Below are 67,935 nucleotides of genomic sequence, written 5' to 3'. Positions count from 1 at the left end.
TCTGTGTTGGTAATGGCCAAACCCTTAATATTCAATCTGTTGGGTCTATTCACATTAACTCTCATAGTAGATCTTGTCATAATTTAGAACTCGTAGATGTGCTTCATGATCCTTCAATCACTAAAAACTTGTTGTCTGTCTCTAAACTGTCTAGTGATAACAATGTCATGTTTCAGTTTTTCCCTAACAAGTGCTATATTATCTCTCAAGCTTCTAAATAAGTGATTGTTGAAGGAGCCCTGGATGAGTGTGGTTTGTATTGCTTTCCTCAATTGTCTCTGGATCTTACAAGTGCTTCCAAAGCTGATCACAATCACAATCACACCTTGGGAATTCACAGTTATGTTGCTTCCAATATTTCTCTTCACAAGCCTGCTCTTATTAGTACTACTTGTAATAGTGCCACACTTTGGCATCACAGATTAGGTCACACAAATTAAAATTCTGTTGCTCATGTTTTGAAACTTTGTAATATTCCTAATGCTAATAAACAACATCCTGATTCTTGTACTTCTTGCAATCTGGGCAAAGCCCATAGACTTTATGCACCTTTAACTAGTATAGTTTATAAAAGTCCCTTTGATGTGATTTATACTGACCTATGGGGCCCTTCCCCTAATCCCTCTAGTTCTGACTATAGGTACTATATTGCTTTTGTAGATGGGCATTCCAAGTACACATGGTTGTACTTTCTTAAACAGAAATTTGAAGCTCTAGCAGCCTTTAAACTGTTTTTTACTTTTGTTCAAACTCAGTTTGGGACAGTTATCAAATCAGTTCAATCTGATTTTGGGGGTGAATTTCGAACCTTTACCACATATCTAGCAGAACTTGGTATTACACATAGGCTTACATGCCCTCACACATCTCATCAAAATGGAAGTGTTGAAAGAAAACATAGGCAGATTGTTGAAATGGGTCTCACCCTTCTAGCTCATGCATCTTTGCCTATAGAGTACTGGGATCATAGTTTTTCCACCTCTGTATATCTAATCAACAGGATCCCTACTACTGCTCTTCCCAAAGCTATATCTCCCTTCTATGCCTTGTATGCTAAGCAACCAGACTTTAAGTCTATAAGGGTATTTGGTTGTTATTGTTTTCCTATTTTAAGGCCCTTTAATAAACATAAACTCCAAATGAGAAGCCAAGAATGTATATATCTTGGAGTGTCTCCTCAACATAAGGGCTACAAGTGTCTAAGCAAGGAGGGTAGAATTTATATCTCTAAAGATGTGAAATTTAATGAGTTCCATTTTCCTTATCCTACTATGTTTCCAACTCATGAGGCTGTGACTACTTCACCAGATTTAGGTATCTTGCCTTTTCCTTCATCTGCCAGGACAAGCCTGTTCCCATCTATTGGTGTCACTTCATCTGGTCAGTCTAGTGAATTACCTTCAAACACAGAGGTACCAATTGAAACCAGCATGGCTTCCCCTGCTATTAATTCTGGTCCCACAAGTCAGTCAACTCCTCTCATAACTCCCTCTGCACAGTTACCTCTGAATAATAATGTGCATCTTGTACCTAATGCTCAGATTCCCATTAGCACCACCAGTCAAAACTCAACGGTGTCACATTATCCTGAGGATAATGCTCAGCATGTCACAATAGAGGATATCCCTCACCCTTCACCCAATTATCCTGAGGATAACAATATCTCTCACTCTGCTATCCCTTCACCTATAAATCAATGTAACTCCCAAGACACCAATATGAATTCTAACTCAACTGGGTCTATTACTTCCTCAATGTCTCCCTCTATTCATTCATCTCACTCACCCATCATTACTCCCATCAATAACCATCTCATGCTCACAAGAGCTAAAACAGGGAATTCCAAACCCAAAGCCTTCCTTGCTCACTCTAAAACTGAACCAACCAGTGTCAAGCAAGCATTATCCTCCTCAGCATGGACACAGGCCATGAAGGCTGAGTTTGATGCTCTCCTGGCCAACAAAACCTGGACTCTGACTAGTCTTCCTACAGACAGAAAAGCTGTGGGCTGTAGGTGGGTCTTCAAAGTGAAATATAATTCTGATGGCAGCCTTCTTAAGCACAAGGCCGGACTGGTAGCCAAAGGCTTCCACCAGGAGCAAGGTTTTGACTACACAGAAACATTTTCCCCAGTTGTCAAACCCATTACTATTAGGGTGATACTCACTTTAGCTATCTCTTACAAGTGGGACATACAACAAATTGACATCAATAATGCCTTTCTTAGTGGCACACTCAGTGATGAGGTTTACATGACACAACCTCCTGGATTTGAAAGTAAGGATAAGACTCTTGTGTGTAGACTGAACAAAGCTATCTATTGCCTCAAACAAGCCCCAAGGGCTTGGTATGAGAAACTAACTCAAGCTCTCATTCATTTTGGGTTTGCATCTTCTAAATGTGATCATTCTCTCTTTGTCTACTGCAAGCACGGACTGACCATGTATGCTTTAGTTTATGTTGATGACATACTAATCACTGGCTCTAAATCTTCTTTAGTTCATGATCTGATCAACAAGTTGCATCATAAGTTTGCTCTGAAAAAGCTTGGCAGGCCCAGCTATTTCTTAGGGATTGAAGTCATCTTTTGCACAGATGGATCCCTTCTTCTAACTCAGTCAAAGTATATCAAGGATCTCCTTGCTAGATCCAAGATGTCAAATGCCAATGGGGTTCCTACACCAATGCTCAGCACCTACAAGTTAAGTAAACATGGCTCTTCACCCTTTTCTGATGCTTCCTTATATAGATCCACTGTTGGTGCTTTATAGTATGTGACTTTAACTAGGCCAGATATAGCATTCAGTGTGAATAAATGTTGTCAATTCATGGCTTCACCCTTGGAATCCCACTGGTCTGCAGTTAGGAGACTCTTAAGATACCTTAGTGGTACTAACAGTCATGGTCTCACCTTGTCTCCATCTGCCTCTGCACCAAAGTTCTCCCTTCGTGCCTACAGTGATTTAGATTGGCCGAGTGATCCGGATGATAGAAGGTCTACTTTTGGAACCTGTCTTTATTTTGGTCCTAATCTTGTATCATGGAGCTCTAAGAAGCAGTCACTAGTTGCTCGCTCCAGCACTGAAGCTGAACAGGGCCCTTGCTCATTCTACTGCAGAAATTCTTTGGTTAGAATCCCTTCTATCTGAATTAAATGTCTCTTTTCATACTCCTACACTCCTTTGTGACAATTTAAGTGCTGCTCTGTTATCTCACAATCCGGTTCTACATGCTCGCACCAAGCATATTGAACTTGATATACATTTTGTTCGTGAAAGGGTTGTGTCCAAACGTCTTGCCATTCAGCACGTCCAAACGTCTTGTTCTTCAAACATGAAAGTATTCTTCTTCTTCTTCTTCTTCTTCCTTATTCTCTCATTTTCTTGTAGTTTGAAGTTATGTTTCACATGATTTTCATATGATTTTTCTTTTCTTCATTGTCATTAGCTTTGTTGTTGTTCATAAATGTAGATAAATGTTTTTTGACATGATTTTCATATTATTTACTTCGGTTTCACATGTTTTGTTGTTTCTTGTTGTTGCTGACAAACCATTTCTTCAGATACGTCTTCACCACCTTAACAAAGCGCATGCATGACTATCGTACATATGGTTTGCGTAGCTATGAAAAAAAATATAAGAAATATGAATTTATATTGTGGAAACTTCATCCACCTTATATTTCTTTTTCAAAGCTTCACAAATTAGATGAACTTCATAATTTGTTATAGTTCCACGATTATTTTCAATAAAATGTGCATTCTTGAAACAATTTATTATATGTCGTTAGTGTTTTGTTTCTAAAATATACTCCCCCGTCTAATAATAGGTGTCCTCTTTGAAATTTTCACACTTTTTAAGAAAATGATTAATTATGTTGATTTCAATGATAAAATGAGTCTCATTTACTAAAAAACCTTATTAATAATAGGTAGAAGAGTACTTAAATGAATTAAAATACAATAAATAAAGGTAAGTTAGTGAAAATAAATCATAAATATCACATTGGTATTCTAAATGGACAAATAATTTGAGACAAATAAAAATAAGAAAGAAGACACCTATTTTAAGACGGAAGAAATATATTTTATTTATTTATTTTGTTGCATGTATTTATTGTGTTAAATGGTTAACATTCTTAATCAATTAAGATAGTGTAATCCGTTCAATTGGCGTTGTAATGGATTTTCTGGTGCAGTTTATGATCTATAGGCTGGTGCTGTGAATTTATTTCTTCTATCTCATGCTAGAGTTTATTTATTTAATATATCACCTTTGCTTTTCAAAAAGAAAAATTGTCAATCATACACTTCAGCGTAGATTTTCACTAATCAGATATATTATTGCAATATTTAATTTAATTCTAAATGTGGAGTTTAGGTTGTTAATCAAATCAAATAAAACATAATGGAAGATACTAAAAAGAAAATCAATCAAAGAAAGATCGCATGAAGTTAAGATTTGTGTGTTAGAACGGGGCCAATTAATTTGGGCCCAGCCCCATAATGAAGGGGTCTAAAATAAATCAATGAATAGTAGGCACTCAAATACATAGACCCCAATATTTAAAAGAGGGTCATAAGGTCCCAAATAAAATAATTAAAAATTTAAAAATAATAACTTTTAAATTAAAAATTAAAAAAAAATATTCAAAATTATATTAAAAATTAAAAAAATAATAATAATAAAATTATATTAAAAAATTAAAAATATATTAAAAAAGTAAAAAAAAATATTAAAAAGTATTAAATAATTCAATTATGTGACTTGTTAGGGTATATATATATATATATATATATATATATATATATATATATATATATATATATATATATATATATATATATATATATATATATATATATATATATATATATATATATATATATACTTTTAGACTTTATATTCTTTCTTCAAACAAAAGCAATAATATTATACATCTCATACTTGAGTAAGACTTTATATTCTTTCTTCAAACTCAAGCAATAATATTATGCATCTCAATTTAGAAAAAATACTATGTGAACATATGTTTCCAAAAAGAAAAAATATCATATTCTTCACTTACAGCCAGACCATTACACTCCATAAACATATCACTGAAAGATATTTGTCAATATTCCTGACATTTGACATTCGAAATTGAAAAAAAAATACAAACATAAACCAAAAATTTCATAAACAAAGACACTAATCCAACCAAAAAGACATGAAAAGATCAATTCAACAAACACAATAAAGTATGGCACTAAAACTTGTTCTCCACATCAATCTTGCAATCCAAATGTATGTTGAGTCGTTGTCACCTCAATATTGCTTTCATCGTTAGTGTTGATATCTTCCTCATCTTAAAAACACAATAAACCATACTTAGGTACAGATGCAACAAAACAGTGACATGAGTATATCATAAATATGAACAAATAAAAATTAATAAAATACAAAGTATTATTACCATTGATATCTTCAAAAAATCCATGCAACCAGCTTCGAGTACAAATTAACATTTGGATGTGTTCTGGAAGAGTAGAACTTCTGTATTTGGTAAGAACACGTCCACCGATACTAAAAGAAGACTCGGATGCTACGGTCGTGATAAGTATGCTTAGCACATCACGTGCCATTATGGAGAGTATCGGAAACTTTTTCTCATTTAACTTCCAATAAAGAAGTACATCAAAATTTTCAGAGTGTTCTTCATCGAGCTCCATTAATTCATCGTCAAAGTATATATCTAGTTCACTTTTGCCAGGGACAAACCTACTCTCAATTGAGTTCCATGTTTTAAAATCCTGCGAGATATATATAACAATCAATATATGGAATAATTTAGAAATATCATGAGTGTGAAAATTTAGTAGTCAAATCTCCTAAAGAGGAAACAATCATGTCTAATTCACACATGTATTTTGGCATGCAGATGAAAAACACATTTATTTGTGCAGCAAAAATCCAACATCATGATAATCCAACAAGCAAATGTAACCAAACTAACAATTCTACATCCAAATGATACCTATTTAACTCTAAACTAGATTAACATGTATACTACTTTTATTATTATATCTAAGAATATGAGTAGAGAGCATTTCAGCAGTTTTACACTAAAAAGAGCATATTTTTTTCTCCTGAACATATTGCAGTTTTATACTAAAAAGTACAAAATGATATCAATCTGCTTATGAAGAGGAGCTTAACCAACACATACAAAAAAGCACATGAGGACAACAATATGTTGTAATTTTTTGTTGTCTTATCCTTTACCATGTTGCCAAAACAGGAAAAAGAGTAGTTGTCGACTCATAATAGTAGTTAGCTAATGAAATATGCAATCCAATTTGGTACTAATGAAATAAGCAATCAATTAGACACTTGTTTGCTTCTTCCTCACAGCAGTATAGTTTAGACAAATTGAAGCTTCTCCAACTTAAGATCAAATATCCAAAACTTATATTCTAGTAATTAAACAAATCTCTTATGGTTTGTTTTAGGTCCTTTTCAAAGGGATATCAAGTTTCATGTACATTTCCTATCTTCAGAGAACTTGTTTTATATGAGAAAACAATTCTTAACATCTTTCTTACACTACAGTCACTTCACAATTCCTCATGAATATTGAATAAAACAATTACTAACCAAACCATACAGACAATGAAGCACTAGAACTAGAAGGATTGCATAGAACTAGTGCATTTCTATGCAATCCAAATTAATACAAGCTCAGCATAGTTCTGAGCTAGCATTAAAAATTTAGAAGACTAGTACCATCAGCAAAAGACCAGCTGAACATGGTAATTTAACCGATAGATTCATGCTAACTTAGAACTCACACTCCGTCGCAAGAGATTGACATTTGAGATATTTAAGTTATTCAAATGTCATACATGATTTTTAATTCACACTATTAATATTTATGATGTTTAGGTTATTGTTGTGTGTAGTGTTTTTATTTGCTTAATTACCGGGTAATTTATTTTAAAATCATAAATCATTACTAACAATAGGTGTAATATTTGAAGCTATAATAATTTAGATTTTGTAAATTATTTATTACCACAATTTTTTTTTTTTGTGAATTGCTATCATAATTTATATCACAAAAAGGGAAATGGATTAGTTTAATATTTGTTCACATGCTAAACAAACTATAAATGAGACTGAATTATGTGTCACATTATACTATGAAATTTATATTTAATACTAACTCAAACCGATTTCTATCACAACTCAAAAAATATAAATTTGATTTACTTAACAAGATAACCAACGTTTAGATATATCCATAATGCTTATATATAGACAATATTGTATTGTTTGAAATACTTAAATTTAACTATTATAATGAACTACGCACCATCACAATAATTGACATTGCAACATTTATTAAATTTCCAATTAGCGAGGATATAACTCTGTGATTGAAGTTTCATTGACTGATTCTTGAGCTGAACTATGACCCCATGACTTAATATCTTGAAAGTTTCGATTATCCATATGAAATGCAGGTTCCAAAGGTATTGGGAGAGTGACAGAATCACTATTAAGCATTACAACAACAGAAGTCATTGTTGGCCGGCTTGCTATATTCTCTTGAACACAAAGTAATCCAATATGAATGCATCTCATGATTTCATTTCGTGAATCATTATTTAATGTGGGGTCGATGATATTCATTGTCATCCCCTCTTTCCAATTTCTCCATGCCTGCAAAAAAAATTCCCAAATAAAAATACCATACTAATTTAGATATAATTCCAATTTTAAACTAATATAAACTTGCATAAAATATTCTAATTCCAGCTTCAAAGATATGATGAGGTGAAAAATGAGACTTACAAAGCTAGAGAGATACTCTATATTCTCCCCATCACGAATGCCACTATTTTTTATACCACTTACAATTTCAAGAACCAATATACCAAAACTAAACACATCTGACTTCACTGAGAATTGTCCATGCATTACATATTCAGGAGCCATATATCCACTATGAAAAAATATGGATATGTAAAGACAACTAAGATCATTTTTTTGTATTCAAAATATGATACTTCTTTTAAAAAACTTACTAGGTTCCCACAATTTTGTTTGTGTTTTGCTGAGTTTGATCTTCACCGAATAATCTTGCCATTCCAAAATCGGCTATCTTTGGATTCATCTCTTCATCTAAGAGAATATTACTTGCTTTAAGATCACGATGAATAATGCGTAGTCGAGAATCTTCATGGAGATAAAGAATGCCTCGAGCAATACCTAAAATGATTTTGTAGCGTATTTTCCAATATAATTGTGCTCTCTTAGCTTGATCTGCAAATAACATACCTAATCATTTTAAATCTAGTTACACTGTAATTAGTAATCTTTGTATTCAAACACAACTAAAGTAAGAGATTTTATACATTTCAATAAATATTAAAACCTACCAAAAATGAAAGAATCGAGACTTTTGTTATGAACAAACTCATATACAAGTACTCTTTCTCTTCCTTCTAGACAGAAGCCGAGTAGCCTAACTAAATTACGGTGTTGAAGCTTAGCCACTAAAAGCACCTCATTTTTAAATTCGGAATCGCCTTGTCCAGAATCCCTTGACAACCTTTTGGCAGCAATTTCTTGTCCATTGGAAAGCCTACCCTGAAAGTTTATGTTATTTAGAAATGATATTTTCAAATCAAGTATTAAATTAAATTATATTATATTTTAATTAATGAGTTGGTTTTTAATAGTATTATTTTACTTTGTAAACAACCCCGAATCCTCCTTCTCCAAGTTTATTAGAAATAAAGAAGTCATTTGTAGCATTTGATATGGTGTTGAAGTTGAATTGCAACGGCTCAGATATTTCAATTGTGTCGTCTTGATATTCTTCTTCTTTTACTTCTGCAACAAAATGGGTAAAGATAAATTATCATATATGTGAGTGGAAACTAATTCCTTTTTTAAAATGGGAAAGTAATATATCAAACATCAAGTGAAATACAAGAGATAATTTTATCCATTACAATAGGAAGTATGTGAAATAAAGGAAATCCAAACATAACGATTTTTTAATAAGACTCCAAGAACCTAAAGACTAATGTGAAAGATAGGACATCCTTGTTGATCAGAGACTGAAAATCCCTTAAAATCACAAGCATAAAGTTTAATTACCTACCTATGATAAACTTTGGTCACCATTTTATCTATTTATGATCTTCAATCTGACCATCATCGATTACCATTATGGACACCAATTGACCATCATCAACCACCACTGTGAACAATCTTAATCACCACTCCATCATTCTAACCACCATAAGTCGCCAATTTTACCATCGTCGACCATCACTTTTACTACCTGACTATCAATTTAACGACCAGTCCAATCACCGTAAACCACCACTAAAAAGCACCACTTTGGTCACCATCACTCTAATTAGGATTGACCCAACAAATCTCGAGGTCTGAGGCGAAATTTAAAATTTAAAATTTAGCCTATCATAAAAATATTTTTCTAAAATTATTATATTTTATATTTTTTAGGATTTAAAATTATTAAATTATTACAATCAAATTCATTTAACATTTTATTTCAAATTGATGATAAAATTAAGTAAACTAAATAGTTTATTAATTATTTAAAAAACTCATAATTAAAAAACAATGTCAAAATTTATATATATTATTAATTCAATGTAAAAAAACTCAAATATTTTTATCTATACATGTAATTTTTAAATAAAAAGAATAAAAAAATACACATTATAAATGATTGTTATTATTATATATTTTTAATATGTGCTATTATTTAATTGACATATAAAATAATTTAAAATATTATTTTTTATAAATAACATCAATTAATTAAAATTATGTAGAAAAAAAGTTGAAGCCGTAGACGGTAATTTTGCTGTCCTACCCCTAGGGCTAAGCTCTGATTGTAATCACCACCGATTATTACTCTAATCAATATAAAGTACCACTCTAGCCACCACGAACCTCTGAATTGAGAACTAATGATAACCACTCTAAAAATTTGTAAAAATGACTATTTTAAAGTAGAGCTGTTAAAATGGGCTACCTGATCCTAAACAGGTCGATTCTGACGGACCTCGGGCTTTTTAGGGTCGGGAAAAAATTCCCTGTTTTAATATGGACCAAAAAATTACTACCCGAGTTCGGCCCTAGATGGACTCTGGGCTATCCGACTCTAAATGAGTTTTTTTAATAAAATAATTAAAATAAAAAACCTATAATATTAATTATAAATAAAATAAAAAATTATATTATTTTAAACATAATATATTTTCAAGTACTATATCATCTTTAATAAATAGTAAAATGTATTTTTAAATACAATACATGTCTAAGTTGTATAAAATAATACTCGAATATTTAATATAAGATAAATTAATATAATACGATAAAATAGTGTTGATTATATTAATGTATAATAAAATAAAAATATTGAATAGAATCTACTTAATATAAATCTAAGGTTGTCATGATGACAACCCTAGACACAATTCTAACCCTAATGCTGATGTGGCATTATAATAGAATTTTCATTCTTTACAAAAATAATAATTTAAATGTGTAATTTATAAAATATAAATAATAATATCACATAAATACTTAAATTACATCTTTTTCTATTCGGTAAGACTGTAACTCCAATTACTATAAATAATAATATCACATAAATATTTAAATTATATTTTTATTATGCAACTCCCATTATTATAATTCTCAATTGTTTTAATATAAAATCTTTAATTTTTCTATTAATAGCTCTTATTTTAATTTTTAAAACAAAATGTCTATATAAAATTTTAGCCCAAAAAAAGTCCCTATTAAATAATCCTTCTACAATATTATTTAAATTCTCACCTTTTTAAATCCTATTATTTTTATTCTCAATTATTTTCATATAAAATCTGTATTTCTCTTATTAATAGCTCTAATTTTTAATATTTTAAAAAACTTTTTATTTTTATTAATTTTATGGATTTTTAGTAACACTCATGACCTCTCACATGCTCATTATTATATTTAAAATGAAAATTTGTATATGTAATTGATTAAAACCATTATAATTAATAATTAATATTAAAACAAAATTATTATTATGAATTAAATTTGATAATTACAATAATAAATTATTTAGTTCTTTATTTAAAATTGCAACTAATAAAATATGTTGATAATAATATATTATACATGAAAAAATAAATGCATTTTTAATTACTACTCAATAAAAATTTAAAATAAAAAATAAAAAAGACATGTTATGCTATTCACAAATAATTCTTTTGTTAATTTTCATCTTTTGTTTCTATAATAAAAAAAATTAAAAACAAGTGTTCAAATTAGAAATATTGAACAATAAACATATTTTAATTATAATGATTACAAAATTAAAGCTATTCTTAAATATTATTTGTAACTCTTCTAATAAATTATATTGATAATAAAACGGTAATTCATTAAATGTTCTTGATGATAAAATGGTAACCCATCAATTTGTTTTCAATTTCTTTAATTATTAAAAAAATATTCAATATAAATAGGTCTTATTTACCTTCATAGTCCATATGGAAATGAGATCTTCTTCTTTTTCTATTGTTTTGATATTTTTATTATTTTTTTCTTAGTTCTCACTTATATTTTAACTGTCTTTTGATTGTAGAAGGATTGCAAAGTTGAAGCCGAATCGTTGAAGCTGTGTGAAACTTTGAAATTCACAGGTGAGTTTTGTTTTTGTGATTCGGTTTGTAGGTGATGAAAGTGTGTGGATGTGAAATCCGATTTGAAACTGATGCGTGTTGTTCTTTCTGAAATTTGCAAGTGAATTTAGTTTGGTGAAGATGATGAACATGTGTGATAGGTTATTTTGAAGGAATTGTCAAGTTATGTAGAATTTGAAGGTAAGGTTGAGGAAGTTTTTGTGTATGGTTTTGTGTTGATTTGAAGGTGCGGGTTCAATGAGTTTAAGGTTATTGAAGCTGAATTTTCAGGTTCTATGGATGGTACTCTAATAGAAGGTCAAATTATGGAGGAATATTTGTGCAGAATTTTATGGTGAAGGATCAAATGAAATTTGGAGGAAGAAGTTTGAACAAATGAATTTTTAACTGTCATTGACTCAATTTAATCTATGTATCAATTATTTAAATATTTTATCAATAGTGTTATGTAATAATTTATTTTAAGAATCAATATAATATTTTGTTATTTACTTTTATAATTTCTTCTTCTTTTTTATTGTTTATTTGAATATAACTATTATTGTTAACTATTGGTTTTATTTAATAATAATAATAACCTTATAATATTTTGCTAACACTATTAAATAATAATAACAATAATAATAATAATAATAATAATAATAATAATAATAATAATAATATATTTGACTTTAATTAAGACATTTTAAATTTAAAAATCCATAAATTTAATTTAATTTTTTTAGCAAATTAATAAAATAAAAACTCATAAAAATAAAAACTCATAAAAATAAAAATCATTTGCAATTTATATTTTAAAAAATATGAATATTATGTAATTTTTTTGTTTTTAATAAATAGTCAAGAAAAATTCTTTTCATATTATATAATAATACTCAAATTTTAAATACAAATTAACATTAATATAACAATTTTTTATATTTATACAGTAAGACCTATGGAATTCTATAAAGTATATTAACTTATATACAGTTTAGATTAAAATACCTATCACACGAAATTAATTTATTGTATTGGATAAACAAATTATTTGAAAAAAAAAGTTGATAAAATTTTACAACAACTACTTGAAATCTATAAATATTATTTTCTATGCACTTTTATTTTATTTTTAAATTTAACTTAACAAATTTGTGATTGCTTTTATAAATGAGACATTATTATTCATTCATTTTAAAAAAATAAACATTTTTATTCTTAATTAAGATGGATTACTTATTTATTAGTAATAATAATTATAATTGATAATAAGATAAACAAATCATATTACTTATTATTAAAAAAATTTAATTATTCTAATAGACAAAAATAAATATCATTAGTAAAAAATAAAGGACAATTTCTCTACCCATCACAAAAAGTTGGGTAATGTACATTCAACCAATCATATGATGCCATTTAATTTTAACACAATTAATTATTTATAAAATATTACAATTGATTGTTGTTTTCAATGCATTTTACATAGGAGGTAACCTTACCCAACTTTTTGAGTTGGGTAGATAAGAATCCACCAAAAAATAAATAATATATTTATATTTTTATTCACTTTTGTATGTGGAAATACAAATTTTTATTGAATCATTCTCCAATTAAATTCTTAAAAAATAATATTTGAAGTAATAATTATATGCATACCCGTGCAACGCACGGACCATATATCTAGTAGAGATAAATTTTAGTGAAATGAAAAAAATTAATGTGTTATTTTGTAGTAACACAATATAATAATTAATATAATTTTCTTAAAATTTTATAGTTATGTGGGCCTAATGAGCTACCCATAACTCATAAGAACTCATAAGGGCTATCTCTAATGGATATTGGTTTTTATCATTGGGCTACAAAAATTCATAAAAATATAGACTCTAATTTAAAAACTCAAGCCCTCTGATTTTTTAGGACGGGTGGACATGTGTTTGAACTATTACATTTTTCCGCTATACTTTTAAAGACTATAATTAAAATTACTAGTTTTAAATAATCCTATATATTTTAAATATTTTAATTATTGAGTCTGATATGAATTATTTAAATATTTAAAAGGTTAAATATGTCTTTGATTCCTAAAAATATTTTAATTTCGACTTTTAGTTCCTATAAATATCTCAATTTTGACTTTTAGTCCCTATAAAAAATATATTGATTTTCAGTCTCTATGAAATTACTTTTGCACTCACTTTTGGTTCCTCTACAGCGACTAAAACTAAGTGCGAAAGTAATTTTATAGAGACTAAAAATCAATATTTTTTTATAGGGACTAAAAACCATTTTGGGTAATTCTATAGGGACTAAAAATATATTTAACCCATATTTAAATTAAAATATATTTATAATGAATATTTAATTTTATAATTTTAAAAATTTCAACACTCAAAATCCAAATTTCCTTCAAATTTTAAAAAAATTAAAATCCAACAAAAAGAGATTTTAGTTTTAAAACATAACCACTCTCCACAAATTCATCCCAAAACAACACTTAAACTAACCACTCTCCACAAAAGAATATGCCCCAAAAGAAGAAAACTAAAGATAATGGTAGAAGAACCCGCATACTTCCTTTCTTTTCCTCGTTTTGGGATTAATAATAATAAAAGTGGAGTTATTTACATTATCTAATGTGCAATTGGAAAAATTCAAAGTCAAGCATTCATACACAAACTCATCTATAACAATATTTAATAGAATTAATTTAAAGGTATATATCAGTGTTTCAACATACCTTCAAACTTTTTCTTTGACTTCCTTAGTTTAAAATAGATGCATATCAAAATGAAGACCAAGCCAACAATAGCAACTGGGACCGCCACAGCAATGCCAATTGTAGTACTCGTATTGCTTTTTCCTGCACAAACCAAATCTCTTAGTTGTAACATGACATCATAAAATATTAATAAGTTCATAATACATGTAAAAAGGTTTAGTGTTATTACCGGTGGTGTTAGGCGGAGGAGACGGCGGCGGTGGCGGTGATGCTCGAGGTTCATAAAAAAGATAAGATGTTTCAAATCTCATGTTACAACTTGGCCTAACAACTCTTCCACCAATCTTACCTTTACAACAACCTGGAATTTGTTGAAGATTCTCAACCAAACATGAACTGCAATCATTTTCAGACAAATCAGGTGTACACTGAACCAAACCATATATAACCTCGTACTGAGGACCAGGTAAACTTCCAGCAGCATATTTCATCCTAGAATCACCTTTCACAGCTTTACTTGTTAAATTACCCAACAAAATTGTAACAGCTTCATTAGACAAATTAACATCAACTGAATCATTCAAGTTATTTGAATAAAACATAGGAACATCTTCCATGACACCTAGTATTAACCGGTCGGAGTAACGCAGCATACATCTTTCGTCTTCGGACCAAAAAATAGCTTCTCTTTGATTTGGACAGATACTTGTGAGATTTGACCTTGAGCCGCTGAGGCAACGGCGACAATCATTCGGCAAAAGATCACCTCGACAGAGTCCAATTGAATAGACTCTATCGTTGTTTTCGCCGAATGAAAAATTGTAGAAACCGTAGTTGATATCTGTGTTGGAAGTGAGAGTGGTTAAGAGTGTGTTGAGGTTTTTGTGATAGGTGCTATTGGTTGTGTAGTTAGCTTTGTTGTTGCTTTGATCACAAAAGTAGTGGTAATTGTTTATTTCGTCGTATACAGCTTTGGTTTGATATGTGAAAGTTATGATTAGGAGGATTTGGAGAGAGAAAAGTAAGGAAGGGAGAGACATATTGGAACAAAGGATAAGAATTTTGGTTGTTATTGTTGTTGTTGATATGGTGAAGAGAATCAAGATTAAAAACTTTGCAATATGAATAAAGGTTCAATGTGGTAGGTGTATAAATAAAGGGGTGATAAAGGCATAGTAAGGAAGTTATCTTCGTAGTTATTATATTTTGACAAACTATCACTGAACCGTCTTTAATTTTTCCATTCACAAAAACAAAATTTATTAATTATGATTTTCAAAGTTCAACGAACTTATCATTTCTTAACTAGGAAAAGTAGTCGTGCCTTGCACCAGTTTGGTTTTATTTTTAATTTATATTTATATTTATAATGATGTTTATAAAAATATATAATATTATTAGAAATAAAAAATAGAAGTCGATAAAGAATGGACATTTATCTTCTAGTGATAATTGTGATGGATTTCATATCAAATTTGATATATTAGTCTCAGCGAAGCATTCAGTGATGGAGGTGTATCTCCAAGTACTCTAAGGATCAAGTTATTGATAATGGTAAGAGTAAAAGTGAGATGTAAGTCTATAATAATGTGTACATACTTTATTGTCCTTTAGATTTTATAGCAAGTTCCTAGGTTTCGAGACTCTAGAAACTTTTTTTTTTTTTTTGAGGATATACATGTCTCAGAAGACATGTCAATGAATCAAATAACCTTGGTATCTAACGTCCCATGATGGTTATGAGGCCTTGATCGAATGTATCTCTAGAACGAGTGTATCTTTTAGACCACGTCTATCGACATGTTTTGGGTGCTCATCAAGATCATAATAATAACCTTTTAAGTCTTGTTTATAATTCTATTTAAATTGGGTCGGTCCTTTTTTGGGCAATTACAATAACTAAGGCCTATGAGAAGCTCTAATACTTGCCATGGATGTCACATGCTTATACTTGAAGTTTTTCCTCGAATATCTAGTTTGGATCTAATCAAACTTTAGATTCACTATTGTCATGGTTATTGTCAAGATGTGATAGCACTTATTAAGTCTTTTGGTCTTCCTTTTTTATTGTCACATGGGCCCTAACTCTAGAGCATGATAACATATGATGAAGCGTGATATGATTAACTACATGGGGATCATAACGATCATTATGATCCTAACTTGGAACGGGGTTTCTTTTTCGGTGATGTGGCACTCGAGAATTGGTCTATCGATGGCCTCATGGATCTTTGACCTTTTTATATTCATGGTTTTCCCATATGGCGATGTCTCATCCTTTTACTGGAGGCGCTTCGGTTAAATGGGTGAAACCAAGCCTTTTAGGTGGTGAGTCCTCAGTGCATTCTGACCCCGTTTGTTTGATCTTTTACTGAATATTCATGAACGTGGACATTGTTAGACATTGGTTCGTAGAAGCTCAATGCTCTTCTAACAAGATTTACATCGATTTTAGTACTTAAATTTTCTATTTGCAAGAGTTTTTTACTATAATGTGTTTCTGTTTTGTAGGTTTTAGTAAAGAATTCGAAGATTCATGGAAAAGACTAACAAGAAAAATTGAATAGTATTTTACTAGGAAATTTACGATGAAAAAGCAAGGAGAGGAATGAAACACAGAGAATTGAAAAAATTGGAGAAAAGTACATGAGGCATGCAAATCGCGTCAGACCCATGAGCATTGTAGAGAGGTTCAACATCATCAAGTCATAGAGACGCTCAAAAGACTCGGCGACATGATTCAAACTCTAAGCCTGAAGTACAAACACAAATAATAATCAAATTGTGGTGCACCTATAAGCCATAATGACACTTTAAAGAGCTAGAAGGCCAAAGCACCACACCCATGAGCACATTGGCGTGATCTCGATATTTTGCCAAGGTATGGAAGCATTTTAATTGATTAATCGCGTCATGGCTAGAGCAAGACGCGACGCGAGCTTGCGAAATTTGAATTTTACCTATAAATAGAAAAATGTGTTAAGTCATTAGAGGTCCGATATTAAGTAGTCTAAGGTGTTTTTCTAAGCTAATGAAATGTGAAAATGAAGGCTATCAATAGGAGCTTATTCTTCATCATTATAAGTCTTTATATTATCTTTTCAATTTTAAAAACCATGAATACCCTAAGAATGGGTGGCTAGTCTCGTTTGATTATATTTCATAAAGATGATTCTACCCTAATGTAACATGTGATTCTTTTAATTTTTAGAGGCTTTTCTCAAACAAAACTTTCTTTACAATTATAAAGTTTTATTTGTATTTAACATTTTATCCCCTCTATAAAACTGAGAGATTTGATTTTGATGGAAAGGGCACTTAGTGGTAAATTATTTATATGATTGGTAAAATTAAGAGATTCTAATGATAGTTTGTGTTGCATTAGGAATAATCTCAATCATTAGTCTAGTTTTATGCTCCATCATACCTTCTTTGTTGCGATTGATAAATCCTAAAGTACCACATTCGTTGGAGATAGAGCATTGAAAGAGTATATATAGAGGGACACTCCTCACCTTACCAACCGGGGTTGTAAGGATAAGTTAGGTCAAACTCTAATATTGTATCAGAGCCTATCAATCGGACCATGGACAACCCACCGGTAATATCCACGCGCCAAGCCCAAAAAGAGTGCTGGACGTGAGGGGGTGTATTAGGAAGACCCTAAAGTCCCACATTGATTGGAGATAGAACATTGAAAGAGTATATATATAGGGACACTCCGCACCTTATCAATTGGTTTTGTAAGAATAAGTTAGGTCAAACTCTAATAATAAATACCAGTAGCTAGGGGTTGCTTTGACGAAGAAGATTGCCTTGTGATTGAAGACTCCTAGTAGTTGGAGGATGCAAGGTCATAATTTCGTGTTTTGTAACATTCTCTTCTTATTTTCTGCATCATAACTTTTGTCATTGCAATTGAATACTCTAAATAATGAGGATGTTACTTTGACGAAGCTAGCTTTTTTGCGATTGAAGACTCATAGTAATTGCGGATTGTGAAGTCATAACACTAGTACAAAAATATTAATCTACACCCGTTTTTTATTAAATTTACACCCGTTATTTTTAATAAAAATCGGGTGTATATCCACAGGGTGAGAAATGTCTAACGAATTTACACCCGTTATTTTTAATAAAAATTGGGTGTAATTGGACGTAATTACGTTTTTAATTACACCCTGTTTTAATAAAAATCAGGTGTAATTGGACCTAATTACGTTTTTAATTACACCCTGTTTTAATAAAAATCGGGTGTAATTGGACGTAATTACGTTTTTAATTACACCCGTTATTTTTAATAAAAATCGGGTGTATATCCACAGGGTGAGAAATGTCTAACGAATTTACACCCGTTATTTTTAATAAAAATCGGGTGTAATTGGACGTAATTACGTTTTTAATTACACCCTGTTTTAATAAAAATCGGGTGTAATTGGACCTAATTACGTTTTTAATTACACTCTATTTTAATAAAAAATGGTGTAATTAGGCGTAATTACATTTTTAATTACACCCTGTTTTAATAAAAATCAGGTGTAATTGGGCGTAATTACGTTTTAATTACACCCTGTTTTAATAAAAATCGGGTGTAATTGGGCGTAATTACGTTTTTAATTACACACTATTTTAATAAAAATCGGGTGTAGATACGTTCTTAATTACACCCTATTTTAATTAAAATCGGGTGTAAATACGCCATTTATGAATGAACAATTATATTATATTTAAATCTATTTACACTCTATTTCATATACACCATTTAGTTATATTTCATTTTCAGTCATAATATTTCAAATACTATAAAATCATACACATAAAAATCATATTTTAACTAAGTCATAATATTTTTAATATTAACCAAAAAATATACAAAATCATGTACAGTCATAATATTTCAAGTACTATAAAATCATACATAAGTTTGCAACATTTCTATGTCTTTATCCTCTTCAACCATTTGCATTTGATCTTGTAGATTTTGCTCCTCAACCTTTTTATTTTTAACCAGTTGCAAAAATATTTTAGCCCAAAGTTGCCCAAAGATATCTGAAATGTTGAAACAAATATTAATTTATAAATGATACATAGAAAAAAATAATTAAAAATAGAATAAGATACTTTCACGAAGTCCTTTAATTTTGTTTCTAATTGTAAAAGTTCATTGGCATTACATATGGTACACACACTCAGTCAGTATCAAAAGATATTATCACTTAATGAATATGCATTACATATGGTACACACACTCAGTCAGTATCACTATAAAACTTGGTCACTCTTCAAATAAACAGAAAAACGTTAAAAACTTTTCTCTAGTTTTATGAGTTCTATCAAGAAATGCATCATGATAACAAAATCTATCGATTTAAGCTACATGGTACTCAATAGTGCTTTGCGCGAAGAGGTGTATTGGAAAAAATCCTAATCACACGTAGATTGAATATAGAACCCAAGAACAATTAACAACGGCAACAAGAGAAAGTTGAAGGTACAGAAAAGAAATTTACCTTTTGTGACATTAGGATGGTTAGTTTATACCAAGCAAAAACTTCTTGTGTAAGTTCATGCCTGAGAGCAGCAATTTCAACTTCTGTCTTGCACCCCGAGTCCATCATTTTAACTGATTCTAATTACCTTCAATCCGGACAGAAGTTTAAATTCAAACTCAAATTATAGTTTCGAAAAAAATCTATACTTGACACTTCCAACCATTGCTCCTGTGATGTTGTTAGGATTTCTGTTAGGGGTGTCGCGCCAGTTCCAACCACCAGTGCATGAGTAATTTTTGTGATTATTTGGAATTGATGCACCTCTGTGAAGAAAAAACCTGCTATAATCAGAAAAGGGTAATGTGAATATAAAAAATTCCAACTTCCTTTCAAGTAGAAAACATTAACTTGAGAAGTCATCAAGCCAGAATTAGAAACCTCAGTATCCTTATGTAGAGGTTGTCCAAATGCATCTGATAAAACAACATCTAAAGAAAAATTCCTGCGACATGATGTCTGTGCCAAATTATATAAAGGCAAGGATGAAAATAAAGTTTAAACTAGATGGGAAAGTTAACAGCATTAAAAACTTGGCACAACTTGTTGTTGAATGCAGTATAGGGCAAGCAACAAAAAAGATTTGGAAATATTGATCCGGGAATTATCGTCCTCAGAGATGGAGATATGCCATTCAATAGTTTCTACGGTTTCGAGCTCTGGATTAAATGAGCAAAAAGTAAACAAAGATATAGACAGTAAAAGAATAAACACATTCTTAGAAGAGAAATAACTTATCAGGAATGTAAATATATTCACTCTTCACAAACATACACTTACCAACCCGTTATACTCAACCTACGATACTCATCTATGTCATCACGTATCTCTCACATAAGCGTCCATCTCTGGAGCACAAACGAGATCATCTCACAACTAAGGTTATCTCTAACGCGAAGTCACGAGAACATCCGTGTTCTCGCATCGGCGATCTCTCGCGCGCCGCTCAAACACGAAAACATTAAGAACAGATACAAAAGTGAATGCTAGATCTAAATCTATCTCTAGAGTTCAGAACCAACAGATTATCATCCTAGATAAGGATTCAAGAAGTTTATCTCTAAAACAACCCAAATCCCCAGCATAGAGCAAAAATCCAGGACAATATCAACACAGATTTATAAAGCAAGTTAAACATAACATTATAATCGGTAAATATACATCAGATTCAAGTAAATATACAAACAAACCCAACACAAAAGCAATACACAAAGAATAGAGAAGATAAACCAAACATCTCGCGGGTTGTCAGCTCCGTTCGATGAGAAATCCACCTCCGATCTTCCAAGTGCATGACCCGGTGTTGTTTTCTAAGCTAATCCTAATCTAAGAATGAAAATGATGGAGTTGGAACTAAAACTTTCCCAAAACCATACCCTAGAAATGTTACAATTGAAGAAATATAAACATAATTTCTGCTACGGCCGCTTAGCGGCCAAACCTCGCTGAGCGGACTACACGTATTACAAAAATATCTAGAACAGTAAACAGGGCTCCGCTTAGCGGCCAGAGTTGCCGCTTAGCGGCCAGGAAAACTGGGTTCGCCCCTGGAAAGCGCGCTTACACGCCGCTGAGCGGCCCTTGCTGCACACAACTTCTTCCTTTGGCCTCCAAACTTGCTCCAAAATGCCTTTTAACCTCCTAATACTTCCCACAATGCATAAAACCTACAAAGAACATAAGAAAAGCTTATAAATACTATATAAAACAAATGAAAACTAAAGTATTTGAATATATACACAAAAGTGGGGATTTTATTACAAAATTAGAATGAATAGAATCGATAAGTGCCACAATTATATACTCAAAATAACAACATTTTGGCACTTATCAAACTCTCCCCAACTTAAAACTTTGTTTGTCCTCAAACAATGTCAAATAAATCAAAGAATCAAAATCAATAAACCAAAGAATCGTGAATCAACAAGTTTTGAAAACCAAAAACAAATGTATGGCTCAATACAAAAATGTATAAACAAAGTAAATACTTACCACTATCCTACAACGACAACATGTAAACGAAACGAATCCTAAGCACAAAAATCATACAAAACATTCTAAACCAATACATGCTCACATCATGAATCGCACCTAGCAAACATTCATCAATGGATGAAGAACACACAAAGGTGAAGGACTTTTAACACTCATCCAACAATCTTGCAAACAAAAGATTAAATTATGCATTCATCCAAAAATCACATTGAAGGTATAAAAGCAAGAATCACAAGGACTTTTCAAGGTTGTAATGTGGCTTGGTAAACAAACAAGGGATAAGTCCTAAGGCTAATCGAAACAAAAACTTGCCTAAACCTAAGGGAGTGATCAATCCACCAAAGATTCAAACAACAAAATCTCGATTAAACTTCTTCCTTATTCCAAGTTGTCACAACCAAAACACCATACTTATTAGCATAATTATTCACTTCTCTTTTCTTTTTGTTTTTCAAAACTTTTTCTCCTTTTTTTTTCTTTTCTTTTCTTTCTTTTTCACATTTTTTTTTCTTTTTCTTTCTTTTCAACCTCATAGCAACAACCACATAAGTAGCAATCATTTCTCCCCAACTTGAATTCAACCACACCATCATATGAATACTCCCTACTTTCTAAGGCAAGGTAAAAATTCATACCAAAAATCATGGTTGAGGGTTCAAGAAAACAAAGAATCAATCATCCATTCAAAAATGAGAACTAAACACTCAAAGATAAGCATTTAGCAAAAACAACATGGACATTGACAAAAAGGCTCAAAAGGGTTAACAAATGATCACACACTCACAAGGTGAATTGACTATTTGGTTATGGTGGTTGTGCTCAAAATGAAACAAAATGCCTTGATCCTTTTCATGCTTTCATAAAATCAACATAAACAATAGATTAAGCATAGTAAAATCCAGTTAAAACAAAGATTGTGGCCTCCAGCATATATGAACAATGGAAAGCTTCCTCACATTTATGGTTTGGGAACTAAAGTGATTCAATCAACAAGCAAGTAATGTAAAAGAATGAATGGCATGGTAATTGTACAAATGAAAAGTTTCCTAAACATGTTATGCTATAGAAAGCGATAAATGAATACCTTGAACGATACACTTCAAAAACAATATCCTACCATACATCCGCAGGTTGAAACACTCAAGCTTTGGAAAATCACCTCAAAAATCTTCGAATCACCGACAAAATTTGAGTACAAACAACCAACAAAAGAATTAGAAAAACAAAACTAATATATACTACTAATTAGCCTTGGTGAAAGTGGGAAAAAGGAGTGAACCAAGTGGATTAGGAATCCCACTGATACAGAGCAGGAAAACAAAATTTTACTGTCATCGCTTAGCGGAGCTAGGCTCGCTTAGCGGATGACAGAAAAACCAGAACTGCACCAGCTGTTCAAATCACTCACCACTTCACCTAAATACCTCATTAACAGAAATATAAACAACATTTACAACCGTTGGGGTGCCTCCCAACAAGCGCTTGTTTTACGTCGTTAGCTCGACGCCTTTATTGTTTCGGTGTTTGGAAAGTAGCTTTTTCCCTTCATGCCATGGTGACATCTCACCGCACAAGCCTAAAGAAAGTTTCCTAACCAAAACACTCAACAAACGTTACGGGTACAAATATATACAACAACGAAACGAACATAAAAGAAAACACAAATATACAATTATGTACACAAACCACCACATATGCACAAGTATGGAACACAAACAACTATTATCATACAAAAAGAGAAAAGTTGGTGAATGTTGGATTCACAAGTTGAAAAGTGAAGATTTTGAATAACGAACTGGTCCGATCTCAACGTGTTTCACCAACATTCACCAACAAAGTATACTTGTATGCAAACATATACAAGTAACTATATGGTGAACATAAACAAGTAAACATGTACAAGTAAGTATATATGCAAGTGAGATTATACAAGTAAACATATACAATATATACGATATATACAAAGCTCAAAACCACGAAAACTATTGCGATGCAATCACAACCATCCCCGGCAACGGCGCCATTTTGTTGACTGCAGTATAGGGCAAGCAACAAAAAAGATTTGGAAATATTGATCCGGGAATTATCGTCCTCAGAGATGGAGATATGCCATTCAATAGTTTCTACGGTTTTGAGCTCTGGATTAAATGAGCAAAAAGTAAACAAAGATATAGACAGTAAAAGAATAAACACATTCTTAGAAGAGAAATAACTTATCAGGAATGTAAATATATTCACTCTTCACAAACATACACTTACCAACCCGTTATACTCAACCTACGATACTCATCTATGTCATCACGTATCTCTCACATAAGCGTCCATCTCTGGAGCACAAACGAGATCATCTCACAACTAAGGTTATCTCTAACGCGAAGTCACGAGAACATCCGTGTTCTCGCATCGGCGATCTCTCGCGCGCCGCTCAAACACGAAAACATTAAGAACAGATACAAAAGTGAATGCTAGATCTAAATCTATCTCTAGAGTTCAGAACCAACAGATTATCATCCTAGATAAGGATTCAAGAAGTTTATCTCTAAAACAACCCAAATCCCCAGCATAGAGCAAAAATCCAGGACAATATCAACACAGATTTATAAAGCAAGTTAAACATAACATTATAATCGGTAAATATACATCAGATTCAAGTAAATATACAAACAAACCCAACACAAAAGCAATACACAAAGAATAGAGAAGATAAACCAAACATCTCGCGGGTTGTCAGCTCCGTTCGATGAGAAATCCACCTCCGATCTTCCAAGTGCATGACCCGGTGTTGTTTTCTAAGCTAATCCTAATCTAAGAATGAAAATGATGGAGTTGGAACTAAAACTTTCCCAAAACCATACCCTAGAAATGTTACAATTGAAGAAATATAAACATAATTTCTGCTACGGCCGCTTAGCGGCCAAACCTCGCTGAGCGGACTACACGTATTACAAAAATATCTAGAACAGTAAACAGGGCTCCGCTTAGCGGCCAGAGTTGCCGCTTAGCGGCCAGGAAAACTGGGTTCGCCCCTGGAAAGCGCGCTTACACGCCGCTGAGCGGCCCTTGCTGCACACAACTTCTTCCTTTGGCCTCCAAACTTGCTCCAAAATGCCTTTTAACCTCCTAATACTTCCCACAATGCATAAAACCTACAAAGAACATAAGAAAAGCTTATAAATACTATATAAAACAAATGAAAACTAAAGTATTTGAATATATACACAAAAGTGGGGATTTTATTACAAAATTAGAATGAATAGAATCGATAAGTGCCACAATTATATACTCAAAATAACAACATTTTGGCACTTATCACTTGTAAAGCTCTCAAAAGTATAATCATATGAAAGAAAATGGTGATTGTCAATAGTTGCATTTCTAGAAATGCAATCAGTATGTGAACACTAAGAAAATGGTGATTGTCAATAGTTGCATTTCTAGAAATGAAATCAGTATGTGATCAAAACCTTTGGCCACTAACTGTGATTGAACTGACATCCAATAATCCAAACAAGCACTAAATCCCAACTCAAAAAAAGTGCCACTGTAATATCTAGTTTATAACTAAAATTGTATATATGCTTAGATACAACAGTCTAATTAATAACTAACACTGCTAAGAAAGACATTATAACTATGTCTTATATTATAAATGATAATCATACTTACCTGCATGTCAATTGAAGTCCCCGTAGTTAGAAAAAAAGTCTGAGCAACAAGTCTCTAAATGGTCTTACGTCTGCTTCAATCTGGGTCCTGAAATTTGTCTCTGCTAGGATTGACCCAGCTAAAAATGCTCTAAGCTGCATTGCGACATTACATTCAATTGTCACACATGTATTCAATTTTAGGATTTTCCATAATTCCAAAGTCAACCCAAGAATGAAACACTGCATTGAAAAATATTGAATCGTATCACTGAAGCCCAGTTTCTGAGTGAGTAGTAAAGTCCCAGCAATAGTCAGCAAGCAAAGAGCAACAAAAGCCTTTGAACTTCTTGTATCTGCAACAACCTGAATTTCTTCAACACTTCATTTAATATAATATTCATTTATTGGAAACATATTATCAATTAATTTAGTTGAGTTAAAAGTATACCTATCTAAAGCAGCTATTTATATCATAACTTAAAAATAGTTAAAGAAATAAATTAGCTACTCCTAACTAGCACATACTCCTATTGTTGGACAATAGTTTCTTCTTATTTTTTTATAGCCTAACTAACAAATTTGGAATCGAAATTAAAAACCTGTAAGAGAATAGTGATGGTCTCAATTAAGCTCTCAAGCGCGCCGTAGTCGATCCTCCGAACTCCAAATTTCTGGTTTGACTTGGTTCACTGCTGCAGCAACTCTTGTTTGCTCAAATATTTTCCAATTCAACGCATTAATATTCAATCTTAGAGCCACCCAAATGCAGACAACCATTTCACATGTTTTTATGACATTGCATAACATGACAAGTTACTAGAGGAACCAAAAGTGCATTGTCAACATTAAACCTAGAACTTACTCATTGTCTTGCTGCTACAAATTGAAAATACAATCACTAATGATCTAAATAACAGGGGTGGAGGGAATAAACAGTCTAATAAAAAATACTAACCAATTCTTAGACGAGGAAATTCTCTATTATCTCTAAAGTGGTAAATAACACTCTTCAGCCTGGATAATTGAAAAAAGGAATAGAGTAAAATAATAATTATATACAAAATTACAAATTATATCATATCTCAACAATCATGTATCTCATCACATTATCTACAAATATAAGTACACAAACAATATAACCTGTTGAAGTTTGACCAGCCCAAGTTCTGCTAGGTCCTTAATTATGTTCCTCTGGAAATCAGTCAAAGTATTTATATTATATGCCTAATCATTGAAAAAAATCAAGTGTCAGAGGCGCATTAAATTGCAGTTACAAAAGAGACCAGAACAAAACTTGTAGAAGTAATGACAATATAGAACACAGTAATTTCATGTACAACAGATTCTCAGCAAGGCACAAGAACATATTACCTCCCCAATGGCATGAAAACTAAGCTCAAGCATGAATGATATCAAGTCACCTGCATCAACACCTCTCTCCGGCACCAAAAGTAGATGATGAAGAGCATGTAGGAATCAAATAGCAAAAAACATGTACATATAGCGATAGATAACTGTTAGAGCTACCTCAGAATTAGAGATATATTCTCTGATGATGTACCAAAGCTGTGCATTTGTATCTATAAGCTGTAGTACATAACAAACAAATTTTATATTTATAAGAAAGCATTACAATGAGTTCATGTGGCTTGTATATCATTTGATGCATACCAAAAACTGGAAACCACTTTCAGTTAATTTTGGAGCTTCTCTGTCTCGGCATAGGTATATAAAAAATGACATCAAATATGAGATCCATTTACAAGACCCACGCATATGTATATAGTGCAAACAATTGTTACAAATGAGAAGTAGCACTGCCAAATAAACAGAACCTCTGACTCAAGAGACCCCGCTGGAAAACTTTCATCAAAGAAGAGCTTATATTCAAGGTCTTGTCAGCATGACTTGGGCTTACAAGTTGCAACAAGAAACACTAGTTCACCATAAAACAAAGTCACTGGAGAGTTTAGACTTCATTTTAGTCAAAATTTAAACAACACGTTGCAGATTAATTAATTCAAATAATTTGCACTATATAAGAATCCTAAAATAGTGCAGTGCGGATATAACAATTTATGGCCCTTTGACAAGAAAAAATGTTAAACATCTAGGCATAACAAAACAGGATAATCCTTCTCTGTCACCTAGCCAACACTCTAGTCTCTAGGCATCTGAATCTCGAAATACAGAAGAGAGTTGCTTGACATTATTGAAGCTTCTCTACTATAGGTTTGCTGACTAGCCACTGAGTATTTAGAAATTTTGGGCAGGTTCAACACTATTGGGCTAGGGCTAGGCCCTAACAACACTACATTCCTCCAAAGGAACTTTGCCATAAAGGAACATAAATTGATTGAGGATCATAGTAACCAGTCTGATTTGTATGTTGAACCATTTGACCAATGTCTAATCCAAGTCCTCTCCATTCTAGGTAACTGACTTTGATCTAGCACCTGCTCTAGTAGATACTATTCAGTTTCAACCTACCGTTCCAGCTCTAATGGGAAAATACCCTACCTGTTCCCTTCTCTTTCCCATCTTTAAATAACAAATCATAATTCGCCAACCACAACCTGTTACAACAATGAATATCAACACAACAACAATTCCACAGTGGAAATCAAACAAAAAAAGAAAGAATTCAGTTCAGGCATTTCACCGAACACTTGGTTTTCATGTTAAGAAATGATGAATTTGTTAATAAACCATAATTGAACAACAATCACACAGCATCAATCGAAGAAGAGAGATGAAGAAGATTGAAACTTAAATTCACTGGAAAAAAAATGCACGTACCGAATTCCATCACGAATCCGCGTCGGCACCATATTCATGTATCATTCGTTTCTCTTAACTTCATTCTCATTTGCTTGTTCCATTAATCAACATGCTCTGCCACGAATTGGATTTGGTCAAGGAAGAGATTGAAATGGACGTTAGATAAGCACTTTTAGTCTATGTTTGGTTGGTCGGTTGAAAGCATCAAAATCAATTCTAGCCCAATAAAATCAATTCCGGAGTGGTTGCAATTTCAAAACAGGATGCTTGCTTTTTCTAGTTCAGAATTAATTTTTTATGAAGCTATAATTCTTAGTATTTTTGAAATCAATTCAATGAAATACATTAATATTAATATTTTGAGTTATAAAATTAAATAATTTTTTTTAGTCTAGTTAAATTTACACCCGTTTTAAATTTAAAGGGAGTAATTGAGATCTAATTATAATAATATTTTTAGTTTACACCCGTTTTTAAAAAATAAGGTGTAAATTGTCACGTGTTAATACTTAACATGACATTTTATTTACAAAATTGCCACCGCATTTCTTATTTACACTCGTTTTTAGTATATTGGGTGTAAATGTTAAAATTATATTGTACTTTTTGCACTAGTGTAATTTTGTATTTTATAAAATGTCATAATTAAAATAGATCATGATAGGATGAGAAGTCAGAATAAATTTACCAGTACAAGTACTTTGCTTGATACAAGATTAATATAATTGTCGTGAATAAGATAATTTTATTGGCCACTTTATAATGTTGTTGGTAAAATTACTGCGATTATAATTACGGGAAGAAGAAAACAAAAAAATCTTGCGCGGTTTTATTAGAAGAATTGTAATCTTTACTATATATTTATCCATATTTATTTTTTTATAAGTTAGTTTGACTTCTTCTTAACTTGTAGTTTCGTTTATGTCACAGCTCTACTTGACAAATTTAAGAGATTGAAGTTTGATATCCACATTGACTTTGTCTCTGCTTACTTAAAGTGCTTTTGTAACCACCCCATTAGTGATTTTGGAAATAATTTACATACTTGATCGATTTGGACCGTCTCCTCCTTATTCTCTTTTGTCAAATATATAATAACTACAATTAAAATCACATATTTATTCCTAACACTACTAGCGTTACACTTATTAAAAATTAGGTGCCACTAAGACTTTGTTTGGATTGATGGAATCGGATGGAGCGGAGCGGAATGAAATGGAATAAAATGATATTCCATTGTTTGGATAATTTAAAAACGGATGGAGCGGGGCGGAAATGAGTGGTATGGATTCCATTCCATTCCATCACTTACCACCATATTCCTTCCCCTCCGATTTGGGCGGAATGAATAATATGTCTTATTCCGTTCTAAAATTTCCAAATAATGGAATGGTATCTTCGTTCCGCTCCGTTCCATTCCGCTTCATCCCACTCCGTTCCGCTCTATTCCGCTCCGTTCATTTCGTGATATCCAAACATAACCTTAAATGTTTGATACATTATATTTTAATAGTGATAAATGGGGTACTAAACTCTAAAGAGAAGTCAAACAAAAAAATTATAACTTATGCGATTGTTAGTCTTAAATTCTTTTTAATTTTTTATTTTATTAAAGAAAATATTATATAGTTGGTTTAAGTAGAGGTGTTCGCGGTTTGGTTTATATCGATTTTGATGTAAAAATTCATCTGATCTAAAGGTAAATTTATTCGCGATTTGGTTCGATTTTGAATAATTAATTAAAAAAATCTGATCCAATCCATTTTCATGCGGTTTATTTTGGATCGATTTTTGGATATCCAAATTATAAATTTTATTATTGATTAAAATTATAAAAATGCTAATAAATAATAGATTTGATATAATATATAACATATATTATATTAAAAATTAATATTACAAAATGAGAATGATCGATTATGGTTGAAACAAATGAAATAATAAAAATAAATAGATTTAACTAAACTAAGAAATAGTATTAAGAAAATAAGTATTATCGACTAATAAATTAATATAACATATCATATTAATAAAAAATAAATAAGTATAAAATATATACTTATGTTTGGTTTGGATCGGTTTTGAAAAATCAATCAGAAATCTGATTCAAACTGTGCGGTTTTTACAAAATGACATCCAAACACATCCAATAATATTCAATTTTTTGTGATTTTTGATTTTTTTGGATCGATGCGATTTTTATTTAGATCAAATTGAATTTGAACACCCTTAAACCTAAGCAGATGTTAAAGAGATATTAAGTCAAATTAAAAATAAATAAAATTGTATGTTTATTTTTTTTATAAAATATAATTGTATGTTTAAGTTAATCGGAAACCTCACAAAATTTTGTTTCCCACTTTAATTTTTTTCATCAAATATTTTGTTTCCTTTTTTATTTTATTTTTTTACTAAGTTTTAAGCAAAATTAAATGAACGCAAGCTTATTCATTGTATTACTATCAATAATATATTTTATGATAAATTTTTTATCTCAATTAATTAAAAATTGAGGTCAAATATCTTTTAGAGTGGTCTTTTATTTATTTTTTTAAAAAAATTAAATCCAATTCCTAGATTTTTATGTAAAACTTACTCAAAATAAAAATGTAGTTTAATATTTTAACTTCGATTCCTAGCTCATACAATATCGTATTTTATTTAGAATCAAAATGACACCCTTGTTTTATTTTTGTTTTTTTTAATTACAACGTAAATCATATATTCCTTCAATTATTGATAAGACCGAAAAAAAATATAGCTCAGAGTTCTCACATATAGGGATGCAGCAGTGTTAAATCTCTTGAGGGAGAGCTTTACCGCCTATATGGTCCTACCCGGCTCGAGGGATTAGTCTCTGCAGTTGCGCGCAGAGGATACCCCGGTTTATACCAAAAAAAAAAAAAAATAAATTTAATTGTATGTTATTATGAAAGGGTGCCCTTTTATTTGGTTTAAAAGTTTGGGAACATATAGAGCAGTTGAAGAAAAACTAGATAGGGCCATGTCCAATAGTGCCGGATGGAGTTTGTTTTAGAATGCTAAAGTGAAATGTCTAACGTTCACTTTAATAACCCTTATAAAGAGTTACATTCATTAACTTAACAAAGGAGTTAAAGAGGATAGCGGTTACGTGATCAACAGCTAGCCGCTACTGAGGCTATAAGAGATATACAACCTTTTCCTCTAAGAGAAGATGATCCAAACCTGATAACATCTCCATCTGTACCATCTCGGCAAGATCATGTTCACATTAAAGTGGGCCAAGGAGTATTCCAGCCTCTTTTATTTTTCGGATTTGTGCAATATTTCCATCATAGAAAACATTCACTCATATTTCTACCACTTCCTATAGTACAGGGGAATGAGATGCTTCCTGTTTTCAACTATCATAGGCTAATCTCGGCACGTAAGGAGCCAATGATCTACTGAACAATGTTAAGATGGTGCGGCAACAGAATTTTGAGGCCTTAGCAGATAGAATATTCTGAATTGAGAAGAGCTTACAACACGCCAATACGAAGAATAGTACCATGCAAGAAGCAGCGTCACGAAGAAACCAAGGCATTATTCATAAGCCAATGTCGATCTAGACGGTGATGCATTGAGAAGCGATGAATAAGTCGCCAAGTCACCACCAAAGCCATAGACATATGACCCCTTCCCCCTGACCCCCTGATCTTGAGGGGGGAGAGAGAGAGGTAGTCATACTCCTCTAGAAGTGATCTGCCTCTAAAGGAGAGAAAGTTGTCAAGAAGGTTCTTCGGTCGCAGAGCGAAAGAAAAATCCGTATTTGCTCGCATTCTCAATAGTATGATTCTGAGATCAGTGGAGAAGCCACCAAAGTCGAGCACGTAAATGAACATAGACTACTACCACGACCATGGAGCTGTAAAGTTCAAACGTTTAGCATTAACTTTGACCAAATCAATGATGGTTTGTTTAAATCCCTTCCCGATGGAAGCATAGACTCTTGGAAAGACCTATACGAGGCCTTCACCACCCACTTCATAGTTCGAAAGAGGAAACTCATAACCATATTTTATATTTGTGTTGGTTTTGGTATAACTTGTCGAACATGTTGCCGGAACAGCGTGTACGATATCTGTCCCCTTAGAAACATAGATATCTGTCCCCTTAGAAACATAATTTCACCGGCCCATAGATATGGGGTTGAGATCCTCTCCATTTCTCAAAAGAAATGGAGAATACCATTACCAATGTTTTCAATAAATACAAGTCAAATTATATAAATTATATGTCACACATTTCAAGAATATATATATTCATACACCAATACTTTAGTAATTGCATTCTCCATTTCTTTTGAGAAATTGAGAGGATCTTAACTCATAGATATGGGATTGGAGGCCCATCTCACTTGATTGGACATTTTCTAATATTTGTATGTTTGCTCTGAAAATTATTTGCAAAAAATCTGCATTTTTATTATTAATTTTTATTATTAATTGATGTTAAAATATTTAATAATTGTAAACTCATGATTGAAGAATACATATGCACTGTTTTTTATTTATTTTAAACTTAAATGTATTTTATATTTTATTTTATCTAAAATAATTGTTAATTTCTCATTTTTAAGATAAGCTATTTGATTCTCAAATTATGGGTCTTTTTTTGCCCCGCCAGCTCTAATGGTGTGGTGTTTATTCGGAATAAGTGATTTGGAAAAATAACTTTTTGTTTTCATATTTTGTCTCTAACCCTCATTACACCCCTATTTCCTATGCATTGGGTTTTTTGGAGACAAGTGGATCCCTCATGTGGAAAACTAGTAACATAGCATTTACTCCTCTTCTATTCATGGAATTGTGATTAAATTCCAAGTCTTTGCTGATAGTATAGTCCAACACTTACAATTATTAAACCTGTTTGTCTCGGTCATGTTGACTTTTCATCTTACAATGTTAGTTCCGTTCAGATGAATAATACTTTTACATATAGTTTCCTAAACACTCACCAAGAAAGAAAGTACAAAAAGACTTCATTGTATTAATCTTCTCAACATTATTTATACACATGACAATGTTCTGTCTTAAGACATTCTTCAAACAAAGTACTGATCTAATAGATACACACAAACTACTTATTTACAAGAAAACCTACTCTCCTTTTGGATCAAGCAACATCTTCTAAACTAAACTACTCTAAAAACAACCACTTAGATATGTTCTTAATTCATGTATACCATATCTTGGCTGAGTATATTATGACTATACTCTATACACAATCAAAATCTAGCGAGGATATAGCTCTGTAATGGAAACCTGATTTATCGATTCCTGACCTGAGTTATGCTCCGATGATTGCATCATTATATCTTGAAAGTCTACAGCTCCACTACCTACATAAAATGCAGGTTCCGAAGGTCTTGGTAGACTGAGAGAATGGCTATTAAGCATTAGTACTACAGAAGCCATAGTTGGTCTGCTAGATGCATTTTCTTGAACACAAAGTAACCCAATGTGGATGCATCTCAATACTTCATTTACTGAATCATTGATTATTGTAGGATCTATAATATTTGTTGGCGACCCGTCTCGCCAGTTTCTCCATACCTACAAGAATTTTTTCAAATGAAAAATGTACTATAAGTTAGAATTCACTTCTAGAGTAATGTAATGTACTAGTAACACATAATCTTCTAGTTCCATGCTTAGCTTGACAAGGAAGATATCAAGGGAATAAATGAAAAGACTTCTTACAAAGCTTAGAAGATACTCATTAGTATCCCCACGACGAACACCACTATTTTTGTGACCACTTATAATCTCAAGAATCAATACGCCAAAACTGAATACGTCTGACTTCACAGAAAACTGTCCATGCATTGCATACTCAGGTGCCATATATCCACTACAAGCAATACGGATAATTATTCCCGATCAAATGAAATATTTCAAAGTCTTGCATCTTCGGGTAATGATATCAAATCATTCAATAGTTCTTTTAAATATAAAGACTTACTAGGTTCCCACAATTCTATTTGTATTCTCTTGAGTTTGGTCCACTGCAAACAGTCTAGCCATACCAAAATCTGCTATCTTTGGATTCATCTCTCCGTCTAAGAGAATATTGCTTGCTTTGAGATCACGATGGATAATGCGTAGACGAGAATCCTCGTGAAGGTAAAGAATTCCTCGAGCAATACCTGCAATGATTTTATACCTCCTTTCCCAATTTAAACACGCTCTCTTGGTTTCATCTGTATAGAAACATATAAAAGAGATATGAATCTCAGAAGTCAGAACCATGTCTTTAATAACAACTAAAGAAATAGAGACAAACCTACCAAAAATGAAGTAATCAAGACTCTTATTGTGAACATATTCATATACAAGCAGTCTTTCTCTTCCTTCTATACAGAAACCGAGTAGTCGGACTAAATTTCGGTGTTGAAGCTTAGCCACTAAAACAACTTCATTCTTAAATTCTAAATATCCTTGGCCAGAATCCTTTGACAACCTCTTGACACCAATCTCTTGTCCATTGGGGAGTGTACCCTGAAAATATATACTGGTTAGGAATAGTAACTTGTCAACAAATGTCTAAACATTATATTGTAATCTTACTTTGTAAACAGTTCCAAATCCACCTTGTCCTAGTTTATTTTGATCAGAAAAGTCATTTGTTGCATCTCTTATTGTATCTAACTTGAATTGCAATGACGCCGAAATTTCAATTTCATCAGCATCATCATCATCTTCTTCTTCTTCTTCTTGAACTAGACACACGAGAACAAGTTAAATTATAAAAGTTTTCATGTGATATGTGACCAACATTTACAATTAGATTCACTGAGTAATGATAAATGAATACTTCAACTTACTTCTAAGTCTTTTACTTCGCTTCCTTGCTCTTAAATAGATGAAGATTAAAATGAGCACCACAATAGCAACAACTGATACTACTATGGCAATGATTGTGGTAGTTTTGCTTTTTCCTGCACAAACCAAACATGAGACATTGCATCGCATCCAATAGAATGATTCAACTTTCAGATAATGTTATTTTTTCTGATTACTATTTGACAGTTTTTTCTTTGGTTTTGAAGTTTTCATATTATAATTTTCTGTTTTTGTTGTGTTACTTTATTAACAAGTGACGTTGAAAAAATAGAATAAGCATTATATTTTGAATGAAGACATCACCAACAAATGTATGTATGGTGTCTAAGTTTTGTCCTTATCGTATTATTTACTAGTAATAATGGTCAACAATGTTGCAACTTGGTTGAATAAATAAAGTGATGATACGTGGTTTACCATAACACAACTTTTGAATATTCCATCACAATTACTATGATGTCTCCAATTTTATATATCAATTATATAAATATGATAAATAATTGCTAACTTATATAAACAAAATCTATCAATTTAGTCAATAAATTTTATATCAACTAACAAAAATCAATATTACTAAGTTGGACATCATCACCAGAATTTTAACCCTAACTCTAACTTTCACAGTTGTGTTTGAGTTTTTAGCGATAACGACCACATCCTTCACTATGAAAATAAATTTAGAGCAATTCTTGAATGGACACGACCCTAAATCCACATTCTTAGGCACAACCAATAAGAAGGAGTCTTTTTTAAATTTATTTTAATTTTAATTTTGATTTTAATTGGATTCATGGGGTGGTTGAGATTATGAAGGAGAGAGAAAAATCAGTATTTATTTTTTTAATTAATTAAAATTATGTGATTGGTTGTGTGTAAAACAATTTCTTAGGTATGTGTCCACTTAAGAATTTTCCATAAATTTAATAAACATAATAACAAGTACCTGGTGGAGGAGGTGAGGAAGTATTATTGGTGGAGGAAGGAGGAGGTGGTGGCGGGGTTGCTGTAGGAACATAGAATCGAAAATTGGTTTCAAATCTCATGTTACAACTAGGCCTAACGACTCTTCCACCAATCTTATCTTTACAACAATCAATCGGTATTCGCGCTATAGACTGATCCAAACAAGAACTACAATCAGATTCAGACAAATCTGGCGTACACTGAACCAAACCATATATAGTTTGATCATTCGGACCGCGCGCACTATCAGCAGCATATTTCAAACTAGAATCACCAGATGAAGCTCTCTGAGTTAAATTATCTAGCAGGTTTCGGACAGTTTCATTGAACACGCTCAAATCAGTTGCGTTAGCCAGGTTGTGTGCATAATAAGCAGGTCCTGTTTCCAATAATCGAAATATGGATCGATCTGAATAACGCAGCATGCATTTTTCATCTTCGTACCAACCAATTGCTTCTTTCTGGTTTGGACAAAGCTGTGTGAGATTGTTGCTTGAAGCTTTTAGGCAACTGAGGCAGTCGTTTTGGTTTTTAACATCGCCTCTGCAGAGAGCAATTGCGTTTACTTTGTTAGTGTTTTGGCCGTTTGAGAAATTGTAGAAACCGTAGTTGATTTGTGTGTTGGAAGTGAGAGATGATAAAAGTGTTTTGAGGTTAGTTTGGTAAGTGCTGTTGTTTGTGAAGTTACCTCTATTGTTGAAATCACAGAAGTAGTGGAAATTTTGTGTGTTGTTTGCTGCGATTGCTAGTTTTGATGATGAGAAAATGGTTATTATTAGGAGAAAGAGAGAAAAATGAAAGGAAGTAGAAGCCATGTTGAAGTTTTTGGATAGAAATGTTTAGTTTCTATATTAATAAGAGTGTTCATCAAAGGAAAGGGAAGTTGATCTTGTAAACCATCTTTGTTATTGGTTGGTTTCAAATAAATTATATCTCATTGTTATTGGTTACTTTATAAATTTTGACATTTTATTAAACATATAGTAATAAGAGTGTTCATCAAAGGAAAAGAAAAGTTGATCTTGTAAACCATCTTTGTTGTTGGTTGGTTTCAAATAAATATTTTCTCATTGTTATTGGTTAGTTTCTAAATTTTGACATTTTATTAAATATATATATTTGAGAAAAGGGGTGATGCACTGACAATGTAAAATAGTTTTACACTATCAACCAATCACAACCATGTATCCAATTCCATCACATTTTTATATTTAAAAATTTTTAATGACATGGCAAATTGTTTGTTTTCTATTGGATGACAATGTAAAATTGTTTTACACTGTCAGTGCATATCCATTAAACCCTATATATTAATTTTAAAGTCAAATAAAATTAATAATCGTTACATATCATTGTTATCATATTTCAATATTATATTTATTTGGGTAAAGGAGTTGACGTTGTTAAAGAGAAAAGAGTTATTCATGTGTATGCAATTGGTAGATATAATTGATTACATCTTTTGTAAAACAGACGCTGTTTTTAAATCTTGATACGAATTATTTAGAGAAAGTTGGTGATGCAAACCGTCGAAGCAAATATGGGATTTCATGTAGAAGGCGTGTGCAGGGGCTGACATGTGGAACTATCCTAGAAAGTGTGGTGTAGTCCAACATGGGTGAAATATATGTTGATATCTGGTATTCCAGATGGTTGGTGATTATGATATCATTATTTTGTAATATATTGAGGAGGGTTTATTATCGGTTGATGAGAGTAGGATTTACCAACTCTTATGAATTTTATCCCTAGAACTCACTATTTTTATGGGACACTATCACTTCAATACATTTTTTATTTTAATCAATAAAAGATTAAAAATATTTATAATTAACATAAACTCACTATTTTCACGAGACACTATCACCACAATAAATTTTTTATTTGAATTAACAAAATATTTAAAATATTTATAATTAGCATAAATTTACTATTTTCACGGGACACTATCACCACAATATCATTTTTTTATTTTAATCAACAAAATATTAAAAATATTTATAATTAGCATAAACTCATTATTTTCACGGGACACTATCACCACGATACATTTTTTTATTTTAATCAACAAAAAATTATAAATATTTATAGTTATTGGTGATACTTATAAATATTTATAGTTATCATACATATTGAATTTATAATATTGGTGATTTGCTTCATGTTTATTTTTAAATATTTACAGTTATTAATGATTTTATAATAACAATTATATATCAACAACAACCAAACCTTATCGAATTATCTAAGAAATGAAAGAATATATTTTTCTTTTTCAAGCATGATTTTTCTATTAGATACCAAAAAGTGTCCCTTTTGCGGAGGCAAATTACAAAACTCATTCTTTCACGTGGTTGTTGACATTAATATTGCCCATGAATATAATATTTTGGCCATAACTTGCTATTATTTCATATTTTATTATTTACATATTCTATCATTACTATCTATTGACAAATCAGATGCTAATGACAATGAAACTTTCGAGCATTAATAAATTTTTTAAACTTTTTCTATTGCGTTACTACTTCATGTTCACCTTAAGAATGGACAATACCCGTGCGAACGCACGGGTCTTCTACTAGTCATTGTTATCATATTTCAATATTATATTTATTTGGGTAAAGGAGTTGACGTTGTTAAAGAGAAAAGAGTTATTCATGTGTATGCAATTGGTAGATATAATTGATTACATCTTTTGTAAAACAGACGCTGTTTTTAAATCTTGATACGAATTATTTAGAGAAAGTTGGTGATGCAAACCGTCGAAGCAAGTATGGGATTTCATGTATAAGGCGTGTGCAGGGGCTGACAATGCAAAAGTTGCGAGGTTACAAATTCAAAAACGTCAGTTTGAGTTGATTCAAATGGAGGAGAAGGAGACCATCAATGATTTTTCATGAAGAGAATTACTTGATTGGTGAACCGAGTAATAGTGCTAGGTTAAAACACCTAAGACCGATAAGAAAAAAGTAATAGGTTAAGACACCTCAGGCATCACAACCAAGATACCGCCAACCTTAAGTAGTATACTTGTTCCTCGCCATACGTCGGGATCCACCTGAACCATCCCGGGGCTAACCAGATTGTATGGGATACGCCAAGATCCCTCAAGATGGCCTGGAAATAGAGCTTGACCCACCAAGCATATGAATCATTGCGGTATGAGCCTTAGCAGATTAAGATGTGTTTAGGGTTGGACAGTCTGTTATAATTCCTTGTTAATCGAATCAATTATTCATCAAAGATATAAAATAAGGCTACGACAAAATTATAAGACTAATGTGATAAAAACAGCCTCATTGGGGCTCGAATATTGTACGCAAAGGGACATAAAATCATCCAAAATATTACAAAATGTATCCCCACAAATGAGTAACAACGAAAGCATAAAGATAAACAACATTACATCAATTTTCATTCTTCTCCTCTTCATGAATGTCGGGAGACCCTTCACCAGTGGTGTCGTCCTTGGAAACCCCGACATCAAGAGAAAATTCCCCTTCTTCGGTATCAACAAAACATCCAGCCACCACCGTCTTGATGAAATCCATTTCACTCAGACACGTTAAGTCTAAGATGAAGGCAAAGAACCTGAGCTTTGGCCCTGTCGAAGGCTTAATCTCCCACTGAAAGGTCCAATTGAGCCTTCTAGGACTTCTCCAACTTTTCATTAGACTCCCAGGCTGACTCCATATCCACTATCTTTTCGGCATGAGCATTCTAGGTCTTCTTAAGCTGATTTATTTAATTAATTATGCGGATCTCGTTTTGCTCATTTGCATCTCCGACTTTGAACAGACCCCATGTTATGACGGCATACCGCGTTAGATAAGACCCGATATTCTACCTCAATTTTTTAGCTCCTATGGTCTTCACCTTTTCAACATCTTATATGGCATTTAAATGGTCATAAAGATATTTCAAACCATCAAAACTGTTGGACCAGAACTTGAATTATGTCAAAAGGGTTAGGCTTCTCATTTCCGATGGCTTCCTGCATCAAACTGGTAACTTCCTAGTCGGCAATGCATACTGAGTTGCTCATTAAAGTCTTAACCTCCTTAAGGGAGCTCTATTTTGAGGCGTCGGGGAGGATTGAGGAGCCATGGGGCTTCGGGGTGCTCTCCCTGCATTAACTTTTCTCTTCTTTAGAGCCCGGGTTTGGACAACGGTTCAATCATCCTTAATATCGAATTAGTTCCCCTATTCTTACCCTCGCCTCAGCCTTAATTTGGATTGCTCTTTCAATGATAGGTTTTTCATGTTGGTTGAAAATATAATAAATAATCAAGATGTGTTAAGACATGTAAGTATTACCCAGAAAGTCAAAAACTTGTTTTGGATCTTTAGCCATACCTAGTAAATCGCGAACCTTTATCATCTGAAAGGCATCTAATATGGCCAAGTCCAGAACCTCCAAAGCATCTAGTTTATCATAATCAAACTCGGATCCAGATATCGGGTTATCTGTCCAATAAATAGGAAAGCAAGGCTTCCATCCAACGCGTACACCATCAGAGGACAATTGTTCCCACCTCTAACACAAAGAAACATATCTTTGAACCCTTTATAGTTAGTTGTTTAAACTTGGGGAAAACGTTTTTCTTTATGTCGTTAAGGGAGATCCATCCTCTCTTGCTGACCCTTTTTACCTCGAAGAATGAAAAGAACGAACCTATTGTGGGGACTATGTCCATAGCCTCACATACTATCTCAAAAGCTTTTATAAAACCCCAATTATTAGGGCGGAGATAAGAGGGTGTTATATTTAGAGTTTTCAGAATATCAAGCTCAAAATCGGTAAATGGGATACGGGTCTTGAAATCCTTAAGCACCCCAGAGTAAAAATAGAAGTACTCATCTGATACTCCTCGTGGTCGAGTCATGCAAACCCGTTCACCTTGAATACAAGGATCCAATATGACATATTTTTCATTACCAGTGGATGAAATCTTCCTCTCCAATTAGAGTATGGAAATGTCATTGTGTTGATTGAACCTGATCACAACTTAATACTTCTTGGTAAATGGAAGATCCAGTTATCTCCATCACTATTTCTACAAAACCTGATGATGAAGATTCTGAATCAATTTTGATACCATATGCAAAAATATCGCCATACACTTCCTTAATAATTTAATCAAATTCAACTGGTCCCAAGTGATCTTTGCATTCTCTCATGCATAAATCCCAAAGTTCTCTCCTCTCTTTGGAATTTCAAAGAAGTGGTATGTTTCCTTGATCATCACATTCACGTATTATAACCATTATAAAAAATGTAAGAAAAAAGAAAGTAAGGTAAAAACAAAAATACCTAAAGTTGTTAGTAGTCAGTTGTTGAAATCGTAAGACTTCAAGGACAAATTTGAAGAAAAGTTGAAAAAAAATCCAAGTTTCAGGAATAGAGGACAAGGAAAGGGACGTTTTGTATTTATCACATTAATGTTATGAAACGGCTAGGTAAGTGGTATCGGTTCAGAATCATGTTGAAATTAATTTTTCCATAAGAAGTCATCATTGCAGAGAGAGAGAGAAAATCATGTAAGATATTTTAAAATCATTACTAGCTGAACACACCATCATATGTCATCAACCGAGGCCTAGGTACGACCTCTAAACGGGTCAATGCCGAGTTAGGACATAATCTCAAAAATAAAATATGTCTTGAGATTCTTTTTCCAAACATTTCACCCTTTCAGGCTTTATGCTTTGGAGGGGGGGGGGCTTATGTAATCCTAAAATTTTTAGCTCAATCGGGATACCCCTATGAAGATTGGTCGAGATGGTAGACTTGAGGTGTAAGCATTTCCATAAATAGCAAAGAGCGAGTTGTTGTCCGTATGTCATGGTCGTGTATGTGCTCGGGGCAAAATATCTAGATCGGACATTGCTAGTGGCCAGATGACCAGGTTGATAGCCCGTCATAACGGTTGCAAAATACATTCGACTGGACGTTGCTAGTGTCCAGATGACCGGGTTAATAGCTGACAATAATGTTGCAGAAAACATAGATCGTACATTGCTAGTGTCTGGATGGTCGGGTTAATAGCCCATCATAATGGTTGCAGAATACATAGAACAGACATTGCTAATGGCCAGATGGACGAGTTTAGGGGTGGAAAAAAGGGTGGTGGCCTGCTGAACCGGCCCGCGCACCCGCCAAAAATGGCGGGTTGGGTTGGGATTTTGAGTTTGCCGCCCCGCAAAGTCCGTCCCGCCAAAACCCGCCGCCCGCCTAAGCTCGCCACGTCAAAGCCCGCCCGCTAAAGTCCGCCTCACCTATTTGTTAAGCTCGTCTCGCCTCAAGTCCTTCCTTTTTTAGTTAATTCTATTAATTCAAATTTTTTATGGTTTAATTTTATACATTTATTTGTAAATATATACAATATTTTTTAGGTAAAATTTATTTAAAAGATGTTTTATAAAAAGTTGTTCTAAAAAATAAGTGAAAAATTTAATTGAAAGGTAAAAAAAGACTATTAATCTATTAAAAAATGAAAGAAAAATAATAAATAAATAAATAAATAAATAAGGCGGGCAAGTCCGCCATCCACCAACCCCCTACCTTGGCGGGGCGGACATGATTTTTATGTCCATTTTACTTGACGGACTTGTCCGCCCCGCTCGCTTTTTTTCGGGCTTTAGTCGGGGTGGGCGGGGCAGACGGTCCGTTTTGCCACCCCTAGCCGAGTTGATAGTCCACCGTAACAGTTAAGAGGCAGCCCAAAAATCACATGGAGGTTACGAAATTGATGTTTGAACCATTATAACTCATGATTTGTGTTCATCATTGAGATAGAGGACATTACCTTAAGCCTTTAAAGCATGAGAAACTAGGGATGGCTCATGATTGTCATTGATGAAGGAAGCAGCGAGAGGAAAAGATAACTATATTTACGACGCCAAAGAAAATGGAAAGAGGGACCCGTTGAGCATAAGTCAAACAACCATCTATTTTCTTTACAGTTGCGACCTTCCCTAATTAGTATCAGGAGGTTACTTAATCAGTGTTTTTTGCAACAACAATATATATAAATTTTTAAGCTTATCTATTTTCTTTTGTTCATATTAATTTTTTACTTTTAAATATTTTAAATAACGATAAATTATTTGACATAATATAAATATGCATCGATAAATTTGAGTAAAACCATTTAAGTAAAACTGTATTTAATTAGATAGAAATTGTATTATATTGATTTATTATAAAATAAAAATTCTAAACCGATCTTCATCATGCAGACATAGTTATAATATTTGACTTAGATGACAAGGGAGTCAAAAAAAAAAAAAACATAGATGAAAATTTTGTCTCAAAAGTTATAGTTGTACAAGTTAAGCATTAACACCTCATAGATATTACCTGTCAAAATGATTTTGAACCAATTCAAGTTCCTTCCTCGATGGCTGTAAGACAATGACTTCTGAAGACCCAAGTCATTACGTTCCTCCTTAAACGCACTTTGTTTGTTCTCTTGTCTGGTGCGTGGAGCGAGTCAATATTGACTAGCTGATGTTTCTTTTGAAACAATTTATGATTTTCAATTAAATGGAATTTTTCAAACTTTTTTAAATAATTTCAAGAGTGGAATTTCATTTTAGTTCTTCATAAAAATTGTAGAGGTCAGATTAGTCTATGAGAAAAAAAAAACTCTATTAAATTCCTTATAGAATTTAACTGGGCCATGTTAGTCCATCAACTAACATTTTTTTAAAATTGACTTTTTTCTTACTTGTGAACTGTGACTGGACTGCTAATAAAGACTCACTTTAGTCCCTTACAAAAAAGAAATAGTCCAAATTAATTCCTAAGAAAAAAATTTATATTTAATCCCTTACAAAATTTAATAAAACCATGTTAGTCCCTCTTTTATTATTTTTTTTCAAATCGATTTTTTAAAAAATGTTGACTGGACTCCTATTTCACGTTTGTTGAATTGAAATTATTTATGAAGGGATTGTAGATAAATCATCCTGATACCACGACGTTCTTTTCTTTGTTTGGTTTATTATCATACTTATGGATGTGTGACTATGTTTTTTTTGTTATGTATTCTTGTGTATTGGGTGTCGTTATTGTTTTAGTTGCTAATGATCTTTTAAGAAGGTTTAGTTTTGTTACTAAGGTGATTTAGGATAATTTCTTGGTTTTGTAAATAACACTTGTGGCAAAAATAATACACATGGTATGTTGGAAGAAAATTGTTTTATACCATATCACTTAGGTTTTGATGATAACAAAGTATTTAACGAACAATTAGGTACACTAACATATGTTCAAGTGTGCGAGATCACTAGTCAAAGAATTTACCGGACTCTGACTCTGATTGGAACATGTGAAGAGAAACTTTAGACTCATATTATGAAAGATCAAAATATGATGACTCAAATACTGAATGATAAGATTTTAATGTCTCACATCTAGGGAACCCAGCTTCTACTGAAAACTTAGACTCTGAAGACTATGTGCAAAGGAACTCAACCTCTGACTCGTACTCAATTTCTGAAAGCAGGTCTATCCTGTCAAGTCCAGTGATAGTTTAAAAATACGAAAAAAATAGTTTGAAAAAAATATTAAAAGAGGGACTAACACGGTTCAGTTAAATTTTGTAAGGGATTAAATAGAGACCTTTTTTTTCCCAAGGATTAATTTGGACTCTCCCTTTTTTTGTGAGAGACTAAAATGGGTCTTTAGTGGTGGTCAAGTCATTGTTCAAAAGTAAAAAAAAACGGTTTGAAAAAAATATTAGTAAAGGGACTAACATGACTCGGTTAAATTTTCTAAGGAATTTAATAGAGACTTTAAATCTGACCTCTACAGTTGTTGTGAGGAACTAAAATGGAACTTCACTCTAATTCCAAATAAATTTTTCACGCCTTTTTTAAATAATTTCAAATAAATTTTGTTATGATGTAAACTGAACTGTTGAGTTGGATCTAGAAAATAAAATTGATGGCTTGCATAATATTTTGATAAATTTACTAAAAGGAGATATAAGTTGAAACTCATTCTAGATAGTCAAACATCGTTCTATAATAAAGTTGGTTTATGTTATGAACAGAAAAATAATGCTAAGTCGTTTAGTAATATTCGATATATTGATAGAAACTCTAAATATAATACGCTTAAATGTAAATATTACAGTAGTGACTCTCAAAGATGGTGAGTGAATAAGTTGGTGAGCATCTTGAATTAGTATCTGTGGGACGATATCTACAATCATTTTAGCGCTAAAATTATTAAGCGGACATGTAGTGATAGATGTAGAATCCTATTGGCGAGTACCTACGTAAACATTCTCCCGTGTATTAAAGTCTGGTCTAATTCATCCTTATAAAATCGGCTTATAAGGTAAGGAGTGTCTCTTTATATAAATTCTTTAGAGTCTCTATCTAACCAATGTGGGATTAAGAATAATACACCTTTTTACGCCTAACGCTTTTTTTAAGTTTGGTGTGCAAATATAAACGGTGGGTGGCTCATGGTCCAATCGATAGACTTTGATACCATATTAGAGTTTGGTATAACTTATTAGAGTTTGGCCTACATTTTGAACTTGGTGTGTAGATATAAACAATGAGCGATCCATGGCCCGATCGATAGACTTTGATGTCATATTAGAGTTTGACCTAACTTATTAGAGTTTCCCTAACTTATCCTTACAAAACCGACTTGCATGTGTGAGGGTGTCAATCTATATAAGCCCTATATAGGCTCTATGTCTAACTAATGTGGGACTTGAGATCTTCCCACTACACCCCCTCACACCTAACACTCTTTTTGATCTTGGAGCATGAATATTAACGTGTGGACGGTCCATGGTCTGATCGACAGAATCTGATACCATATTAGAGATTGGCCTAATCCATCCTTACAAAACCGACTTGTAAGATGAGAGGTGTCACTCTATATAAACACTTTCAATAATCGATCTCTAACAAATTTGGGACTTGAGATTTTCCCAATACGCCCCTCATGCCCATCACTCGTTTGGGCTTACTGATTAGATTTAAATGGTGGATGGCCCAAGGTCCGATCAAAATTCCTCTGATATTAGGTTTCTGTTATCAAGTCTCCCACCATTTATTTTCAAGCTCTAAATGTTCAGTCATGAGCGTGAGGGGGATGTGTCAAGAGTTCCACATCAAATAATATATGTCATAAACATGTGCTCATAAACATATGGCATAGGCAAGAACAACAACATCAACATCATTATCTGAGATAGATTGTAAGGGAAGAAAAAATATTTTGTTATAGATAGAAGAACATTGAAGATTTTATATGTCTTGCAATCCATCCCAATGAATGATGCATGCGAGTTTGGGGCGGTTTCATATAAGTGAGGATTAGGTTACAATTTGTTTGACGAGTGGTTTTATAGTGAAATCTGATTATTTGATTCCTCAGTTATATCGAAAAATCTAAGATTGTGATTTGAAGCGTGTTTTGATTTGTTATTTCCTCGGTTTTCTTAAAAACCGAGGGAATATGTTGTTTTTATTATTATAAAAAAATAACATGGCGCGCCTAGGCATAATATCTCGTTTTTTTCTAACTAAGGTGAAAGTTTCGTCATAAAATGCATTATTTGTAGTAGTGTTTCTGTCTCCTAAATTTATTGCTTATCTAGATGTTGAGAGGGTGTATCTTGGAAAAATACATTTATGCTTAAGTTAAATAATGTGCATGCAGTAGATGAAGAGTGAACTTATTGTGTCATCATGCTCAAGGTGGTTATTATCACTACTTGTGTGATCTTGGGAATTGTTAGTCGATGAATGAAGGATATTTAACGTACCTGGCTCCAATCTAGGTAGTAAAATTTATGGTGAATTTTTTATTTACCCAACTCAAAAAGTTGGGTAAGGTTACCCCTAGTGTAAAATGTTTTGGAAATAATAAATAATTCTATTATTTAATAAATAATTAAACATGTTAAAATTAAATGGTACCATGTGATTGGTTGAATGCACATTATCCAACTTTTTATGATGGGTAGAGAAGTTGTCACCAAGATTTATTGAGTTTGATTCACCCACATGGATGTACCACTATATATGTATTTATGGATGTACCGATGTGATATCTGTGGCCACTAGGCTTGCAACTTGTGATATCTTTTCGGTAGCCTAATGAATAAGAATTTTATAGTTAAGTGTGTTTGATTTAGAATATTATTTGGATGGGTGATCTTTTGAGAAGTTTCTTGAAAAGTGTAAGTGCAGACAAAGCATGCTAAAAAGAATCGTGTTGATTTGTGGGATCAGTCAATAATCTTGAATCGTGTTGGTTTGTGGGATGAGTCAATAATCTTGAATCGTGTTAGTTTGTGATGACTAACGGGTGAGAATGTTGGGTGCAAATGTGATGGTTAAGTCCTACTAAAAATGGGTGTAATATTGAATTTATTATAAAGATGACTCATATACCTAATGCTTTAAGGTTTTGGATGGAGATGTGTTATCTCACTCTCTTGTGGTTCGGGATTATTGGACATCCCTTGTTGCTCCCGATTTTTTCCAGACTTGCAATTATGTGTTTCAACACCCCTAATAGCACTTGTATAAAACGATAATGTTCTTTTCCAACTTAATTAGAGATCTTGAATTTCAATTAAGTCATGAACACACAACACTGATAAATCTATTAGTGCAAGATTTGTCGTCTAATGTAATTTTTTTGATTCGATATATTAATTTTTACAATTATACATAGAGAATATCCGATTTATACCAAAATAATTATGTATTTCAATGTAATAATTTTATTTAGTCAGGCATTATTTCACATTATTTCTAAGGATGCCTTTTTCAATAACAGAACAAAACTTTCTTCTATATATTTTCTTGGTGTTCTTCAATGCTCCTAAATAGCCACTTAGAAATTGATCAAAAAGATGATAAGAATGAGCTCAATATAAACAGCATCAACTGGATTATACCAACTGCATTTCTTGACGTCTTGCCTTTATCTGCAAAAAGTACCAATATATACAGTACTACATATATTGAAAAAAATTCTATAGATCAATTGAGAAGTATAATATGATATTTAAATACCTGAAGAGGGAGAAGAAGCAGTGTTTTGTGCAAACGGAGGAGTAGCTGTGAATGGCGGCACCGTTGATGGCGAAGGTGATGGTGATGGTGAGGCTGAATCTGGTGTAGTAGTTTGGTAGAAGGGTGAATTGATTTCATATCTCAAATTACAACTAGGTCTAACAATTCTAGCACCTATTCTATTGTTACAACAATTTGGAACTTCTTTGATAGATTGAACCAAACAATCATCACAAGATGTTTTAGACAAATCAGGTGTGCATTGAACAAGACCATATAATGTTTCATTATTATTCAGACCAAACTTATCACTTCCAACTGCATATTTAAGGTTACTGTCCCCTGATGAAGCTTTGTTTCTTAAATCATCCAACAATTTTTTCACCTTTTTATCAAACTCATCTTCATTTGTTGCGTTTTTCGAATTCCATGCAAAGTAAGCAGGTCCAGTTTCTTCGAGATTAAATATGGATCGGTCTGAATAACGCAGCATGCATTTTTCGTCTTCGTACCAACCAATTGCTTCTTTTTGATTTGGACAAAGCTGTGTGAGATTGTTGCTTGAAGCTTTGAGGCAACTGAGGCAGTCGTTTTGGCTTTTAACATCGCCTCTGCAGAGACCAATTGCGTATACTTTGTTAGTGTTTTGGCCGTTTGAGAAATTGTAGAAACCGTAGTTGATTTGTGTGTTGGAAGTGAGGGATGATAAAAGTGTTTTGAGGTTGGTTTGGTAAGTGGTGTTGTTTGTGAAGTTACCTCTGTTGTTGAAATCACAGAAGTAGTGGAAATTCTGTGTATTAGTTGCTGCGTTGGCTAGTTTTGATGATGAGAAAATGGTTATTATTAGGAGAAAGAGAGAATAATGAAAGGAAGTAGAAGCCATATTGGTTGTGTTTTGGATATAAATTATGAGCTTCTCTATATATATTGCGATGGTGAAGGGATTGCAAAAGCATGTTCTTCAAAGGATATCTCTTATAATTATTAATTTATTTTTTTTTGATAAAAAAAATGTCGGAAATGAATTATTTTATTGAAGTCTTTTTTATAAACACTTATCCTAATAAAATTCTTGGCAACATATTTAAATCATAAAAGTGTCTATATCAACTATGTCACACTATATGTGTATAAATTCTTGACAACATATATTTAAACCGAATTAAAAGGTTGTTTTGGAGTTGTGTTAATCAGTTAACGAAACACATTAATCGGTTATATTTGTTTATGAATTTTAGTTTTGTCTGTTGTAACCGTTAAATAGTTTGTGTTAACCGGCTACAACTCCGAGTTTTGAGGATGTGTTTTAGGTCCAAATCATTCTGTAACACTTGTAAAAATGCTATGGATGCATCTTCATCTCAAGTTAATGCAAATTATCATTCTCACCCTCAAATTATCTCTCTCTCTCATTCTTTTCTCTCTCACTACCCTTTTTTCCACATACTCCATTGTTCACCAATTGTGTGATTGTATGTTCCAACATTTGACGTCAAGAGTCTGGTTTCTAATACATAGACATTTGTTATGCAACACCAATCATGTCTCCAATGATAGGGTCTCTAAAAATCTACCAACCTTTGATGCAAAGAATTACGACAAATTGTGCAAGCAAATGAAGATGTTGTTTGGCTACTAAGAAGTTCTTGAAGTGATCAAGAATGTGGTGAATCCCCGTGTCGAAGGTGCAATAGACGCACAAAAGGCTGCGTACAAGAACGAAAATAAGAAAGATTATAAAGCATTCGATGTGTGAGTGGTGACAATTTTGAGAAAGTTGGCGATTGCAAATCGGTAAAGGAAGTGTGGTAAATCTTGGAAAAGGCATATGCAGGGGCTAATAAGGCAAAGATGGTGAGGTTACAGACTCATAAACGGTAATTTGAATTAATTCAAATGGAGGAAAGAGAGACAATCAACGATTATGTGACAAGAATTACGCGATTGGTGAACCAAATTAAGTCGTGTGGAGAAACTGTTTGTGAGCAGAATATGTGGTGTTGAAGATTTGGCGTTCTTTGACGGCAAGATTTAACAACATTGTAGTGGCGATTGATGAGTCGGAAGATCTTGCAATGTTGACCAAAGATGAGCTTCAAAGCTCTCTTAAGGCTCATGAGCAAAGGATGGAGAAGATAAATAACGATAAGGCGAAGGTGGAAATAACTTTGCAAACTCGGTTTGAGAAGAACAAGAAGTCGAAAGGAAAATAGCCCATGAAGAGTAAAGGGGATTTTGAGAAATTTGGGGGGGGGGGGGGGGGGGGGGAAGAGTTCCAAAATTTGAAGAGTTTGACTTGTCAAAGGGGTGAGAGAATTTGCAGAAAAATAGCCAAGGCAACTTTAGAGATGAAAAAGGAAAGTATGATAAGAGTTAGACACAATGCTACAATTGTCAAATGTTTGTTCGCTTTGCTAGATAATGCAACACGAACAAGAGGGAATCTCAAGGAGATGAAACCAAGGTTACAAAAGGTGAATGCAGCAGTAGTTGGCTGCAGGGAAGCAGAAATGGTTTCGAGAACGCTGCATAAACGTTTGCAGAAGAAAATGTTATGGTGACTGTGAGAGAAGGAGTTCACTGCAACGAAGAATGATACTTGGATTTTGTTCTACGCATATGACGATTATGGAGAATTGGTTTGTCAAAATCAATCAAGCCACAAAGAATAGAGTAAAATTCGCGGATGATACCACTTTAGCGGCCGATGAGATCGGCGATATTTTAATCATGAAGAAGGATGGTGGACATTCCTTGATCAAAGATATATTATACATTTCAGGAATCAAATATAACTTTTTAAGTATTGGTCAATCGCTTGAAAAGGGTTACAAGATTCATAAAAAAAATTGACAGAATAAATTGTATAATTTGTTAAGAAAGAAATATAGTGCATCCAGAGATTATACCTTGGTTTTTTATATGCGAGATAAAATCGTTGTCATGAAAAATAGTTTTTTAAGTAGTGCTTGAAGCATATTGCTTAACCTCTAATCAAACACTTTGATTTATGCATGCGTAAAAATAGATTTAAAATTCAATCATAAATTGTGCAATCAGTGATGAGACTCAATAACGATATAAACAAAATCAAAAGATAAAAGACAAACAATGAAAACATAAACCCATGAGAAAGAGGCAATGCAATTTCAATAAATGTCAATCCTTCTTCAACTACATCGAAAACTCAAATCCGCGGTTACAATAAAGATTAATAAAAATCATTACATTAGCATTTAAAAAATTTATATAAAAATTCACTGCCATTGCTAAACAATCATATTTAACTCTACATTAGTATGTATGTGATATACCATATAAAAGAAATGATATATATCGTAGGTAAATGACAAGACTATCATTGGAAGAGAATTATATTAAATTTCAAAAATTCAATTAAATACTTATTTATTTATTTTGAGTTATAATTTTAATTTTAAATATTTTAAATTTTAATAAACTAGTTATTAATTATTAGTTTTTGTATTTAATATTTACATTTTTTCTTTTTTTATATCATATTTAACTTTGTTTTTTATATTTTACAAAAGAAAATTATTTATTTTCACGTCTATTTAAAAAAATAGCCTAGTAATACTTAAACATTACCTAGACTAAATAAAAGACCCGTTGGGTCTGTGGGGTGTGACTAAATAAATGCAATCCGGGTCTGTGGCGTGTGAAGTAATTCCACTTTTTGTTGACAAAGTCAGTCAATGAGGACCTTTCTGGAGGGGCAATGTGAGAATAGACCCTTGAACTTGAAAGAAGGTTCATGTCACTCTTAGTCAATTAGTCAACTGCGTAAATGAAGTGTTAGAAATTTATTAAAAAAAAAAATAACACTCCAGTTTTGTTAGATACCGATATCCTTATCCAATCAAACAAGTTAATTCATTGTCATGTCATCTTTTAAATTATTTTTGTTCTAAAATAAATTAATTTCTTAAATTAATTTGCATCTCAACTACTTATCATGGATACCTAAAAAAATTTAACAAGATCACACAAATACAACTTTTAACTGGCCAAAGTCTGAATAAAAGCTCGTCCACTTCTAAAGCTTCAATATTGCAATACTTTTGTACAATGTCTTCATTTCTTTCTTCTCTCCTTCTCATTTTCACTTTCACATCTCAACTCACCATTGCAAAATCATCCATATCCTTATGTGATAACAACAAAGGAAACTACACAAACAACAACATCTACCACACAAACCTCAAAACCCTTTTATCAACTCTCACTTCCAACACACAAACTAACTACGGCTTCTACAATTCCTCTTATGGCAAAAATACAAATATTTTATTTTCTTTTTTATTAATTTTTTATGAAAACCTTACCAAAGTTTTAAATAAAATTAAATGAATTCAAGCTTATTCATTGTATTGTTACAAATAATACATTTTATGATAAATCTTTTACCTTAATCAATTAAATATCGAAGTCAAATATCTTAAAGAGTGATCTTTTATTTAATTTTTAAATAATTGAATCTAATTCCTCGATTTTTCTGTAAAACCAACTGAAAATGAAAATGTAGTTCAATATTTTAGCTTTGATTCTCAACTTCTACAATTTCGAATTGTATGTAGAACTATGCAGTTGGAATGGTTAGTAGGTTCATGAGTAAACCTAAGTGATCCCATTACCAAGATGTTGTCAGAATCTTGAGGTATGTCAAGGGAACTCTGAAGTATGGCATATTGTTTCCTTCTGGGAGAAAGGAAGAATCAGAGTTATTGAGTTATTCTGATTCTGATTGGTGTGGAGACAGAGTTGATAGAAGGAGTACTTCTGGTTATTTGTTTATGTTTCTGGGAGGTCCTATTTCTTGGAGTTCCAAGAAGCAAGCTGTTGTTGCTCTATCAACTGTGAAGCTGAGTACATCGCAGGCGTTGTAGCTGCATGTCAAGCTGTGTGGCTTCTAAACTTATTAGAAGATCTGAAGATTAAAGTGAAGAAGCCTCTGAAGTTGATGATTGATAACAAGTCTGCAATCAATCTTGCCAAGAATCCTGTGTTACACGGAAGAAGAAAGTATATTGAGACTAAGTATCATTTCTTGAGTAGCCAAGTCCAGAATGGAACATTAGAAGTTGTGCACTGTAGCACTCAGAAGCAGATGGCAGATGTTCTGACGAATGCGATCAAGACGGATCAATTTCTGCTCTTAAGGGATGGAATTGGCGTTGTCAGCTTTGATTGAAGAATATGAATTAAGGGATGGTATTTGAAGAGTAATTCAATATTCAGAAGATGAGCATCAGAAGATGAGCATCAGAAGTTCTGATGTCGGCTGATCTTCTGATGATTACTCGGAAGATGTTGTTGACCAGAAGATATTATTTTCTGGGTCCCATTAGCTTAGCTGTTTATTAGTAAGGGTACTTTAGTATTTGTTAGTTTTGTACTATGTGTACCTTTAGACTTGTTCACTAAGTTTACTTTATTATGACTGATGTTACAAGATTTTTCTTTTGTATAAATAACCTTGCAGTAACTATCATTTATTAACAACAATTATTCTCTCTCATTAATCTTTGCAGCGTTATTCCTTTTGTTCATTCCCTTTGTCATCATCTTTATTCATTGTGCATCAACATACGGGAAGAAAAAAACAAAAAAATCTTGCGCGGTTTTATTAGAAGAATTGTAATCTTTACTATATATTTATCCATATTTATTTCTTTATAAGTTAGTTTGACTTCTTCTTAACTTGTAGTTTCGTTTTTGGAGACAAGTGGATCCCTCATGTGGAAAACTTAGTAACATAGCATTTACTCCTCTTCTATTCTTTGCTGATAGTATAGTCAAACACTTACAATTATTAAACCTGTTTGTCTTGGTCATGTTGACTTTTCATCTTAGAATGTTAGTTCCGTTCATATGAATAATACTTTTACATATAGTTTCCTAAAGACTCACCAAGAAAGAAAGTAAAAAAAGACTTCATAGTATTAATCTTCTCAACATTATTTATCCGCATGACATATATAGCATAATCTTTTGTCTTAAGACATTCTTCAAACAAAGTACTGATAAAATAGATACACACAAACTACTTATTGACAAGAAAACCTACTTTCCTTTTTTATCAAACAACATCTTCTAAACAACCACTTAAATATGTTCTTAATTCATGTATACCAGTATATTATGACTATACTCTATACACAATCAAAATCTAGCGAGGATATGGCTCCATAATCGAAACCTTATTTATCGATTCCTGACCTGAGTTATGCTCCGATGATTGCACCATTATATCTTGAAAGTCTACAGCTCCACTACCTACATAAAATGCAGGTTCTGAAGGTCTTGATAGACTGAAAGAATGGCTATTAAGCATTAGTACAACAGAAGTCATAGTTGGTCTGCTATTTGCATTTTCTTGAACACAAAGTAACCCAATGTGGATGCATCTCAATACTTCATTTACTGAATCGTTGATTATTGTAGGATCTATAATATTTGTTGGCGACCCGTCTCGCCAGTTTCTCCATACCTACAAGAATTTTTTCAAATGAAAAATGTACTATATAAGTTAGAATTCACTTCTAGAGTAATGTAATGTTATGTAACACATAATCTTCTAGTTCCATGCTTAGCATGACAAGGAAGATATCAAGGGAATAAATGAAAAGACTTCTTACAAAGCTTAGAAGATACTCATTAGTATCCCCACGACGAACATCATTATTTTTGTGACCACTTATAATCTCAAGAATCAATACGCCAAAACTGAATACGTCTGACTTCACAGAAAACTGTCCATGCATTACATACTCAGGTGCCATATATCCACTACAAGCAATACGGATAATTATTCCCGATCAAATGAAATATTTCAAAGTCTTGCATCTTCGGTTAATGATATCAAATCAATCAATAGTTCTTTTAAATATAAAGACTTACTAGGTTCCCACAATTCTATTTGTATTCTCTTGAGTTTGGTCCACTGCAAACAGTCTAGCCATACCAAAATCTGCTATCTTTGGATTCATCTCTCCGTCTAAGAGAATATTGCTTGCTTTGAGATCACGATGGATAATGCGTAGACGAGAATCCTCGTGAAGGTAAAGAATTCCTCGAGCAATACCTGCAATGATTTTAAACCTCCTTTCCCACTTTAAACACGCTCTCTTGGTTTCATCTGTATAGAAGCATATAAAAGGGATGTGAATCTCAGAACCATGTCTTTAATAACAACTAAAGAAATAGAGACAAACCTACCAAAAATGAAGTAATCAAGACTCTTATTGTAAACAAATTCATATACAAGCAGTCTTTCTCTTCCTTCTATACAGAAACCGAGTAGTCTGACTAAATTTCGGTGTTGAAGCTTAGCCAATAAAACAACTTCATTCTTAAATTCTAAATCTCCTTGGCCAGAATCCTTTGACAACCTCTTGACACCAATCTCTTGTCCATTGGGGAGTGTACCCTGAAAATATATACTGGTTAGGAATAGTAACTTATCAACAAATGTCTAAACATTATATTGTTATCTTACTCTGTAGACAGTTCCAAATCCACCTTGTCCAAGTTCATTTTCATCACAAAAGTCATTTGTTGCATATCTTATTGTATCTAACTTGAATTGCAATGACTCCGAAATTTCAATTTCATCAGCATCATCATCTTCTTCTTCTTCTTCTTCTTCTTCTTGAACTAGACACACGAGAACAAGTTAAATTATAAAAGTTTTCATGTGATATGTGACCAACATTTACAATTAGATTCATTGAGTAATGATAAATGAATACTTCAACTTACTTCTAAGTCTTTTACTTCGCTTCCTTGCTCTTAAATATATGAAGATTAAAATGAGCACCATAATAGCAACAACTGATACTACAATGGCAATGATTGTGGTAGTTTTGCTTTTTACTGCACACACCAAACATGAGACATTGCATTGCATCCAATAGAATGATTCAACTTTCAGATAATGTTATTTTTTCTAATTGCTATTCGACAATGATTATAGTTTTTTCTTTGGTTTTGAAGTTTTCATATTATAATTTTCTGTTTTTAATGTGTTATTTTATCAACAAGTGACGTTAAAAAAATAGAATAAGCATTATATTTTGAATGAAGACATCACCAACAAATGTATGTATGGTGTCTAAGTTTTGTCCTTATCGTAGTATTAGTTACTAGTAATAATGGTCAGCAAAGTTGCAACTTGGTTGAATAAATAAAGTGATGATACATGGTTTACCATAACACAACTTTTGAATATTCCATCACAATTATTATGATGTCTCAAATTTTATTTATCAATTATATAAATATGATAAATAATTGCTAGATTATATAAACAAAATCTATCAATTTAGTCAATAAATTTTATATCAACTAACAGAAATCGATATTACTAAGTTGGACATCTCCAGAATTTGAACCCTAACTGTACCTTTCACAGTTGTGTTTGAGTTTCTAGCGATTACGACCACATCCTTCACTATGAAAATAAATTTAATAAACATAATAACAAGTACCTGGTGGAGGAGGTGACGGCGTTGCTGTAGGATCATAGAATCGAAAATTGGTTTCAAATCTCATGTTACAACTAGGCCTAACGACTCTTCCGCCAATCTTATCTTTGCAACAATCAATCGGTATTCGCGCTATAGACTGAACCAAACATGAACTACAATCTGATTCAGACAAATCAGGCGTACACTGAACCAAACCATATATAGTTTGATCATTCGGACCGCGCGCACTATCAGCAGCATATTTCAAACTAGAATCACCCGACGAAGCTCTCTGAGTCAAATTATCCAGCAGGTCGCGCACAGTTTCATTGAACACGCTCAAATCAGTTGCGTTAGCCAGGTTGTGTGCATAATAAGGAGGTCCTGTTTCCAAGAATCGAAATATAGATCGATCTGAATAACGCAGCATGCATTTTTCGTCTTCGTACCAACCAATTGCTTCTTTCTGGTTCGGACAAAGCTGTGTGAGATTGTTGCTTGAACCTTTGAGGCAACTGAGGCAGTCGGTTTGGTTATTAACATCGCCTCTGCAGAGAGCAATTGCGTATACTTTGTTAGTGTTTTGGCCGTTTGAGAAATTGTAGAAACCGTAGTTGATTTGTGTGTTGGAAGTGAGGGATGATAAAAGTGTTTTAAGGTTTGTATGGTAGATGCTGTTGTCTGTGTAGTTACCTCTGTTGTTGAAATCACAGAAGTAGTGGAAATTCTGTGTGTTGTTTGCTGCGTTGGCTAGTTTTGATGATGAGAAAATGGTTATTATTAGAAGAAAGAGAGAATAATGAAAGGAAAGAAAAGCCATATTGGGTTTGTTTTAATATTTTGTGTTTTGGATATAAATTATGAGCTTCTCTATATATATTGCATTGGTGTAGGGATTCCAAAAGCATGTTCTTCAAAGGATCTCTCTTATTGGTTAATTTGATGTTGGTAAAGTCAAATAAATTAATTAATAGTTTGTTATTAATAGTTTGGTATTAGGTGGTGTGGATAATTTGATAATCTCAAAACAATATCATTTTCAAACAAGACATCAGTTGTTGAGGACTCGATCAACTTCTTATCTTAAAAGTGGTTTCTCAGTAAGACTATCTGTTACTACAGCACTGCAATTTCTTTGAATAGCATACATATATTTTCCTCTCCCTCAGTCGATAGATATTTGTGGGTTTGTTTTCTCAAAATTGAAAAGTCAATTGTTTGAGCTGAGATCAATTTCTCATATTTGGATTGGCGGTGAACATAATTGATTATAGCATAATTGTGTCTGATAAAATTGATTTTAATATAATTGAATTTAGCATAATTGATTTATGTTTGGATACATTTATGTAAAAGTGATTTAAACAATAAAAAAAAAGAAAAAAAATAATTCAGAATCAATTATGAAAGTAGAAACTACAAATTCTAACTTTAAGTAGAATATATGGAAATAGAATCAATTCTACTTTTGTTAAAACAAATATTCGAAAATCATCCCTGTTGTAGAAAACGATACCAATAACAAAGTATAATAGGAAATTAGTGAGGATAAGAAAAACAAAAGAATTGGTTATAACGGATATTCTTTCACTTACTCTTAAAACAAGATTACAAGTTTACAAGAATAACAAATAACCTCCCTCACCCTAAATTAGGATTTGCAGCTTAGCAATGATGAGAGACTAGTATGCTATTTATAATACAACCTAACATACTAACTAATGGGCTTTTTCAGCAAGGCCCATTACACAAGTCAACTTAATACACAAGCCAACTTAACAAATTAGGGTTTAAACACTAAAACCTAATTTAACATGCTAACAACCCTAGCATCTTCGACATCTGCATGCTAGACCCATCTTCGACTACAGCATGTGTAGCAACCTGCCTAAAATTTTAACTTAGAGAGTCGCCACCTATTCTGAAGGGCGAATAGGAAACCCTACGCAGATAAGAGATTGAGGGTAAGTTATTATAATCAGGCTGAGGGAAGGTGTTAGGCACCCTCAGCCCTTTCCTAAAGGCTAATGTTCAAAGATTAAGGTTGCATGGCAGGATTTGTAAAGAAATGTGGCAAATAGAATTTTAATGACATGATTGAGATTTTGAAGAGGGGGGGACTCGCCTTGTTGCCAAGTGCCTACGTACCTCCTTAGGGAGGATCAGAGTCTACGTAGTTCGGGAAGGGTTGTACGCCATTTAAAGTTTGAATTTGATTTGATATGGTTTTTTAGAGGCTTTTTTTGGTTAGCCTATCGCAGTTTGTTTTGTCTTTGTAATTTGAATGGAGTTTAGAATTATTTGAAGGCGTGGGCGTACAACCCTGATTTGGCACTATTAACCGCAATGATCAATAGGTTTGATCACCATAGTTAAAAGATTTGAAATTTGCATCATTACCAATTTTAATCGATTGATTCGACTATCACTAATAATGAATTAAGGTATATTTTAATAATTTTATGGAGTTTTATATGCATTGTTACCCCTCGTAATCGATTGATTCGATTAAAACGAATAACAAATTAAATCGAAGGGACGACAGTTAATCATCACAACTAATAAAATAGTTGCAACCCTTTAACCAAATAATAGAAACTAAACTTTATTTTAATTAAATAACATTTTAATTAAAAAAAATATTGTTAACCATAGCGATTAATCGATTTAATCGGCACGAATAACAAATTACAATTTTTGATAATAATATCATATATATTTTATTTGTAAAAAAATTATCATAATTAATTATATTAGAAAAGAATTAATTGAAATAAATTAATTAGAATTTGCTTAGTTAATAGGGGTTGTGATTCAGTATGGTTATTATTAGGACCATGGTATAGGGATTCATTCCGGAGCGTCAGATTAGGCTGAGTGGGGATTGGATGGCTAGATGCATAGGGTGTATGGTAAGTCTTAGGGTCAAGGCTGTATGGGATCCATCAGAAATTTACAGAAAAAATAATATATGTGGGCGTGGGGATCGAACCCACACCCCTAAGCTCAATTTGGCGCACTCAACCAACCCGGCTGCGCGCTAGTGTTGTTTAGTATACGCGTGCAGTAACATACATCAGAAACAAAAGAGCAATTGAAAACAAACGCGCGTGAAATTCGAACGACCCAATAACCATACGACGCGTCATCGTCTTCCCCACCCAGACTCGCAAATTTCTGCAGATTTAGCTACAAATTTGCTACGATTTGTGTTTGTAGTTATTTGACCTGAATAATAGCGATTAGCACATGCTGCTCAATAAATATTTCGCACCCCCTCTAAACGTTTCGTCCCGACCCTGCAAACCCAACCATGCACCTAATTTAACTTAATTTTTGCCCTAATAAAAAGCCCCAAGTCGGAACCCTAGAAAGCTTGGACGGCCAACAATGGCAACTCAATGAATCGCGCCCAGAAATACAATTAAACATACCAGAATGCTCACAATCATCATACAAATCATATTATGCAATCAAATTAACACATGAATACCTAAATCATGCAAATCGAACAAAGTTTCAGAAAGACCTACCTTAGCTAATCGGAGGAATATCTGGAGTTGTTGATGACGCGCAATGATCCTCACACGTTCAGAATTCCCCCAGGAAGCGTTTGCAATCCTCAAAACTCCTTGAAACGCCTCAATTCTACCAAACCGATTTTGAGTTTTGTTCACTTTTTTCTTGTTCTTGCAAGAGTGCTTATCCACGAATTTTTCCACCCCTAGTCTGTTGGCTGATGTTGTCTACTTATAGGAGAGTAGAATTAGGTTAAAACCTTGTCCAAAACTTCACTTGAATCCAATCTTACTACTTTGAGAAATTGGATTTTATTTCTTGAATTTTAAGCTACCATATTTGGCCCAATTTGTATGAATCTTTTCCATTTAACTTATGCACGAAAATCAATTGTATTTGGTCATAAATTTTGATTGAAAAATAATCCAAACAAATTTTCTACCAAATATTTGATTTTTCATTTAATTAAATCATTAAAAATTAATTTTAAATGAAATAAAATTATGTAAAATCAAATAAAAATGATATAATTTATGGCATATGTTTTGGATAGCTTGTGGACCAAGTTTGGGTCATAGAATGTAGGCCCATTTGCAAGAGTCTCAATTTTTGCCTTCTTATTTCACATTTAGTCCCTCAAAAATCATCTGACTTTGATCAAGCACATCTCCTTCAATTTTTAAGCTATGAGGGAGTTCTAATACTTTTTAGAAACCTAAAGAGGTCCTCTACAAGCCACTTTGGAACATATTTTTCATTTGGAGCTTTTATCTTGATCATATCCTCTTTGGGAAAAAACTGCTTTTGAAGGATACCTGAAAACGACCTGTAATCTTTTGCTTTGTATCTCTTAAATGAAGCATTTCTAGCCTTGGCTTGTGAGACACAAAGTTGTAGAGAATTCAATTTCCTTCAAAATAGGCTTTGAGTGGGGAATTTCTGATGTTCCATGTGAAAGTTATGCCCAGTCAAAGTTGGGTTGACTTTCTCCTAAGAAACCCTAATTTGAACCTTTTCATATTTGTTCATCTCTGAGTTTCTATTAATGGAATCATGATCAATTCTTGATCAAATGATGGTTATGCACCCCATACTTGATGTTTGCCCAATGATTAAGGTTTGGATCATGCCTTGATTGTGATTGACCTTTCAATTTGGATCAGTTGACTGTGAATTATCTGGATTATGTGAATGAGCCATGCCTTGAGATTTGAACCTTGCTTTTGTTATGAGAAAAGTGTGGGAGGTAAATTTTGGGGTATGACAGCATGCACTCTTCGACATCAGCATGTGAGCAACCTTCGACTTCATGCTTAACTCTGTCAAAATGTCGAACCAAGAAGCTACCCTTCGACCATACTAGAGTTCGATCTAATATCTCACAAATCTCCACCTTGGAGTTAGGGGAACAACTAGCTTTCTTCATTCAGCTTTATCAACTGCATACAGTGGAAAAACTTGCAACTCGACAATGTCTTGGTGATCATATCAGCAGCATTGTCTTCAGTCGAAACCTTCAGCACTTGGACTTCTCCACGCTCGATTACTCCTCTGACGAAGTGCAGCCTCACATCAATGTGCTTAGTTCGCTCATGAGAGGCTGAATTCTTCGACAGGTGTATTGCACTTTGACTATCACATTTAACAGTGATACCTTGACCTTGAAGTTTCAGCTCTTTTGCAAAACCTTCAAGCCACAATGCTTCTTTCACAGCTTCAGTTAAGGCAATATACTCCGCTTCAGTGGTTGATAGAGCAACAACCTTTTGAAGTGTTTCTTTCCAACTAATTGCTCATCCAAACATAGTGAAAACATATCCAGAAATAGATTTTCTAGAATCCATACAACCTGCATAATCAGAGTCAACATATCCTTCGATTGCTGCTTTACTATCTTCACCCAAGGCTCCACCATGAATCAGGACTCTATTCAGAGACCCATTTATGTACCTTAAAATCCACTTCAATGCTTGTCAGTGAGCCTTTCCAAGATTCGCCATGTACCTGCTTACAAGACTTACTGCATATGCTATGTCGGGTCTAGTACAGACCATAGCATACATCAAAGAACCGACTATATTAGCATATGGGATGCTATTCATATAGGCTCTTTCAACATCAGTACTGGGACACTGATCAATACTCAGCTTGAATTGAGGGTTTGTTGGAGTCACAACTGGCTTCGAATTTGACATACCAAACTTTTCAAGAATCTTCCGTAGATATGCCTCTTGAGATAGGCATAACTTCGACTTCTTTCTATCTCTTCGAATGTCAATTCCAAGAATTCTGGACGCAGCTCCCAGATCCTTCATATCGAACTCCTTATTGAGTTCAGCCTTCACCCTCATCACATCTTCGACACTGTTGCTTGCTATGAGAATATCATCCACATAAAGCAACAAAATAACAAATGAATTACCAGGTCGAAATCTGAAGTAAACACAGTGGTCGAACTGACTTCTAATGAAACTTATGTGTGCCATGAATTTGTCGAATCTCCTATTCCACTGTCGAGGAGATTGTTTCAGCCCATATAAAGATCTTTTTAGCTTGCACACATAATCTTCCTTTCCCTTTTCGACATACCCTTCAGGTTGTCTCATCAGGATTGTTTCATCTAGATCTCCATACAAGAACGCAGTCTTCACATCCATTTGTTCCAGTTCAAGATCGAACTGTGCCACCATGGCAAGCAACATTCGAATGGACCTATGCTTCACAACAGGAGAAAACACATCATTGAAGTCGACACCTTCTTTCTGAGTGAAACCCCTTGCAACTAACCTTGCCTTGTATCTTTTCGACGTCACTCCTTCGATTCCTTCCTTAACTTTGAAAATCCACTTACAGCTGACTAACCTTGCACCAGCAGGTTTCTTGATCAGTTCCCAAGTATGATTATCATGAAGAGATTTCATCTCATCATCCATGGCTTTCAACCATTCAGTCTTATTTCGACTCCTCATAACTTCCTTGTAGTCTCTAGGTTCTTCGTCTAGTTCCTCACTTGCAGAGATTAAGGCATAAGCTATAAGATCTGCATACCCAAGTCTCCGAGGTGCCTTGATGACTCTTCTCGACCTATCTCTCGACAGTAGGTTGTCATCGACAGTTTCCTCATCCTCAGCATCTTCTGCTTCTTCTTCGACTTCATCTGGGATATGCAATTCAGCATCAACATGCTCCACCTCAACAGGAACCTCTACTTGTTCCAGCTCTTCGTCAGATGTTTCTGTACTTCGACCAACATCATCAGTTTTCTTAAAAGCCATTTCAGCTTCATTGAAAACGACATCTCGACTGGTGATACACCTCCTGTGACCTGGCTCTAGGCACCATAGCCTATAAGCTTTGACTCCTTCAGGGTATCCCATGAACATGTATTTCAGAGCTCTAGGTTCGACCTTGTCTTGCCTAATGTGAGCATAGGCTATGCAGCCAAATACTCTCAGTTTGTCGAGATCTGGTGGATGTCCCGACCAAACTTCTTCCGGTGTCTTCATATCTAACGTTGTCGAAGGACATCTGTTTATCAGATATGTTGCTGTCGAAACAGCCTCAGCCCAGAACACCTTCTTTAAACCGGCACTAGTCAACATGCATCTGACTCTCTCCAAAATAGTTTGATTAAACCTTTCAGCCAAACCATTTTGTTGTGGAGTACCTGCAGTAGTTCTATGCCTTGCAATACCAAAGGCAGCACAAAAACTGTCGAATGCCTCATTGCAAAATTCAAGGTCATTGTCGGTTCTCAACCTCTTGACCTTTCTGCCAGTCTGATTTTCAACCAGAGTCTTCCAACTTTTGAAATTCTCAAAAGTTTCATCCTTAGTCTTCTGGATGAATACCCATAATTTTCTGGAATAATCATCTACTATGGATAGGAAATACCTTGCCCCAGAATGTGATGCACACCTTGCAGGGCCCCAAAGATCAGCATGGATGTAGTCAAGGGATCCATGTGTTCTTTGTTTGCCTTTGTTGAACTTATTTCTGCAAGATTTTCCAAGTACACAGGGTTCACAAAACTTCAGCTTTTCGACTTTGTCTCCACCAAGCAGATTTTGTTTCCCTAATTCGATCAGACCCCTTTCACTGACATGGCCCAATCTCATGTGCCAGATTTCTGTCTTCGACAACGATTTCGTGGATGCAACATTTGTCGAACCACTTACAACTTCAGTCTCAAGGGTATACAAGCCTTGTTTCTTCACGCCTCTCAAGACTTCCTTCGAACCCTTCATGACTCTTAGGATACTTTTCTCTCCTTGGAAAACATATCCTTTCTTGTCGAATTCACCAAGAGAAAGCAAATTTCTCTTCAAATCAGGAACATACCTGACTTCAGTCAACAACCTTATTGACTCATCATGGAGCTTGAATCTAACAGATCCAATACCTGCAATCTTGCAAGCCTTTTTGTTTCCCAGTAATACTGATCCACCATCTTGATCGCATAATTCCTCGAACAAGTCTTTGTTTGGAGTCATGTGCCAAGTGCACCCTGAATCCATAATCCACTCTCTTCTCGAGCCACTGCTTGAAACCATAAGAACATCAGATGATTCGAAATTATCTTGAACAATGGCTGCATTGCCATTATCCTTACCTCCATGATCTTTCAGGCGTTCAGGGCACACCTTTCTTGTGTGACCCTCCTTCTTACAATGATAGCATCGAATGCCAGATGCTTCGCCACTATAAGACTTCGACTGACTTTTTCCCTTCTTGTCGAACTTACCATTATTTCGCAAGAATTTTCCTTTAACGACCAAACCTTAACCAACAGTCGAAGGTTTTTGCTCCTTTCATTCATTCAAGTCCTTACAATACAAGGCTGATTGAACTTCTTCAAAGGACAGGGACTCCCTTCCATACAAGAGAGTTTCTTTGAAGTGAGCATGTGATCGAGGCAAAGCGCACAATAGTAACAGCGCTTGATCTTCATCATCGGTCTTTAGATCAATATTTTCAAGATCAAGAATCAGCTTGTTGAACATATCCAACTGCTCAGCTATCACTTTGTCTTCAACCATCTTGAATGAATACAAAGCTTACTTCAGGTAGAGTCTATTTACCAGCAATTTGGTCATATACAAACTTTCAAGTTTCACCCATAACCCTGATGTCGTCGTCTCCTTTGATACCTGCCGGAGAATCTGTAATACGGTGAACTGACTTTTTATCAAAATGTTGCGGATAGCAAGAGTCACCACCGACTTTTATTTTATCCAATTTTAGGAAAGGCTAAAAGAACAGGAAAATACCTTTTAAAAAGATTTTGAGTTCGGGGGGTAAGTTATACAAAGTGAAGGTGTAAGGCACCCTTTGCATCCATGGTTACCCATGGACTCTTAATTGCTTAGCTCACCTTTTGAATTGTTTGAAATGTTTGAAAGGGTTTGTGGGATTATGTTTGTGAAGATGAATGGTGAAAGCCGCTGTAACTGGGAGTGGGAATATGTAGGTGAAACTGAAGAAAATAAGGATTTGTGTTTCTATGTCTCCAGTGATGCTCTTTAGGTTAGAATTGTTCTCTTATTTATAAGGATATATATTAGGTTAAAAAGAAAAAAAAAAGGGCTTGGACTTAAAAATTAACAAATATATATATTTTGATTAAAACTAAAAAACTATTTTAAAAATTCTATACTAAAAACACTAATTAAGTACCTAAAAATTCTATACTAAAAACACTAATTAAGTACCTAAAATAAATAAAAATATTTAGCAACAAAATCATGAATCAAATAAAAGGAAAGTTAGAAGTGAAAAAAAATGGAAAAATACTGTAATTAGTGGGTTTCGAACCCATGATCTCATATCTGCCAACCTTACCTCCTTACCAATTGCGCCATGTCATCTAATCGAAATAAAATGACACTTATAATTATATGAGGGCAAATTTTGGGGTATGACAGTTGTCCCTATTCAATCTTCTTATACCTGAGGATGTAGATTGGCTTGTGTGCCTGTCGGAATCTGAGGGTAGAAGAGGATTGAACGCTAGAATACCCAGGAATTTGCCCTAGCTGAAGTAGGAACTTTTTGTAGGAGATGGGCTTAAAGATGCCATCTGTCTCGATAAGTTTTTGAAAGTCAGAATGAATCGTACGTTAGATTATATCTGAATTTGAAGTGTTGAGAAGTAGTTGTTGAATATTAGTTGCGTCAGTACCGTTCGTAGTAACTGAATTAGACTTTAGAGAGTTGACCGTGTCTACACCGTTCGTGATGATAGAATTAGATCTTGTAAATAGAATAACATAACGGGTCATACATTAGACCATATATGATAGAGGACATCAGAACGAGTCATGCATTAAACCATATCTGAAGGAGAATATTAGATCATATTTGTTGGAGGGTGTGAGAACGAGTCATTCATTAGACTATATCTGAGGAAGGATGTCAGAACGAGTTATTCATTAAACATATCTGAAGGAGAATACCAGAACGAGTCATGCATTAAACCATGTCTGATGAAGGATATCAGAACGAGTTATTCATTAAACTATATCTGAAAGATAATGCCAGAACGAGTCATACATTAGACCATATCTGACTGAGAATACCGGAACGGGTCATACATTAGACCATATCTGATTGAAAATACTGGAACGGGTCATACATTAGACCATATCTGATTGAGAATGCTTGCTCGTTAGAGTTGATAAGTTATTTGATGAAGTTTTGGAATGTAAAAAAAGCTTGTCAGAATGAATCTTCAGCTCGATTATATCTGAGAGGAATGCTTGTCGAGGCGGTACCTGGAAACAAAGTTAGAAATATGCAACGTCATGATGCATGTATTATATGACGAGTCTCTCCAAATAAATGAGAACCCGTATGTTTATCATGAAGTAATGTATGCAATGTATGAATATGTATGTGATGTATATGATGTATGGCTGATGTTGTTCTGACAAAATAAATCTCTGTATCATTTTGACTTGGATATTTGATCTTGAAGAGGTGTAGCTGGGGATTTATGATTTCTGCTTGGGGATGACCAGTAACTTTATGTACCCTGACTGGGGATGAGAGATATTAATAAACCATGTCTTGGAGAAGAGAAGAAGGTCGGGGAACCGACGGCATCGAAGTTGTGAACTCTGTTGAGGAGCTATGTTTTTTGTTGGACGAGAGCATTTGAAGATATCTTCTTTAATAATTACTCTGTGGGGATATGACCCTGTGAAACCGGCCTTGTGGGAAGGCATGGATGATTTGAATATTGCCCCCAGGGATTTATAGATCTTGTCATTCCTGGACTTATATTGATGAGGACACATCACTGAGTATTGATCAAGATGTCGAACTGAACTTGCATAGATTTGCCCCTGCTAGTAGGGACTTTGGAAAGATTCACCTTGCGAGGACTTTATGAGATGTGCGCTATGGGCGACATGCCCCTAGTAACTAGTATGATGCCTCTAACTGATCGGGAAGTAGCTTCAGACCCACTTGGATGCATACCCCTGATAGTTTTGGCACCCTTGAGATATTCTTCGAATCTTGACTTGATTTCCCCAGATTGATCGGGAAATAGCTTGAAATCCTCTTGGGATGTATGCCTTTGACTTTTTGGCATTTGAGGGATTCTTCGAATCTTGACTTGATT

The 67,935-nt window shown here is 33.2% G+C and overlaps 4 protein-coding genes across 6 annotated transcripts; all 4 read right to left on the bottom strand.

Annotated features, from left to right (window-relative positions):
- Positions 1–7,192: 7,192 nt before the first annotated feature.
- LOC131596541 (cysteine-rich receptor-like protein kinase 44) lies at positions 7,193–15,646 on the bottom strand. 2 transcript variants are annotated; one of them, XM_058869219.1, is made up of 8 exons: positions 14,660–15,646; positions 14,449–14,571; positions 8,738–8,880; positions 8,424–8,634; positions 8,254–8,307; positions 8,070–8,166; positions 7,837–7,987; positions 7,193–7,704 (listed from the first exon to the last, which is right to left on the bottom strand). In XM_058869219.1, exons 1-8 carry the CDS (start codon positions 15,468–15,470, stop codon positions 7,396–7,398), a joined length of 1,899 nt encoding a protein of 632 aa, XP_058725202.1. In that variant the 5' UTR covers positions 15,471–15,646; the 3' UTR covers positions 7,193–7,395. The 2 variants fall into 2 exon arrangements, with proteins under 2 accessions (XP_058725202.1, XP_058725200.1); XM_058869217.1 differs by having other exon boundaries at positions 8,070–8,307; positions 14,660–15,645.
- A 17,749-nt stretch (positions 15,647–33,395) lies between these two features.
- LOC131596537 (cysteine-rich receptor-like protein kinase 44) lies at positions 33,396–37,162 on the bottom strand. 2 transcript variants are annotated; one of them, XM_058869213.1, is made up of 7 exons: positions 36,215–37,161; positions 35,253–35,366; positions 34,996–35,147; positions 34,716–34,926; positions 34,391–34,628; positions 34,129–34,279; positions 33,396–33,981 (listed from the first exon to the last, which is right to left on the bottom strand). In XM_058869213.1, the coding sequence occupies exons 1-7, from the start codon at positions 37,047–37,049 to the stop codon at positions 33,661–33,663; spliced, it is 2,022 nt and encodes a 673-aa protein (XP_058725196.1). In that variant the 5' UTR covers positions 37,050–37,161; the 3' UTR covers positions 33,396–33,660. The 2 variants fall into 2 exon arrangements, with proteins under 2 accessions (XP_058725196.1, XP_058725195.1); XM_058869212.1 differs by having other exon boundaries at positions 34,391–34,926; positions 36,215–37,162.
- A 10,747-nt stretch (positions 37,163–47,909) lies between these two features.
- Positions 47,910–49,183, bottom strand: LOC131596544 (cysteine-rich repeat secretory protein 38-like). The gene is made up of 2 exons (XM_058869222.1): positions 48,301–49,183; positions 47,910–48,212 (listed from the first exon to the last, which is right to left on the bottom strand). The coding sequence occupies exons 1-2, from the start codon at positions 49,181–49,183 to the stop codon at positions 48,130–48,132; spliced, it is 966 nt and encodes a 321-aa protein (XP_058725205.1). The 3' UTR covers positions 47,910–48,129.
- A 4,660-nt stretch (positions 49,184–53,843) lies between these two features.
- LOC131596540 (cysteine-rich receptor-like protein kinase 44) lies at positions 53,844–57,645 on the bottom strand. The gene is made up of 7 exons (XM_058869216.1): positions 56,811–57,645; positions 56,083–56,196; positions 55,820–55,977; positions 55,540–55,750; positions 55,222–55,459; positions 54,960–55,110; positions 53,844–54,811 (listed from the first exon to the last, which is right to left on the bottom strand). Exons 1-7 carry the CDS (start codon positions 57,607–57,609, stop codon positions 54,491–54,493), a joined length of 1,992 nt encoding a protein of 663 aa, XP_058725199.1. The 5' UTR covers positions 57,610–57,645; the 3' UTR covers positions 53,844–54,490.
- Positions 57,646–67,935: the final 10,290 nt, after the last annotated feature.

Source organism: Vicia villosa, linkage group LG4 (genome assembly GCF_029867415.1).
Source record: "Vicia villosa cultivar HV-30 ecotype Madison, WI linkage group LG4, Vvil1.0, whole genome shotgun sequence".
NCBI lineage: Eukaryota > Viridiplantae > Streptophyta > Magnoliopsida > Fabales > Fabaceae > Vicia > Vicia villosa.
This window is presented reverse-complemented; position numbering and strand designations above follow the sequence as displayed.

Excerpts from the sequence above, each read along its gene's own strand:
- LOC131596541 (XM_058869217.1), bottom strand. The coding sequence starts at position 15,470 with ATGTCTCTCCCTTCCTTACTTTTCTCTCTCCAAATCCTCCTAATCATA. Across the intron at positions 8,308-8,423 it reads TCTCGATTCTTTCATTTTTG|ATCAAGCTAAGAGAGCACAA; the intron begins GTAGGTTTTAAT and ends TGTTATTTGCAG. Across the intron at positions 7,988-8,069 it reads AACAAAATTGTGGGAACCTA|TGGATATATGGCTCCTGAAT; the intron begins GTAAGTTTTTTA and ends ATTTTTTCATAG.
- LOC131596537 (XM_058869212.1), bottom strand. The coding sequence starts at position 37,049 with ATGGCTTCTACTTCCTTTCATTTTTCTCTCTTTCTCCTAATAATAACC. Across the intron at positions 35,367-36,214 it reads TTCCTCACCTCCTCCACCAG|GAAAAAGCAAAACTACCACA; the intron begins GTACTTGTTATT and ends TGGTTTGTGCAG. Across the intron at positions 34,280-34,390 it reads AATAGAATTGTGGGAACCTA|TGGATATATGGCACCTGAGT; the intron begins GTAAGTCTTTAT and ends TATTGCTTGTAG.
- LOC131596544 (XM_058869222.1), bottom strand. The coding sequence starts at position 49,183 with ATGGCTTCTACTTCCTTTCATTATTCTCTCTTTCTCCTAATAATAACC. Across the intron at positions 48,213-48,300 it reads TGCTTCTTCTCCCTCTTCAG|ATAAAGGCAAGACGTCAAGA; the intron begins GTATTTAAATAT and ends TACTTTTTGCAG.
- LOC131596540 (XM_058869216.1), bottom strand. The coding sequence starts at position 57,609 with ATGGCTTTTCTTTCCTTTCATTATTCTCTCTTTCTTCTAATAATAACC. Across the intron at positions 56,197-56,810 it reads GCCGTCACCTCCTCCACCAG|TAAAAAGCAAAACTACCACA; the intron begins GTACTTGTTATT and ends TGGTGTGTGCAG. Across the intron at positions 55,460-55,539 it reads TCTTGATTACTTCATTTTTG|ATGAAACCAAGAGAGCGTGT; the intron begins GTAGGTTTGTCT and ends GCTTCTATACAG.